This window comes from Gossypium raimondii, chromosome 9 (genome assembly GCF_025698545.1).
Source record: "Gossypium raimondii isolate GPD5lz chromosome 9, ASM2569854v1, whole genome shotgun sequence".
NCBI lineage: Eukaryota > Viridiplantae > Streptophyta > Magnoliopsida > Malvales > Malvaceae > Gossypium > Gossypium raimondii.
In genome coordinates, this window is record NC_068573.1 from 33,165,064 (window position 1) to 33,237,152 (window position 72,089).

At 31.3% G+C, this 72,089-nt stretch overlaps 4 protein-coding genes across 5 annotated transcripts; 3 read left to right on the forward strand and 1 right to left on the reverse strand.

The window, feature by feature from the left end:
* The first annotated feature begins 24,382 nt into the window (after positions 1 to 24,382).
* LOC105799122 (protein argonaute 5) lies at positions 24,383 to 30,508 on the forward strand. Its single transcript, XM_052621016.1, has 22 exons — positions 24,383 to 24,964; positions 25,650 to 25,867; positions 25,967 to 26,116; positions 26,217 to 26,350; positions 26,433 to 26,542; positions 26,648 to 26,751; positions 27,058 to 27,196; positions 27,277 to 27,393; positions 27,480 to 27,590; positions 27,672 to 27,743; positions 27,965 to 28,084; positions 28,172 to 28,322; positions 28,398 to 28,519; positions 28,613 to 28,750; positions 28,827 to 28,969; positions 29,055 to 29,117; positions 29,199 to 29,262; positions 29,370 to 29,496; positions 29,584 to 29,657; positions 29,742 to 29,836; positions 29,940 to 29,971; positions 30,055 to 30,508. Exons 1-22 carry the CDS (start codon positions 24,491 to 24,493, stop codon positions 30,228 to 30,230), a joined length of 2,934 nt encoding a protein of 977 aa, XP_052476976.1. The 5' UTR covers positions 24,383 to 24,490; the 3' UTR covers positions 30,231 to 30,508.
* A 531-nt stretch (positions 30,509 to 31,039) lies between these two features.
* On the forward strand, positions 31,040 to 37,403 carry LOC128031895 (protein argonaute 5-like). The gene is given in 23 exon segments (XM_012629523.2): positions 31,040 to 31,105; positions 32,678 to 32,895; positions 32,995 to 33,144; positions 33,245 to 33,378; positions 33,461 to 33,570; positions 33,652 to 33,755; positions 34,063 to 34,201; positions 34,284 to 34,316; positions 34,318 to 34,401; positions 34,487 to 34,597; positions 34,679 to 34,750; positions 34,948 to 35,067; positions 35,156 to 35,306; positions 35,382 to 35,503; positions 35,592 to 35,729; positions 35,805 to 35,947; positions 36,033 to 36,095; positions 36,175 to 36,238; positions 36,324 to 36,450; positions 36,538 to 36,611; positions 36,689 to 36,783; positions 36,887 to 36,918; positions 37,004 to 37,403. Coding segments are annotated over 23 exon segments (2,541 nt in total). The 3' UTR covers positions 37,195 to 37,403.
* A 5,262-nt stretch (positions 37,404 to 42,665) lies between these two features.
* Positions 42,666 to 48,550, forward strand: LOC105799123 (protein argonaute 5). The gene is given in 21 exon segments (XM_012629524.2): positions 42,666 to 43,240; positions 43,854 to 44,044; positions 44,144 to 44,293; positions 44,394 to 44,527; positions 44,610 to 44,719; positions 44,801 to 44,904; positions 45,211 to 45,349; positions 45,432 to 45,548; positions 45,635 to 45,715; positions 45,797 to 45,868; positions 46,067 to 46,186; positions 46,267 to 46,417; positions 46,493 to 46,614; positions 46,703 to 46,840; positions 46,917 to 47,059; positions 47,145 to 47,207; positions 47,289 to 47,351; positions 47,463 to 47,589; positions 47,829 to 47,923; positions 48,003 to 48,034; positions 48,119 to 48,550. Coding segments are annotated over 21 exon segments (2,796 nt in total). The 5' UTR covers positions 42,666 to 42,745; the 3' UTR covers positions 48,268 to 48,550.
* Positions 48,551 to 50,584: 2,034 nt separating this feature from the next.
* LOC105799124 (aspartic proteinase 36) lies at positions 50,585 to 54,238 on the reverse strand. 2 transcript variants are annotated; one of them, XM_052621470.1, is made up of 11 exons: positions 53,736 to 54,238; positions 53,256 to 53,385; positions 52,908 to 53,158; positions 52,575 to 52,802; positions 52,239 to 52,401; positions 52,011 to 52,084; positions 51,827 to 51,923; positions 51,595 to 51,636; positions 51,434 to 51,500; positions 51,122 to 51,193; positions 50,585 to 50,888 (listed from the first exon to the last, which is right to left on the reverse strand). In XM_052621470.1, exons 1-11 carry the CDS (start codon positions 53,975 to 53,977, stop codon positions 50,728 to 50,730), a joined length of 1,527 nt encoding a protein of 508 aa, XP_052477430.1. In that variant the 5' UTR covers positions 53,978 to 54,238; the 3' UTR covers positions 50,585 to 50,727. The 2 variants fall into 2 exon arrangements, with proteins under 2 accessions (XP_052477430.1, XP_012484979.1); XM_012629525.2 differs by lacking the exon at positions 51,595 to 51,636.
* Positions 54,239 to 72,089: the final 17,851 nt, after the last annotated feature.

A 72,089-nucleotide genomic window follows, 5' to 3' on the forward strand; every position in this document is an offset into this window, starting at 1 on the left:
AAATATATATTTATCGAACAACATAATTATATTCATTATTTAATTTTATTAATATATCAAGCAAACTTCTATATATAAATTCAAAAGTTGTAAAACTTAAGTAAGACCTTCATTCATAAATAAATAAATAAAAATTACAGGATACACCCAAAATTGTGAAGGAATACATTATTGCCAAAAAGGCAAGTAAGAGCCTTTTTAAAGTGATGTTTGCAATCTAATCAGCGATTTGATTATTAATTCTAACAATATCATGCAAAATAAATAAATATATTCAATAATTATAGACACATCTCAAGTCTTCCCAAACTTACCATACACCATGCTCTAACTCTAGGATCACATTTGTGCATTGATTCCGCCAAAAACATCAACATTGCTATACCTTGCCACATAATACATCAAACAATTTGGATTATAACATTAATTTTGATTAATTAAGATTATCTTAACTTGAATGAAGTGATAGTTAAACTTTTTTAAGACACCCATTTGGTACCATATTACTCTTACCCTTATCGCTTTGGGGTAGGAATATCGCTTTTAAATTTTAATTTTAAAGAAAATTACCCTGTATTTAAAAAATTAATATATTCATATAAATTACCATGTAATCACTTAAATCTAGTTAGAGGAAAAATGTCATTTAATTTTTGGGTTTTATAATTTTGTTTTAACCATCAAATTTTGGATCTAAATATGTAAATATTCTGATTTCAACAAAAAATTCTATATATCTAAATGAAATTGATCAAATCAACTTTGGAAAATTCCTATTAAAAAGAAAGAAAAGAATAAAAGGGGTATAAGTAATTATGCGAGGAACCAAACATCACCATCTCTAATCTTCAAATGTTTGAGTTTTTAATGTGAGAAAGGTTGGTGGAGAGAATCAAGAGAGACTTTATGTCTAAAAATAATAAAAAGGGAGAAATTATATTACTGGGTTTTTTACTCTAATACTATAAAAATAATAATTAATTACGAAAAAAAAGTATAAAAAACATATTAATTACAAAATAGGCATTTGTTACCGTATTCTGACAATGTCGACTGATATATTGATGCATTAGACTGAAATGTGATGACCTAAAATATTTAGGACCTCATATATAATTTTGCCGTTTCAAATGGCAACTTCAAAAAAGCTTTGAGGTGCCGTGCTGACAGTGTGGCGGCACCAAATATTAAAAAGGGTACATTGCTTCATAAATCCCTCTTGTTTATTATTATTTTTTATTTCCCTTTTAACATAAAAATAAAGAGGCCTCTTATCAATTAGTCCAAAAAGTATTTTTGTAAAAAAATTTATTTCAACTGGAAATAAATTTTATTTATTTTTAAAAAAATATTTCTTTGTTCAAATAATATCTTTCATAATAGTTAAACGTATTCATAGTAGTTTTCTTTCACTCACATTATATTTGGAAACCAATGTAAGGGCTCAATTTCGTCCGGCCCAAACAGAAACAAAATAAAAACCAAAAATAAAAAGTCCAAGTCCATTTACAAAAAATGGCCCAAATACAAAAAAAAAACATTAAGGCCCACAACCTAAATTTTTTCAGAAAACTAAAAAAAAAACCCTAGGCCTTTTGCGCAACGCCCCACCAGGTCGGTGTGCTCACCGCCCGAGGCCTGATGCACCCTCTACCACCATTGCAATAAAATGGTAAGGCACGACTCCCGTTGTCGTCGTTGACCTCTATGAGTACCTGCAAAGAGAAAACGAAAGAGGACAGAGAGCAAAAACAATGAAAATGGCAGAAACAGCAAGAACAAAATACAAAAAATAAATAGTGTGTACTATATGGCTATAAAAGTCATAATAACAGATTGTATTAAAACATATGAAGCAATCGAAACAGAAAGAACAATTTTAAAAGGTGGTTCTTTTATTTTTGTTACCCTATATTATTTATTTGTTTTTAAAAAAACATAAAATAAAAAAAGAAATTGAAAACTTACCAAGTCGTTTAGTGTTCCACAACCGCGAGTGGACGAGGACACCGTCTCCGATGATGGACTGCCCCTTTCGGTGAGACCTCCGAATCGCTTTTGGTTCGACTGAGAACCATGTTGGAGAAACCAAAGGACTTCTCAAATTTTCTTGTTTTTTGTCCAGTTTTGGGAAATATCAACCCCATATTTGGACTTCGGGAGTCGAAACGGTCAAAAAGGGTGTCGCTTTGTGGATTCCGGCCACCGGGAACGGCGGACCTCATCACCGACGATCGGTGGCCGCTGTGGGGGGTTCATCGAACCTTAGGGCCTGCCTAAGGGTTGTTCGAGAGAAAAGGAGATAAAGACAATTTTTTTAAATGCAGAAGAGAATGATTTAAAAAAATTTGACTTTTATAGGCTTTTAAAACGGTGTCGTTTTGGGGTTGACCTCAGACGCCCAAAACGGCGTCGTTTTGACGTGACCCGAGACCTGACCCAAATACTAGCAGAATCCGCGTGTTTTCACGTTAAGGGTCTAATTATGGCCCTAGTCATTCCGCTTTTTAAATGCATTTCAATACAGTCCTATTTCTGGTCTTTTTTCTTTTTAAATTTATATCGTTTAATTTTGAATTTTTTTATTTTGGTCCCTCTAGGAAACGGTGCACATAATGAGATTGGGAATATTTTCCCATTCAACCCCTGTTCTTTTTCGCATGTTATATTTTAGTCATTTATTTTGCTTTATTTATTCATTTATTTATTTTATATAATTCATTATTTAAATTTCAATTTAATCATCCATTTATTTAACTTCACATCTTTATTTACCTTTTTTTTGGTTAGCACTTAAAATTTATGTCGTTTATATCTTTTTATTTTTGTTTATGCATTTTAGATAGTTTTACATTTCTTATTTATTTATTTTTGGTATTATGATTGTGATATGACTATTGTCATTAGTATTATGAATTAATATTCTTATTATTATAATTACATTATTATAGTATTTATTTATTATTTATCATTCTAATATAGATGTTCTACCCATGTGGCTATTTTATATTTTTCGCTATCACCATATCAAGCATTATGTTTAAATATATTTGTCTGTTCTCATATTATGCTTAAATAAGTTAAATGCACATTGCTTTGAATGTTACATTCCTTTTTACTCGATGCATAAAAATGGGAAAATTTTAAAACCAAAGGCAATGTTCTGTATTTGGAGATTCAAGAAGTTATGCCCTAACTTACAGGGTTCGACTTTTTCTTTAAACCTAGAAAACCAACATCCTTTTTTAAAACTAAAAACACATGAGATTTAAATAGTAATTAAAAAATGAGCAATCTTATTTTCGAGGATTCGAGATGTCGTGTCATAACTTACGGGATATGACCTTTTCGTTTTATTTACCTCAAAATAAGAAGACCTTTTACCTATGTTTTAATTTATTTAAGTGATTTTAATTAAAATTAACATTATGTGTAACAGCCCAATTTTCAGTAGTATCAGAATAGTGATTTGAGATCACTAAATCTGATGAAAACGTTAGAAAAATTTATTAATTAATAATTATAAGTTCAGCATGATTTTAGAAATATTTTTGAATTAGCGAATTTTGTGATTTAAAAGAAATTATTAGGAAAATTGGGTCGAAAACGAGGTATCGAGACCTCGATATTATAAATTGAGCTGTAAATATTTTTATAAATATTTACGAGTGTCATTAGGTAGTATTAAAGTTTAGTTAAGAAATTTTAATGTTCCGATGGTTAATTGATTAAAAGGACTAAATTGCAACAAAGGTAAAAGTTTAATTATAGATTAAAGAAAAGTTAAAAGGACTAAATAGGTAAATATGCCAAGTCCCATAAATGAGGCGGCATATGCATGATAAAATTTGAGATTTTTTAAGTATATTATTATTTTATTATATTGTAAATTATATTATATTATTATATTATTATATTTTAAATAAACAAAATTGTTGACAAATGTATGGTGTATATGATGACATGTGGAAAAATAAAATACATATATTAGTAATTATTACATATTTACTTATTATTTAAGTAAATAATTTTATATTATTATTTTATTGTTATTATATTAAACTAATGAAATAAAAGATAGAAAAGAGAATAGAAACAGAATAGCATGGACGAAACAGAGAAGGAAAGAAGGAAAGAGAAAATTGAGGTTTTGAGGTTCTAAGCTCATTTGGTAAGTCAATTTAATCTATTTTCTCTTAGTTTTGATGTTTTGGAATCCTAGAGATAAATACTACTTGATTTATGTTGATATTTTGAAAGTTAGTAGATTATTAGATGATGTTCATTTGAATAAATTGAAGTGTTAGGGGGTTAAATTGATTGAATTTCAAGTTAGAAGTTAGTAAAGGATTTAATTGTAAAATAAAGTGTAAGTTTTGAAAAGTAGGGACTAAATTGAAAGAATCCCGAAATTAGGGATTTATGGTGAAATTGAAGAGCTAAATTGAGTTTGTAGTAAGAATTAAGAGAGAATATGGAGTTAGAATGGGAAAATAAAATTAATATTGATAAGGGATTAAATTAGAATTTAGGTAAAGTTTAGGTACAAAAGGAAATATTTTAATGAAATTGTGTATTAATGATTTTTAATTGTTTAATTACGTAGCTAATGTCGTGCAAGAGTTATTATCCGAGAAAGAAAAGGAGAAGGTGAACAAGGAGTGACTCGAGAGAAATTTGGTTAGTATTATCATAATTCAATTTAATTATTAATTGTTATATTTTAATTAAAATGCATGCAGATAAGTAAAATTAGGTAAGCAATAGAAATGATAATAGTGATTTGGATTGAATGAAATTGAATTGAATGAAGAAAATATGTGAGTATTTGAAATGCATATTGATTGAAAAATAATTAGTGATTTGAGTTTGATTGGAAAATGAATTAAAATATAAATTGAATAAAAGTGAATTAAATTATGATTATGTGTGAATATGTGAATTGTGAATTGATATGTGAATTGGAAATCGAGATATGAGATTTGAAGATATGTGAATATGTGAATTGTGTATTGATTGAAAAGTGGTTTGAATTGAATCAAGTATGATTGTATGCGAATATTTGAAATATGTATTGGTATTGAATTGTATATTGATTTGAAAGTGGGAAGTGAATCTGAGTTGAATTGTGATTGAATCGAAAGTGAATTTGAAATAGAAAAATGATTTGAATACCCTATTAACGATCGAGGTGAGTCGGATATAGTTGGCATGCCATAGGATTGGAAGTGTTCAGGGATACTTCGACCTTGAGTCGATGAGACACTGGGTGTCATACTGTTACTTCGGATAGATTCGATGAGGTACTAGGTACCAACTTACTTCGGCTTGGCCGATGAGACATTGGGTGTCATTTTATTGCTTCGAACTATCCGATGAGGCACTGGGTGCCATTCTGGTGTGTTTGGTTGGATCCGTGTATCCGCCAAAGTCCGAGTCAAGTTAATAGGGGTAAATGAATAATTTTGATAATGTAAATTTTATTGAATGATCTTGAATATAAATCGAAATGAGATATTAAATTGAGATATGGAAATGAAATGTATGAACCAAGGGCTCAAGAAATAGTTAACGATATAGTTCATGAAATGATTTTGGTAGTATGAGATGATGTAAAAATATAAGTAAAGATAAGCAAATTGAAATAGCTATTGCTGAGAAATGAGAAGTGAAAATAAAATGATTGAAATAGTGGAATTATATGTGAATTTAATTGAATACAAGTTATTGAAATTTATTTATGGATTTAATATATTAAATGTTTATTAAATGATTAAAAGTATAAATTGAATATAAATAGAAATGATAATGAATGAGTTGATAAATTGATTGAATTTGTATGAATTGAAATGAGTTATTAGAATGAGATGTTGAAAAATCCAATAGAATTGAGATAGTGAAATAAGGCATGAATACAATTAAATACAAGATTGAAATATTGCTTATTGTTATTAATTATCAAGTTGTTTTAAAGTATGAGACAATTAACGAATAATTATAGACATAAATTAAATGTATATAATTTATCGATTAATGTTATTAATTTGAATTATGGTAATACCACTGAGTATTCCCATGCTCAGCGTACGGTTGTTTCCGTGCGCAGGTTAGTAGAAAACATGTAATGGCCCAAATTCAAAGTTATCGGAATAGTGGTTTCGTAACCACAAATCCGATTTAAAGACAAATTTATTTTAATATTTTTGCATGAATATTGGTATGATAGGAAAATCGTATGAAAATATCGATAGAAAAATTTTACCGATTTAGTGGTTAGTTAGAAAAAGAAATTATAGAAGAAATTGGGTAAAAATAAGGTCTCGAGACTTCGATCTCGTAAAACCGAGTCAAAAATATTTTTATAAATATTTATGAAGTGTTAGTAATATGGTATTAAAATTTCGTTAGAAAATTTTAATGTTTGGGTAGTCAATTAAGTGAAAAGGACTAAATTGAAAAAGGTGTAAAAGTTACTAGAAGGATTAAATAGCTCAATTGTTAAATGAAGAGGGACATAAATTGAAAATAACCCCAAAAGGAGATATTTTGGGCGGCATACGCGGAGAAAAATCAGGAGAATTGAAGAATTAAGGGTAAAATTGGAATATTGCAAATTTTGTTTTAAAAGTTAGGACTAAAGTGAAATTATCTAGATTCCTCTTTATTTTTCTGCATTCTCATCAGCCAAAAACATCCTAAGGGTTTCTTCAAGCTGGTTTTTCATAATTTTTGCACCAAGTGAGTTAATCCTTGCCTTTTTCTTGTAATTTTTGTATTTCTAAGACTTTTACAACTAGGTCCTATTACTAAATTCATTAGTTTTTGATTTTATGAATGAATTTGAAAGTTTCTATGAATATGTGATGGAATTTTATGATGAAATAGGATGAAATTGAAGTTTTAATTTGTTTGTGAGATGATTTTATTAGGTAATTTCAATAGAAATTGATTTGTAGGACCTAATTGTGAAAAATGTTTGGAATCAAAGTCTAGTGCTGAAATTCTGATTTACAAAGGTTATAAAGTAGTCTAAAGTGATGGGATAAAGTGTTAATTGAGAAAAATCAGCTCAATTGAGAGGTTAATTGAGCAGGGATGAAATTATCATTTATTGAAAGTTTAGGGAAAAATGGTAATTAACATCATACACTAAAACAGTTTTGGACAGTAGCAGTACTCTAACTTTGAAAAATCACCAAAAATTGTAGAGATCGAATTAGAGAATGAATAAAATACAAAATTAAAGCTTATTGAGTCTAGTTTCTTATAAAAGAAATGGTGTAAGCAATGGAATTGTAAATCATTAGATATAATAGATTTTGTGAGACAAGGTCAGAATGAATTCGGGTTCCCCTGTTCTGACTTTGGAAAATCATTAAAAATTGTAAAAAAATGATTATGAGTTATAATTTATATTCTTAGAATATTTAATGAGTCTATTTTCAGAAGAAACAAACAGAAACATCATCTGAATTCTGTACAATGAGATAATTAATTTTTAGTGAAGAGGGGTCGGAACTGTCAACAAGTGAAACAGGGGAAAATTTAAAGAATAAATTGTACTTATTGGCTACACCAAAAATTCTGAAAATTTTATGGTGAGAAGATATGTGAGTCTAGTTTCAGGGAAAATTAATGGATCTTGATTTGGAGTTCTGTAGCTCAAGATATAAATAATTTAGTGACTATGACTCAGTGAGACAGCTTTGAATGCACTACAAATACTAATGGAATTATAGAGAATGTTACATATGAACATGAAAAGTATTAGATTAATGATTAAATTTATTTATTTAGATCCGGAAAATTCAAATACTAAGCAAGATCGAGGAAAAGAAAAAGTTCGGGATTAGTAGATTTTTGGTTACGAACAAGTATCGAGGGAAGTTCGTGTAACTTGAATTATATTCTTAAATGCTTGAAATGTTTGTTATTGATGTGAATATGATTTGGATGTTTATTGTATGATAACTAATGAAGTATTGATATTCTGGATGAAAAGAGGAAATAAATCCCGGTTGAATGAAAGGAAAATTCGATGGATCTCTGAAAAGGAATTGACGGTAAAAAGGATCTAGCTTGGACGGGTGATCCTATCCTGATATAGCCCTCCCGAAGAATATGTGGAAAATGGATTTAGCCAGGACGGGTAATCCGAATTAGGGTCTGAATTTTGCCTGGACTGGTAATTCAGATCTAAGCTCATTAGAGTAATTGTCGTTGCAGGGGATTTAGCCTGGACTGGTAATCCCGACAATACCCTATGAGTTTATATTACGAGGATTTAGCTTTGGTGGTAATCCATTTGTAAGGATGAGGTTCGCGGGAGTGTGCTCTCTGAAATGGAAATGTGCGCACATGAATATGAATTGACGGACCCGGATTAGTACACTAAAGTGTACCTCTGAAAATCCATCGAAATTTCAAGTAGTTCAACGGGATAAATATGGAAAAATAATAAGGAAATGGAAATCATGGAATTGATGAGCTCATCAATCATGGTATAAATTATTGATACATGGAAATTATTGGACTAATTTGAATGTTGAGTTTGTGCATGATAGGGGAATAATGTATGGAATGGGTGTATGAATGTTTATTACATTGTATGGAAAATATTAGGTAAGTATAATTCTTGTTACATGAGCTTACTAAGCACAAAGTGCTTATCCTGTTTCTTTTTCCCTGTTTTGTAGTGTTAAGAGCTCGGAGGTCGGATTTGGTCGGAGAAGCATCACACTATCAACGTCAAGATCTCGGTACATAAAGAAACTTATTTTGGAAATCAATGGCATGTATAAGCTAGTAAAGTAGATGTTAATGTGGAATGAATGTATGGTTAGCCATTGGTATGGCTAACAAATTTTGGTTTTGGCATGTGATGAGATTATCTTATGAATACAATAAATCTATCTTGAAAATATGTTGAAATGGATTGGTTATGTTGGCTTGGTCTCGGTTTAAAATTTGCAGGGAGGATTAGATATTTATAAAGGGGTTATATTAAGTTTTAAAAAAAATCAGTAAAATCTGGTAATACCTCATATCCTATTCCGGCGACGGATACGGGTAAGGGGTGTTACAAAACCAGTGTTTGGTCCAGCATCCAGAGTAATCCCGACCTCAGAGAAATTTTAGTGATGTACCTTTCTTTTGATAACGCGGCATGTACCTAAGTAATATATATACCTAAGTGATGTATAGGAATTAATCATTTTGAATGTTTTTATCTATGATATTGCTAAAGGAAGATGTGTGAGTATGTGATTAAAATGGTTAAGTATGAATGTGTTTGGTACTATGTATGTTTAGGTGATAAATCATGCATGGAAATCATGAAAGAGTAAAAGTTTGCAAAGAAACAGATTTCAAGCAGCTACAGTGATGTGACTTTGAAAAATCACCCTAGGATAGTATATAATGAGCTAGAAGGTGAATGATATATGGAATTAAAGCTTGTTGTGTCTATTTTCATGGAAAAATAACGGTTTAACAAAAGGAGTTTTATATTTTAAGATATGTGAATTTTCGTGACACAGGGTCAGAACAGTTTTTGGTGTCTCCTGTTTTGAGTTTAGAAAATCATTAAAAATTGTAAAAAAAATATTTATGGGTTGTATTTTATATGCTTAGATTCCTTATTGAGTCTATTTTCTGTAGAAACAAGTAATAACTTCATATGAAAATCCTACAATGATAAAATTTATTTTTAGTGACAAGAGGTCAGGACAGTTAAGTGGTGAAACATGGGAAACTTTATCTAATAAACTGTACTAATTGGCTGAAGTAAAAATTCTAAAAATTTTATAGTAGGAAGATATATGAGTCTAGTTTCAAGGAAAATTTACGGAATTAAATTTTGAGTCTCGTAACTCGAGTTATAATTAATTTAGTAAGTGCTGCACAATTGGACAGATTTGCTATAAATAGTGAAATAAATTTTCAAACAAGTTTTTATATTCCGAATTAGTAAGATAAGTTAAGTAAGCCTCGTGCTCGACTCCGGCAACGGTCTCGGGTAAGGGGTGTTACATTATGCAAAGAGGGATCGTGTTTTAAATTCTCTTCAAATTTTCAATTCTCGACACTAAGACATCAATTAATTAACTAGGTACCAATTTTGGGCGTTACGAGGGTGTTAATCCTTCATTATCCGTAACCGACTCCCGAACCCATTTCCTTGATTTTGTAGACCAAAAATCATCATTTTAGTATATCTAAACTTTTATTAAAATGATCAAATTATGAGATGATCCGATCACACCTAATAAAAAGGATTGGTGGCGACTCCATCATCGTTTAAAAAAAGAAAGTCGAATAGCCAAAAAGGTTTTGACAACTATAATTTAACTAATAATTATAATTTATAAATAATAATATTTTTCTAAAGCTTTTATAATTATAATTTTATATTCTATCCGTAAATCAAATTGATAATAAAATTATAATTATTTTTTGAAAAATAAAGAAAATTTATGTTGAAATCGATTTTTTATAAAAATACTTTTTAGTAGAATTTTTTTGATTAATTGGTACGATACCTCTCTATTTTTTATGTTAAAAAGGAATAAAAGAAAATAAGAAATAAAGGGGATTTATGAGGGAATCCACCCTTTTGAAAGCTTGATGCCGCCACACTGTGAGGCACTTTTTTCCAGCTACCAATTCAAATGGTAAATTTATATATCAGGTCCTTAAATATTTTAGATCATCACATTTTAATTTGGTGCTGCCAATATGTCAGGCGACACGGTTAAAATACTGTAGCAAATGCCTATTTTTATAATTAATCTATTTTTCATATTTTTTCCATTATTTAAGTAAAAAAACCCTATATTATAAGTCCTTCCTACCCCATTAAGTTTTTGTCCAACTATAAGTGTGTGACATGTTTAGGCAGATAGATGATATACTCCCAATGATTTCTTACTTTTTGTTACATTCCATCTTCATCAACAAAAGAATAAAAAAGCATATTATTAATAATATTTATATATATATTTCAAATATATAAATATTTTGCGTATTTAATATTTAGGGACCTCATATATAATTTTGCCGTTTCAAATGACAACTGCAAAAAAGCTTTGAGGTGCCGCGCTGACAGTGTGGTGGCACCAAATATTAAAAAGGGTAAATTTCTTCATAAATCTCTCTTGTTTATTATTTTCTTTTATTTCCCTTTTAACATAAAAATAAAGAGGCCTCTTATCAATTAGTCCAAAAAGTGTTTTTGTAAACAAATTTATTTCAGCTGTAAATAAATTTTATTTATTTTTAAAAAATATTTTTTTGTTCAAATAATATCTGACATAATAGCTAAATGTATTCATAGTAGTTTTCTTTCACTCACATTATATTTGGAAACTATTGTAAGGGCCCAATTTCGTTCGACCAAAACAAAAACAAAATAAAAACCAAAAATAAAAAGTTCAAGTCCATTTACAAAAAATGGCCCAAATACAAAAAAAACCCTAAGGCCCACAACCTAAATTTTTTCAGAAAACTAAAAAAAACCTTATGCCTTTCGCGTAGCGCCCCACCACGTCGGTGTGCTCACCGGTCGAGGCCTGGCACACCTTCTGCCACCATTGCAATAAAATGGTAAGGCACGACTCCTATTGTCGTCGTTGACCGCCATGAGTACCTGCAAAGAGAAAACAAAAGAGGACAGAGAGCGAAAAAAGTGAAAATGACAGAAACAACAAGAAAAAAATACAAAAAAATAAATAGTATGTACTATATGGCTATAAAAGGCATAACAACAGATTGTATTAAAACACACAAATCAATCGAAATAGAAAGAACAATTTTAAAAGGTGGTTCTTTTATTTTTGTTACTCTATTTTATTTATTTGTTTTAAAAAAACATAAAATAAAAAAAGAAATTGAAAACTTACCGAGTCGTTTCGTGTTCCACCGCCGCGAGTGGACAAGGACACTGTCTCCGATGATGGACTGCTCCTTTCGGTGAGACCTCCGAATCGCTTTTCGTTCGTCTAAGGACCATGTTGGAGAAACCGAAGGACTTCTCAAATTTTCTTGTTTTTTGTCGAGTTTTGGGAAATATCGACCCCAGATTTGGACTTCGAGAGCCGAAACAGTCAAAAAGAGTGTCGCTTTGTGGATTCCGGCCACCGGGAACGGCGGACCTCGTCGCCGACGATCGGTGGCCGCCGTGGGGGGTTCACCGGACTTTAGGGCTAGCCTAAAGGTTGTTCGAGAGAAAAGGAGATAAAGATAATTTTTTTTAAACGCAAAAGAGAATGATTTTTTTTTCAATTTTTTTTTACTTTTATAGGCTTTTAAAACGGTGCCATTTTGGGATTGAACTCAGACGCCCAAAATGGCGTCATTTTGACGTGACCTGACTTGAATACTAGCAGGATCTGCATGTTTTCGCTGCAAGGGTCTAATTACGGCCCTAGTCCTTCCGCTTTTTAAATGCATTTCAATATAGCCCTATTTCTGGTCTTTTTTTCTTTTTTAGATTTATACCGTTTAATTTTGAATTTTTTTATTTTGGTCCCTCTAGGGAACAGTGCGCATAATGAGATTGGGAGTATTTTCCCATTTAGCCGCTGTTCTTTTTCGGGTGTTATATTTTAGTCATTTATTTTGCTTTATTTATTCATTTATTTTATATAATTCATTATTTAAATTTCAATTTAATCATCCATTTATTTAACTTCACATCTTTAATTACCTTTTTTTTGGAGTTAAAATTTATGTTGTTTATATCTTTTATTTTTATTTATGCATTTTAGATGGTTATTACATTTCTTATTTATTTATTTATTTTGGTATTATGATAGTGATATGACTATTGTCATTAGTATTATGAATTAATATTCTTATTATTATAATTACATTATTATAGTATTTATTTATTTATTATTTATTATTCTAATATAAATGTTCTACCCACGTGGCTATTTTATATTTTTTGCTATCACTATATCATGCATTATGTTTAAATATATGTGTCCGTTCTCATATTATGCTTAAATAAGTTAAAAGCACATTGCTTTGAATGTTACATTCCTTTTTACTCAGATGCATAAAAATGGGAAAATTTTAAAACCAATGCAATGTTCTGTGTTTGGAGATTCGAGAAGTTATGCCCTAACTTACGGGGTTCGACGTTCTTTTTGAACCTAGATAACCGACATCCTTTTTTAAAACTAAAAACACACGAGATTTAAATAGTAATTAAATAATGAGCAATCCTATTTTCGAGGATTCGAGATGTCGTGTCCTAACTTACGGGATATGACCTTTTCGTTTTGGTTACCTCAAAATAATAAAGCATTTTACCTATGTTTTAATTTATTTAAGTGACTTTAATTAAAAATAACATTATGCAAAGAGAGATCGTGTTTTAAATTCTCTTCAAAATTTCAATTCTCGACACTAAGACATCAATTAATCAACTAGGTACTAATTTTAGGCGTTACAAGGGTGCTAATCATTCCTTGTGCGTAACCGAGCACCAATTATAAATTTCAACATGCTCGAGTGGTATCACGGGATCGGGTGCTAAAGTAGTTTGGCTTCATCCAACCTATCTCGGATCCGCCGTGTGAGGTGTGAGAAGTTCACGACAAGAATAAGAGAGGAAAATCGATGATAGATTGGGGAACTAAGCACCGGAAATTTGTGGCGCTGTGGAACGATCGATTTCGTCGAAGACCTCAGATGGTTATGACTACCGACTCGCAACCATCATTAGAGTATATGCAATGGTACTATAGTTGCGGTAAGCCATATTTATTCGGAGGCCAGTCAATTGTAATCCTTCCGCACATGCAGCGACATGGGGGATCGGCCACAGCGACCCAGGATGATCTAGATCCCATGGCATATTATTCTCCGGAACCACCAGAGCCCGAGCAGGAGCCCCAGCCAGATCCGGAACAATTTGGATTTGTCGGTTTAGATAGCTATCATTCGGATTTGTCAGGCACTGACAATTTACCGAGCTTCTCAGGGCCAGAATATGCATACGACTTTGAACTATTCGGATCCTACTTGCCTGGCCCATATCCACAGCATTATGGGACTCCCTCAGGTGCATCAAGTTCGTCGCTGCCGAACGAGGGACCTGCTCAAAATGATTTCCTCCCTATTTTTACTACACCACCACATGCGCCAAATGGTAATGTAGGTTGTCGCGGGCATCCAGAACGTGACCGTCGACCTCCGAATAGGTATACCCCTAGGACTACACCATCGAACCATCAATTTTAGGGGTGTATGGCACATGTTTGTACATTAACACGTTTGTACTTTTTTGTATCAATTTAATTATTCTAATTTAATTATTCTAGTTTTAGTTATTGTGCTTATTGTTCAATTTCTTTTTACCAATTTAATTATTTTAAAGTTGCATTATATTAAAGCTTAATTTAAGGTTATATGCCTCCATTTTCGATATAATATTAATAATTCCAAACGTCATATACTATTTTATAACTTAATTTGGATACAATGTAATCATAATCATTTGTAAACTTTTTTATCATTACACATAAAAAATTTACAATATTAGGTCAATTACGACCCGATCCGGACGACTGTCTAACATGAAAGTTTCGGTTAGGGCATTTATTCCGACTATGACCACTTAACCTGCATATTCCACAACGATTTCCGTCTGACTTCTCCCTGATGTCCATTTCATTACGGATTCTGCTTGACTGCGGACGACCTATCGGATTCCTCCGCAGCCCTCTGTCTGAGAGAAGTTCGAAAGTCGTCAGAGGCACATCTCACGTTGATAGGTCAGGCAAGACGAGGAACTTATTTTCCCAGACACGCAATGTGCTCTCCAACGTGTACACATCATCGACATATTGTTCAACATTGACGTTAACTTTAGCACACGCTGCCACGACATGCGCACAGGGATAATGAAGTGTTTCGAACCTTCTGCACTCAAACCGTCGGTTTCGGAGATTAAATCCGTAGGACCTAGTTGGTATACCAGGTCGACGGCTGATGCTCTCAGTAATTCAAAATGTTTGCAGTCGTCGTGAATATATTTCTACATTCATTGACCTCGCCAACCGACGGTTTATGACCATTGTATCCCTGACATGTTCGATAAACACGTGTCTCGCCTCAATTTGGTCGACTTGCTGTTGACCCATTCTTGGCATCAAAATAGCCAGCCTGTAGAAAGTAGCAGAAAGTACAGATGCAATCGGAAGATGACGTGTTTTTAACAAAACAGCATTGATCCCCTCGACTAAGTTTGTGGTTATTTGGCCATAACGAAAGCCCTCGTCAAAACTTTGAGCCCATTGCCACGGCTCCATTGTGCCCAACCATTGTCGGAAGGATGTGTTTGTCTGCCCCTCCATGTCACTCTCAAGTCGGATCATTTTTTGCTTGAACATATGTGGCTCTAACTCGTACGCTGCATACGTATTAAGAAAAATAAGTTCTAGTAACTCGATAACATGAAACATTACAACTTATATTGAAAATATAAGGTTATCATTTACCCATTGCCACGATTTGTCTCTTCCAGTCTGCATTCTTGTAATCTTTGTGAAAATTAGCCGCAATGTGATGGATGCAGTAAACGGATCTCCACGGCACACTGGAACGCCTAATTGCTGCAATTAAACCCTTCCCTCTATCGGAGATGATGCAAATGTTATCGTTGCTAATAACATACCTCTGCAGGTTTGTGAGAAAGAATTCCCAAGACTCCATGTTCTCTTTATCTACGATAGCAAATGCTATCGGGAGCACGTTTCTGTTGCCGACTTGAGCAACCGCAATAAGTAGGATCTGTGTATATTTTTCATACAGCCAGGTCCCATCTACCTGCACAAGTGGCTTGCAGTGGGGAAATGCCCGCACACATGGATTGAACGTCCAAAACATCCGATGGAAAATCCTTTTTACTGACTGTAACTGGTCGTCCGGGCTGTAATATGGTCTTGTCTGCAACTCAATCATAGTCCCTAGTACATACTCCCTCATAACAGCTGTCCAACCTTGAAGCTCGTTATACTATGAATCGTAATCCCCATACAAGTTCTCCATAGCCATCTGTTTAGCAATCCATGCCTTCCGATATGAGACTCGATACTGGAATCGTGTTTACATTTCGGCAATCAGTATTGAAACTTTAATGGTCAGCATGTCCTTCGCCATTGGCATGATACACGTACAGATTGTTTTTGAATCAAGTTTTCCATGATCTTCTGTCACACGTGTTGATGTGCATGTATGAGGACTAACAAATTTTCGTATCTCCCACATCTGAGAACTTTTAATGAATGCAGCTCGCACCCACCAATTGCAGCCTTCCGTTGCCTTCCAACACTCCCCAACATATATTGTCGGAGTAGACACTGCGACTTTATAATCAACCGATATATTCATGCTGTACCGTTTGATGGCATATACGTACTCTTCTTTACAGCTGAATCTCTGGCCTATGAATAACTCCTCATCATCAGATGTTACGGCCAGCCCGTGACGATGAACTACTTCAATGTACTCTGAGAACTCAGCTATATACGCTGCGTCGGGGTCTATGAGCGACATGTGTGGCCTAGGATTATTGTGTATCAAAATATGCCGCATCTACTCCCCGATCGAAGAAGCGTTAATGTCTTTATCGTCGATATCATCAGGTACATCGTCCACATCGGGATCACCATCACTATCAACCTCTTCATCCCAATGATCGTCACCACCTTCGTCTTCGCAACCACATTCTTCTTCACCACCAACCATATCAACATCGGGTGTAATATTCAGGTCGATACCCATCCCACCCATAGTCGATTCACTATCAACGTATGATATTGGAGCCACCATCCACGGTTCTTGAGCTCCGTGTTCTTCATCAGATGCATTGACATCTTCATTTTGCTCCATACCGGCTAACTCAGCAAATAAGTGAATCGGTGCATTCTTGTCACTCCCATTCCCACACGAGAGATCGACCATTGTCTCAACATCTTCGTAAATCGCAAGTTCCATTTAACGAATTTGATTTGGATTTGTCGAAACCGGAAACTTGTAGAAAATTTTACTATCCTTCTCCCACAACGTCTTAAAATTTTGCATTAATCCTTGCCTTCATTTCATCAAACGAGACATTTCTATTAAATCTCATTGCTATTTGTTGTCGACATTCAAATACACATCCAACACTTGTTGTCAAGATGACTCCGTCGAAATAAACGCATACAAAAACTTAGCATCCATTTTCAATATTTAATCATCAAAAATAAACAAAATCTCGTAAAACATCTCGCACGGATAATAAATAACTTAAATAAAAAATTAATGTTTCAATATTCAATTTTGTACATGAAAGCCATTTAACCACTAATCCTAATAACTAACACAATAATAATATTAATAATTTTATATACAAAATAATACTAACTAAAATTATTAATAACTAACTATAAAAATAATACTAGTTTTTACTAACAATAATACTAAGTAACATCTTAATAATAATAATAATAATAATAATAATAATAATAATAATAATAATAATACTATAAAATTTTTATTTTTTGTAATATTTTGGTAAAAAACCTAACTAAAACTATCAAATTGAGTTTTATTTATTTTAATCTTAATAACTGAACTAAACAAAAAAATACAAATTATACAAAACAGTAACAATAACATAATCAATTATTTTTAAAAAAATACCTTATTTTTCTCTTCTCTTCCTCTCTTTTTCTCTTTTTTTTCCGCAGCACCTCTTATTTCTTTTCTTTTTCTTCTGATTTTTCTTGTTTCAGCTGGATAGAGGTCGTGTTAATAACACGAGTAGTGCCGCAATCTGGTTGGTAGGACTGGTGCCGCCAACCTGGTTCCCTCGACTGGTGCCGCCAACCTGCTTCCCTTGTTTGGTGCCGCCAACCTATTTCCCTCCACCCAGGGAGTTCTCAAATCAATTCAGGTTTTTTTTCTGTTTTTTTTAGTTTTTTTATATATTTTGTAAATAAAAAAATGTTATAACATTTTGATAATTTTTTATTTTTTATATTATTTTTATAAAAAAACCCTTAAAATTTTATATATGAAATTGAATAAAAATTTATGTATAATTTAAATATTAGTCAAAAAGAACTCCAATAACTATATATATTGATGAGCTTTTCTCCATAACATCACATCATATGTCATCCATTTGACTGATATATGAACGTCCCATCGTTTAGGCCACTGTTTCTTTGTCCTTCCACTTTTCGTCTTCCAACCAGTGGCTTTTTCTCTTTTACCCATCCAGCTGAGTGTTGAATGGCGTTGAATTAAATAAATATAATCAAATTAATTTTTTTTAAATAAATAGCTAAATTTACGATTAAATTCCAAGAGAAATAAGATAATAAAAAAATATAATCTATTCTTGTTTTTTAAAATTCTAGATTTTTAATTTTTTTAAGAAGTGATTTATTCACTTTCAAAATTGATAGAAGCTTAAATTATTATTTGATATACTCGAATTATAAAAATTAATTTGATTCAAACTTAATAATTCAACTATCTATTAGGATTAGTTTAGATGGCGGTGCATTTATTTAAGGTTAGTATAAAAATAATAATGATAATGAGATTAAATACTGAAACGATATTGTAAAGTAAAACAAAAAATAAACTAAATACACCATATTACATCATTCATCCAAACCCACAGTTAATACTTTACATAGAATTTAATAAAACTTTGTAAAAGAAAATAAAAGTAAAAGGCAGGATTAGGTTGGATTGCTTTTTCCGAAGGCGGAAAATGTTTCATGCTGGTCAGAAGATTGCTTGAATCATCGTCTTTTTTAATAGAAAAATTAAAGTAAAAAGTGATATGTATTCTATTATAAAGTAAAAGCAAATGGTAGAAAAAAAAACGACCTTTAGGCAAAAGGAGAGCATTACTTACTTACTACTCGCTACTGACTTTATCCTTTGCTTGGCTTACGCTCCCACGGCCCGCCTAACTTCCATGTTTCATAAATCGTACGTTAATTAATGGTTTAAATTCATTTTCTTTTCTTTTTTAAGATTCTTGTATACTTTTAATTATCATATTTATTGAAATCGAATAATCTTAAAAGATGGAGTTTTATAAAAACAATATAAAAAAACAGTTACGAAAATAGTATTGGATTCAGATTATTTATAAAAATTATGTTTTTACATTGAACTTATATGTACCGCCCTAAATTATTTTCCATCATCAGTCAATCATACGGTAAAAAAATAACATTTTTTTCGAGTGATGTCACCTTGTATATTGGTGACACCAGTTTTTTTTTTTGAATACAATTTTTGTGGTGCCACCTAGATGTTAATAACATCTACGATTTAAAAAAAAAAGGCTTGACAGGAAAGAAAAAGAGTTGAAACAAGAAAAAAAAATGAAGTTTTGAATTTTTTTAAAATTGACCTTAATAAATACTTATAAATACCCTTCCCTTAGCCAATACAACAAATTTTGAATGTTTGTACTTTGAAACAAAACGGAAGAGAAAAAAACTAGTTGTTAGAAATGAAAATTGAAGATCAACAATATTTATTTTCATTTTGAATTCAAGTTTTTTTTCATTTTGACTTTACAAATTAAGTTTGAGTTGATAAGGTTAGTTTGTAATTATTTTTATGTATTTTTAATTTATTTTACTATTATGTATAATTATGTGACTATATATTGATTATTAATAGTATGATATGCAAGTTATATTGTTTGAGAAAAGTTTTTTGTTGCTTTAAAATGATATGAATTGTTTTAATAGAAATTATTATTTTTTATTTATAATTTATTTTATAGATTTAGTATCAAATATGAATAACCAATTATTTGTATACGTCCATTTTGATGGGGTAATTTTTCAAACAAAAGTTGGTTATATATTTAAATTACGTCATCAAATAGAAATGAGATTTAACAAAAATGTAAACCTTGATGAGGTTTAACAAAAAATGACATCCTCTATAGTACCCAAGACTGTAGCAATAGCAAACACCCACATATATCTTATGTATTGTACTTTGCCACTCGACAAAATATCAAATTGGTAAACTTAGCAGCACCATCACCTAACGATTGTTCAATCAACTGATACCAAAATGATGCAGGTTCGACCACTTTACTTGAACTCGTGGCCGTAACACCGTCAATTGAGAGCTCAAATTACAATGCAACATCTTCTAAGGTGATGGTGCACTCCCCACACAACAAATGAAATCAGTGGGCCTCCAGGTGCCACCTCTCAATTAAGGCAGATGTCAAGCCGACTCTAAGCTCAAACATTTTAATCAATGCTGTCGTTCCAAATCCCACGACATCCAATTAGGGGAAATATGTTCATTCAGCAGGTAGCTCAGACTATGGACACACACTCTCAAGACGCAATACTCACCCTGTCCATAACAAATTACCCTATCAGTTAAACATGCTAATTAAAAAAATAATGACATGCAAATTTATAAAATACCCATGAATAGCAAGTAACAATTTTTTTACTGGCATATTAATCAACATGGTTGTGTGATCAATTGCTCTGATTAATGAACCCATTTTGATACATGCACAAACAAAATTGAATAAATGTATTATTTTAAAACAATAATACTTCCACCTAATAATATTTAATAAAACCCATTTACGTAAATAATTTTAATATTTTTATTTAAATAAAATTTTCACATAATAATATTAATCACCAACTAAAAAAACATAAACCAAAGTAGGCTAATAAAACAAATATATATAAACATATAAAATATCAACAATAAAAAAAATATAAGCGTAAACATTAAATCTATATAAATATTTAAAATAAAATATAAACATACAATATAAAAATTATTATTACAAACAAAATAAAAATCATACCTTAAAACTCTTAAATTTTTTCCTAAAACTCTAACACAAGCAATTTTTTTCTTCTCTCCAAAATTATAACATAAATAACTTTTTTCTTCTCAAACTTCACTTTTGTTTATTCAATTGGGACCAAATAAAAGGATGAAAAAAGAGAGTTAGGGTGACTCTGACTTGTTCCACCTTTTATAGATTTTTGGTTAAAATAATATAAAATTGAAAATATAAATATTTTTAAAAATATATTTGTGTTGTTATTGTGTCAAATGACATCACTTAAAAAATATTTTTCTTCATCGTGATTATTGACATATAATTGAGACTAATTTAAGGTGAACTCAAAATTTTGATAAAAAAATCAATTTTCGTAAACAATCGAAAATTAATATATTTTTGTAATTAAAATTTTTAGTGCTTTAATAAAAACCCGAAATATGGACATTATTATTATTATTCATATCAAATTTTAATTATTTTATTTTCTTAACCTACTGATATAAAAAATGAGTAAACTATTAAAATAGACATTTTATTTGTCTCATATTACATTTTAGTTACTTATGTTTGAAATATTATGTTTTAGTCACTTACGTTATCATATTGTAATATTTTAGTCACTAAGCGTTAATTACTGTTAATGATATAATGGTAAGCTAACGTGACACGTTAAATCATTATTTCAAACGAAAATTTTAAGTTAAATTATACAATTGGTCCCTATATTTTTTTGTTTTGAGCAATTTATATTTTTCTTTTACGTTAAAAGAGATGAGAAGGGAGGAAAATAGCGAGAGAAACAAAAGAGAATAAAAAAAAGGAAAGTTAAAATAACATAAAAGAAAAAAAATTAAATTGCTCAAAACGAAAAAATACGGAGTTTAATTGTATAATTTAACCTAAATTTTTTATTTTAAATGATGATTTAACATGTCAGGTCAGCTTACTATTACACTATTAACGACAATTAACGGCTCAGTGACTAAAATGTCACAACATGTTAACGTAAGTGACTAAAATGTAATATTTCAAACATAAGTGACTAAAATGTAACTTGAGGAAAATAAAAGTGACAATTTAGTAGTTTACCCAAAAAATTGTAAAAAAAAAGCGCTTAATTTTTTATTATGATTGTTTTTTAAGTGTGAACGCGAGGATGTCTGGTTTTTTTTTATTTGATATTCGAGGATGTCTGATTTTGTCGTAAAAAGAAAGGAACATTTTGCTCGTTTCTTCGTAGGATCGCTCACAAAGCTTCTTGGAGAAGTATTGACTTGAAATAATCCAGTGTGCTCACGCTCATTTTAACCGGCTGTTCGATTATACGAGATTCCTTCTCAGGTCGAAACGTGGCATACATGGGTGCGGATTTTGTGGTGATTTGAGAATTCCCACATTCAAAGCACCTTCCTTGTTAAGAATCGTTTGACATTCCTCACTCTTTGAGAATCTGTTTTTTGCTTTTAGTTTCCACTTTTAACCCCTTTTCTCTTTTAGATAATCGCCGGAATTAAATAACATTAAAACCGTACTCTATTTAATTTTAATAAATAAATAAATAATCTACTGTGATGGAGCCCACCATAGCATACTACCAATTGCTCAGAGATCATCGCGTCAGCGCCGCCTCTTACTGGTTGCAGTGAAAAGATAGACACTTTTCTTTGTCGTTTCATTTCCCCCCAATAGAATCAAGTGACACGCGTTAGATTTCTATTGGATGAATTAAAAAACAAAACGAGGAAGAGGAAGGCATGGGGCATGGTTGTTCGTTACAAGGGTGCAGTAAGTGATGTAGTGAAGCAAATTAAAATAATATATTAACTCGTGTTTCATTTAAATAATAAATTAAAAATTGTATTTATCTTTTTAAGAGAAAAAATCGAGATAATTGCAATAAAAATTAAATTAACATGAATATAATCTTTTTGAAATCAAATTTATTTAAATATGATTAGATTAATTCAACGGATCGAGTAAATATAAAATAAAAAGATATTAAATTAATTGACTCTAATTGAATTATTATAAAAATTATATTAATAATTATCGATTTAAATTCGTAATATATAAACATTAAAAGGCAATTAGTAACGATATTCAATGATCATATATTCTCATTGAAAATCAATATATAATTAATAACAATATTAAAAAAAATAAAAAAGTAAAAAAATAGCAAAAAAACTGACTTCCGGACGCGACCCTCCAAATTCGTCACCCAGTAAGGTACGACTAAGGGACGATTTTCATCAATGTTGACGTTGTGCAAAAGAGTTGGACTCATCCATAGTTTCCTCAATAATGAGGGCAAATTCGTCATCTAGAGATTTCACTCAATTAGATATCCTGGATCGCGCTACCGCCAACTCGGCGGGTCAAGTTCGGTTATGTTTGTATTCTTCAACCTGCTTATTTATTCTTCACCAACCATTTAGTTGTTAATTAGTTTTTAAATAATATATAATTTTTTTGAATAAATAATATATAAATTTAAAATTATATAAAAAGATAAAAAATAATATTAATTTTAAAAAATAAAAAGTATCCTAAATTATATACATAAAAATACCAATGATAATATACAAACAATGTTATAAAATAATATATAATAATATAAGCAGTATTTTGCATAAATATATACAAAAAATATATCATAATAAATAAATAAAATTATCATGGTTAGATATATATATTATTTTGTAAATCGATAATTATGAATAAATCATATTTATATTATATACAGAGGCGAATTTAGGATGCTTGCATAAGCCCAGCCCAACCCCCCTAAAATGAAAAATTACTATTTAGATCATTTAATTTTTTTAATTTTAAATTAATAAAGATAAAATTGCACATTAACTCGTATAAAATTAAAAAAAATTTGATTTAATCTTTTAAAAGTTATAAAGATATAGACTATAAAAAATTAAAATTTCGTTCAGCCCCTTTAAAGAATTGTTCTGGCTTCGCCACTGGTTGTATATATTAATCATATCAACCATACATCCATAAAAAGCAATATACATCATATACATACGTCAAAATTACTATTTTTATTATAATATTTATTTCAAATAATAAATAATAAATAATAAAATTAAAATTATTATGATTATCACAAATTTGTTTTAATTATAACTATTATCATATTTTTGATTTTTTAAAATTAATAATTATTTTTAAATGTAAATTTAGTAATATAATGAAAAATAAAATATATTTTGGTAAGTTCCAAATTCGTGCTTATATATTACAGTTAAATAATATTTTATTTAATTTTAAATTTAATATTTATTTACAAATTAACACAAAGAATAAAGAATAGAAAAAAGAGAGGATAAAAATGAAAACAAATCGGGTATTTTCTAAACGAAAAAGGGGTCAGTTCGGGTTTATTTTTTACACCCGAACCCGGCATGATTCACTAAAAGAGCGTGTCCATTTTTACACGTCCCCGAACATTGCGTCATCATCTGCTTCTATTATAAAATGGGCTCATTCATTCCTAGCCTCTCTGTACTCAAGAGTCAAGAGTGTCGTTTGTTTCATTTTTTGTCCCTTCTGTTTTGGAGTTTTTGAAATTTTCATCTGTTTGCTTAGTTTTCCAAATTTCCGGCAATGTCTGGCCGAGGCGGTGGTGAACGTGGCAGTGGTCGGGGTGGTGGTCGACGTGGCCGGGGGCAGGGCCGTGGTCGCGGTCAACCTTCGCAGTCTTCCTCTCGCGGCGGCGGCGGTAGAGCAAGAGGCCGTGGATCATCTGGTTCTACTGCAACTTATAATCCCCCTCCTCCTCAAATGGCTCCGGCTCAGCCACCTCCTCAAATGGCTGTAGCTACGCCAGTTCCTCCATCGGGGGCCCCTTTTTCTCATCCTTCTTCAAGTTCTGGTGTAGGATCACTTTCCAGAGAGGTATCGGAGAAGCTTACAATGGAGCCGGTGGCTGTGACTACGGCGCCTCCTCTTCCTCCGTCGTCGTCAAAGGCGATTAGGTTCCCTCCAAGACCGGGGTTCGGCACGGTCGGTACAAAGTGTGTGGTTAGGGCCAACCATTTTCTCGTAGATGTTGCTAATGCCGATCTTCATCACTACGATGTAACTTTCTTTCTCGCATGTCTCCCTATTTGATTTTAAGCCTGTATTTTTTCTCGACATTTTTGGCTTGTTGTTCTAATCGGTTTTTTTTTTTTATATTTGTTAAAATTTTCTTTCTTTTTTGCTTGTATATGTCTGCTTCCTTCCTTTTGACCTATCTATGGATTTAAGTTTTCAGTAATTACTTTGAAAAACCGAGGGAAACCTTCACTGTTAATGGCTTGCTTAAACGAATTCCACTTGTTTAGATCATATTTTTTGAATTCTAATGTTTTCATGTTTCTGTTCTCTTATTCATTTACCTTGTTCATCCCTGATACTTGCATTTTCTTCTCCAATATTTTAATCGCTAGTTTTCCTTGTCATTTTTCTGCCTTGTTTTAATCGTTTTATATTTTGGCACTTCTTAGAGCTCTGTTTTTTATCCGACTTTACTATACACTGAAGGTTTTAGTAGTTGCTTTTCCTTAAAAAAACCCAAGGGAAAGTTTAACTGTTAATGATTTGCTTGACTGAGTTGGGCTTTTTGTTATTTATTGTCTCGTTAAATTTTATTTTCATTGGATTTTAATGTGTATTTTACTCATCTGTTTTCTTATTTATTTACTTGTCTCTTTGTCCATCTCTGTTACTTGCATCTTCTTCTCGTCTCTTTTGATGGCCTTTGGTGCTTCATTGCTTATAGGTTACTATAACGCCTGAGGTAACCGCAAAAAAGGTTAACAGAGCAATAATGAAGCAACTTATTGATGTATACAAAGAGTCGCATCTTGGACGTCGGTGTCCAGCTTATGATGGCAGGAAGAGTTTGTACACTGCTGGTCCTCTTCCCTTCGAGTCAAAGGAGCTTGTTATCAAGCTACCTGAGGAAGATCGCAGTGCTGGTTCGTCTAGGCCTGCGCGGTAATATTATTGTATCCTATGATGGTCTCATGACATTTTACATTTTATCCGATGTCATTATTGCTTACCTGTGATCTTTCTGGTTGCCTGTCACTGCAGGAAGGAGCGACAATTTAAGGTTGCAATCAAATTGGCCTCCAAGCCAGACCTTCATTATCTGAGGGAGTTTCTGAGCAGAAAGCATTTTGAATGCCCTCAAGAAGCTATTCAAGTTCTGGATGTTGTTCTTAGAGCTAAACCATCTCAGACGTAACTGCCTGTTGATTGCTGTTAAACATTGCTTGCTGTTAAATTGCTGAAACCATTTTATATGACATCAAATTAATACATTTGAAACATCATTTGGCAGATATACTGAGGTGGGAAGGTCTTTTTTCCATACATCATTAGGTCCTAGAGGAGAACTTGGTAATGGAATAGAATACTGGTCTGGATATTATCAGAGTCTTCGACCCACTCAGATGGGTTTATCTCTTAATATTGGTAGGTACTTTGATTGCTCAGTTTGTGTAGCCACTTTGTTCCTAATGTTTCAGTATGAAGATTTACTGGTTTTGCTTTGCAGATGTGTCTGCTCGATCATTCTATGAGCCAATTTTAGTTTCAGAGTTTGTTGCGAAACATTTCCGACGATCAAACCTGTCAAAGCCGCTGTCTGATCAAGATCGTATTAAAGTATTATTACACTGTTTTCTTGCCCTTCGTATATATTGAATTCAGTGTTTATTAATCAAAACTTGCAGAATATTTTTGGAATGCTTCTTTTGCTGTATTCTTTAGGTGAAAAAGGCCTTGAAGGGAGTAAGAGTTAAGCTCATCTACATGGATTATGCCAAAACTTGCAAGATTATTGGAGTATCTAGAGACCCTATAAGCCAGTTGACGTGAGTTTGTTGTTATAATACTATACGTGCTCAAAAATATTTTTAGTAAGCTACTTTTATGTGGCCTGTGTGGTAGAATTGTTTTTGGGTTATTTGTAGTCTTGTATTCACTACTTATCTAAGTTCCATCTTCAAATTGAGTTGGTTTTTTTTTTTTTTTTTGTGGTTGACAGTTTTTAGTATTTGGCTTGGTTATGTCTTGTTCTAAAATATTGTTTATGCTTGTGCATTTGTAAAATCTTGTGCTATGGTATATTTGTCCCATTCTGTCTCATTATGCTTCTGTTCAATTTTTGGCTTTTTTAGATTTACTCATGATGATAAGAGAACAAATGTCTCTGTGGTCAAGTATTTCCGTGAGAAATACAATGTTGTGCTTAAATATCCATCCTTGCCTGCACTTCAAAGTGGAAGCGAAGCTAGACCTGTCTACCTGCCAATGGAGGTTTTTACTTTATATCAAGATCTTGTTTTTTGTTTTCTTTTTGTTTGTTACTGATTCTCTTGTATGATTTTGTTTTACAGCTTTGTAGTATCGTTGAGGGTCAAAGATACACAAAAAAACTAAATGAACAACAAGTTAGATCTCTGCTGAGAGCAACTTGTCAACGTCCGAACATTAGGGAGGGGAATATTACAAAGGTACTACAGTTTTGGATGCTTATTATTTTTTAAATTTGTTGATAAGATGAGAATTGTGATTCATTTGGCATTTCATGTTTCTGCAGATGGTCCAGGTCAATAATTTTGAGGTGGAGGAGCTTGTTACTAAAGAATTTGGAATGCATGTTCGCAAAGAACTTGCATTGATTAATGCACGAGTTCTAAATCCTCCAGTGGTACTTATATGCCAATATGTTATATTTTCAAGGATACTGTCCGTCTTATAATAAGATTAATGTCGGTTTTGGTTGCTGCAGCTAAAGTATCACGATAGTGGACGTGACAAAATTGTTAATCCTAGCTGTGGGCAATGGAACATGATCAACAAGGTGATTTTTTTTTCTTCCCCTCTTATTCTTTGAAGTGGCATTATTTGTAAAATTTAAGGAATTAGACCTGTCTCTTCAGTCTCCTCTTGTTCCAGAGTTCTTGTTCATTTTTTTTCAATTCATTTTTAAGGTTTGCAGCGTCTCTTCTTTGCAGTTTAGTGTAGCTGTAAGTCTTTTGGGAAAATTTTGCTAGGTTTTAAGGTTCAACATTTTTTTTGCAGAAAATGGTCAATGGGGGTAAAGTTGATTTCTGGTCTTGTGTGAACTTCTCCTCTGAATATAGGAATATGTCAGAAGACTTCTGTGCGGGGCTGGTGAATATGTGTAACAGCAAAGGAATGGTATGCTGTGTGGTTTTTTTAGTGTAGGTGGATGGTACATCTGTTATTTATTCATCACTAGCTTGATTTCCGATTTTGTTACTCTAGGTGTTTCGCCAAACTCCTTCAATTGCAATGCGATCAGCTCGTGCTGATCGAATTGATCAGACTCTCATGGATGTATACAAAGAGTCTGCAGGCTTGAATAAGCCACTTAAGTTGTTGATAATTATCTTACCTGATCAGACTGGCTCATATGGTAAGAAATTCTGATGTTTTGTAAATAGGTAATTCCTGGGGTTTCTTTGCGCAACTCTAATCTTTTTGTTTGCAGGAAAAATAAAGCGAATTTGTGAGACGGAGCTAGGTATTGTTTCACAATGTTGTAAGCCTGCGCAAGCTTCAAAGTTTAGCAACCAATATTTTGAAAATGTTGCTCTCAAGATCAATGCTAAGGTATCTGTTTTGCCTCACTGGTGGTGATTTGATATAGTGGTTTCTTGTCTTGCTATCTTCTTTTAAATCATTTGAGAATTGTAAATTCTGTAGGTTGGGGGGAGAAATACTGTGCTGAACGATGCTGTTTTAAGGAGAATTCCGCTTGTGACTGATGTCCCTACAATCATTTTTGGGGCAGATGTCACTCATCCGCCGCCTGGCGAAGACTCTAGTTCTTCTATAGCTGCAGTAAGCATATTCATTATTCTCTATCATCCCCATTTTGTTACTTGATCATATTTAAGAGGTTATTGGCTGGCTGCAGGTCGTTGCTTCAATGGATTGGCCTGAGGTAACCAAGTATCGTGGAATTGTCTCTGCACAGACTCACCGGGTGGAAATAATCGAGGATCTTTATAAACAAACTAGGGATCCACAGAAGGGTTTAGTTGAGGGTGGAATGGTTAGGTAGGGAGATAGATTTATTTCAGGCTTAAATTTTTAGTTTCTTCTGGAAGTGCTCTACTTTCTTAACATTTCAAGTTCTCTGCAGGGAGTTGCTTCTTGCTTTCTACAGGTCAACGAAACAAAAGCCTTCTAGAATTATCTTCTATAGGTAATGTTTGCTTTTGACCATCCAAATCTATGTATATATTTCTAGCAGCAGTGCTGATATCTGATTTTTGATGTGTGGCAGAGATGGTGTTAGTGAAGGACAATTCAGCCAAGTTTTGCTTTATGAAATGGATGCGATTCGGAAGGTATTGAAATCACTGTATAATTTCTATTATAGTTAGTTCACTGTATAATGGATGCAATGATTTTTGGTGTTTGGGCCTTCTGACCCCCGCAGTTTTCTTCCTTCCAGGCTTGTTCCTCGCTACAGGAAGGATATATGCCTCGGGTTACATTTGTTGTGGTTCAAAAGAGGCATCATACTCGCTTATTCCCTACTGATCGCAACAAAACTGATAGGAGTGGCAACATATTACCAGGTGATTCTAATCTTATAATAGGGATTTGATCGTATTCTCTTGATCTTCATTTTGTTAGCATATTTTAATGTAGCCAATAACTTTTAGGTACTGTTGTGGATACTAGCATCTGTCATCCAACTGAGTTTGATTTTTATCTCAATAGTCATGCTGGAATCCAGGTAAAATGAGGCCTTCCCTTGAAGTGTGATGGTTTTTATGTTAATTTTGTCCGATCTGATATTGATATTGATGTTGTTGTGTAGGGGACAAGCAAGCCCACACATTACCACGTTTTGTTGGATGAAAATGGCTTCAGTGCTGACATCTTGCAAGTGCTCACAAACAATTTATGTTACACGTATGTGTTTACTCCTTTCTCTATAATCTTGAAATGGGGTGAATAAATAATGCTTTAGATCAGCACTAGCAATTATATAGTAATAATTTTACTTTGTGGACAGGTATGCGAGGTGTACCAAGTCCGTTTCCATAGGTTTGTGATGATGTTTTTTTGTCTTGTTAAATTTGTTGACTAAGGTTGGTTTTGACAGTAATATTTGGATTATATGTTTGCAGTTCCTCCGGCGTACTATGCTCACCTCGCTGCTTATAGGGCACGCTATTATATTGAGGATGAGATGTCGGATAGTGGGTCTACTGGTGGAGGCCGAAAGCCGAAAGACAAGGTTGTAGAGGTTAGGCCGCTGCCCAGCATAAAGGATAATGTGAAGGAAGTGATGTTCTACGTCTGATAAATTATGTTTGGTTGATTGTGGGAAGTTGCGCAAGTATAGTTGCACAGTTTGTGGATGATGGTGGAGTCTAATTTTGGAGTTTTTGTTTTGGTGGTTGAGCGACTTGTTGTCTGAAGTTTGAATTATTATAAATCACACACTGTTTGTGGATTACGAAAATTACATAAATGTTCTTTATTTTTAAGACATGTTCTTAGAAAGGAGTTTTGGTATCATTCTTAAGCTTCTTTTATATCACCGATTAATACAAGAGACGATGAAATTTTAGAGAATAATGTCTTTTTATTAAGAGTTTTTAAATGTTCAGTACACAAATGGTAAGATACGCTCGGAAATCCTCACTGCTCCTCCTTGCAACTCCAATGAATAAAAAAGCAAACCTAATCAATTTACTTTTTAATTTACCATTTTAATAAACATAGTAAATACAATTTTATTAACTTATTAAATAATTTTATAAATTTACATATTTTTAATAATTTCATAAAAGTGTGATAATTTTAAAAACTTTTATTATATATAATTTTTAATCTAATGTTTTCAATAGTTATATTTTATTATCATATCACTTTACAATTACGTTTGAAATTAAATATACACCTCACCACTGTTTTTATTCTCACTGCTATTGCTGTTTTTAACTTTACCGAAGATAAATGTATCGTCCATCCCAATTAAACCTTAGTCCATTTATAGTGGTTTTTTTACTTCGTTAAAGCTAGACAAACTATGCCATTAAAATTTTAATAGCTTAAGTTTAGATTGGATGAGCGATGCGTTTATTTTCGGTGAGATTAAAAACAACAATGGTAGTTAAATTAGTTACTGTAGCGATGAAATTAGATACTGTAGTAGTGATATTAGAAATTGCGGTAAGGTGTGTGTTTAGATTCAAACGCAACTATAACGATGAGTTGAGAATAGAAAATAACTATTAAAGACATTAGATTTATGAGTTCTCTCTCCTTTCATCTTTTTTTTCACCCTTAAATTCTGTTGATGAATAAAAAATATTCTTTAAATATCAAAGGAAAGCTCTCATTTAATCCTCTCATCTGATTGTATGAAAACAGTTTTGTTCATTCGTCAGTTATTCTGCTCTATCATTGCTTTTATCTGTTTCATTTTTTTCCAATCTAAAACTAAAAAATAAGCACCATCTTTTCCATTCATGATGACACAGAAGGTGAAGAAAATTATAAATTTTGATTCATCAATGGGTATGGGTGGTTAACCAAAATAGAGAAGATAAAAAAAGAAGAAGCAATGTTTAAAATAAAAGTCATTTTCCTTTTTTAAAAATATGGATGATTGATAATTTTAAAATAATTTTCATTATTTTCACCAAAATGTTTTGTAGAATTAAAAAGACGAGAACAAGAGTTTTTAATTTTAAATGAACGAGTTCACAATGGGTTCAAATCCATATAAACACAAAAAATAATTATTTTCAACAGTTTTTTTCTAATATTGAATTCGATACCTGATTTGAATCCATATAAATACAAAATTTATTTTATTTTATTAAAACATGTTTTATTTCTATTTATCAATTTTAAAAAATAGAAAATGAAAATCATGTTTCTATTTACCAAATATTTCACAAATTAAACTGACTTTAATTGTTTAAAAAAAAGAAAAAAAATTCTATTATTTTCTGGTGAAGTAGAAATTAGGAAAGGGAAGGGATGCTTGCTATGGAAATTGTGGATGGAAAAAAGGAAGTTGTCAATAAAGAAAAAAAAAAATTTTTGGTATTTTTTTATGTCCGTTTTATTGTTTATGTTTGGGGTTCGTGGTTGTTCTTCTCAACAATGTCATCTTCAATGTTTAAATCTATGTCTCAAATTAAGAATACAATGTGCCTTACCATTACACCCAACACTTGTTGGTAAAAAAAAAGTTTAAAATTTATATGATATTTTAAAAACATATAGATAATTTAATGGTAAAATTATAATTTTATTTTTTTGAAGGATAATGCTAATATTGTAATTATATTTATTATTGTAATTTTACATAAAAATTAAATTAATTAACTTGTAACATCAACTAAGTTAAATATTTCTTTAAGTATTAAATTATGTAAAAAATATATTAATAAATAGGTGAAATGAGGTTTTGGTTGAACCTGATTTCTTAAGTTTAACCCTTACTACCCTAACTCAACGACATTATTTTTTGAAAGAACTCGATCAAGATTGCTTTTTCCGTAGTTACTTTTCCTTAAAAAAACCCAAGGGAAAGTTTAACTGTTAATGATTTGCTTAAATGAGTTGGGCTTTTTGTTATTTATTGTCTCGTTAATTTTTATTTTCATTGGATTTTAATGTGTATTTTCCTTTTCTGTTTTCTTATTTATTTACTTGTCTCTTTGTCCATCTCTGTTACTTGCATCTTCTTCTCGTCTCTTTTGATGGCCTTTGGTGCTTCATTGCTTATAGGTTACTGTAACGCCTGAGGTAACCGCAAAAAAGGTTAACAGAGCAATAATGAAGCAACTTATTGATGTATACAAAGAGTCGCATCTTGGACGTCGGTGTCCAGCTTATGATGGCAGGAAGAGTTTGTACACTGCTGGTCCTCTTCCCTTCGAGTCAAAGGAGCTTGTTATCAAGCTACCTGAGGAAGATCGCAGTGCTGGTTCGTCTAGGCCTGCGCGGTAATATTATTGTATCCTATGATGGTCTCTTGACATTTTACATTATATCCGATGTCATAATTGCTTACCTCTGATCTTTCTGGTTGCCTGTCACTGCAGGAAGGAGCGACAATTTAAGGTTGCAATCAAACTGGCCTCCAAGCCAGACCTTCATTATCTCAGGGAGTTTTTGAGCAGAAAGCATTTTGAATGTCCTCAAGAAGCTATTCAAGTTCTGGATGTTGTTCTTAGAGCTAAACCATCTCAGATGTAACTGCCTGTTGATTAATGTTAAACATTTCTGGCTATTAAATTGTTGAAACCATTTTATATGACATCAAATTAATACATTTGAAACATCATTTGGCAGATATACTGAGGTGGGAAGGTCTTTTTTCTATACATCATTAGGTCCTAGAGGAGAACTTGGTAATGGAACAGAATACTGGTCTGGATATTATCAGAGTCTTCGACCCACTCAGATGGGTTTATCTCTTAATATTGGTAGGTACTTTGATTGCTCAGTTTGTGTAGCCACTTTGTTCCTAATGTTTCAGTATGAAGATTTACTGGTTTTGCTTTGCAGATGTGTCTGCTCGATCATTCTATGAGCCAATTTTAGTTTCAGAGTTTGTTGTGAAACATTTCCGACGATCAAACCTGTCAAAGCCGCTGTCTGATCAAGATCGTATTAAAGTACGTATATATTGAATTCAGTGTTTATTAATCAAAACTTGCAGAATTTTTTTGCAATGCTTCTTTTGCCGTATTTTTTAGGTGAAAAAGGCCTTGAAGGGAGTAAGAGTTAGGCTCATCTACATGGATTATGCCAAAACTTGCAAGATTATTGGAGTATCTAGAGACCCTATAAGCCAGTTGACGTGAGTTTGTTGTTATAATACTATACCTGCTCATAAATATTTTTAGTAAGCTACTTTTATGTGGCCTGTGTGGTAGAATTGTTTTTGGGTTATTTGTAGTCTTGTATTCACTACTTATCTAAGTTACATCTTAAAATTGAGTTGGTTTTATTTTTATTTTTTGCAGTTGACAGTTTTTAGTATTTGGCTTGGTTATGTCTTGTTCTAAAATATTGTTTATGCTTATACATTTGTAAAATCTTGTGCTTATGGTACATTTGTACCATTCTGTCTCATTATGTTTCTGTTCAATTTTTGGCTGTTTTAGATTTCCTCTTGATGATAAGAGAACAAATGTCTCTGTGGTCAAGTATTTCCGTGAGAAATACAATGTTGTGCTTAAATATCCATCCTTGCCTGCACTTCAAAGTGGAAGTGAAGCTAGACCTGTCTACCTGCCAATGGAGGTTTTTACTTTATATCAAGATGATCTTGTTTTTGTTTTCTTTTTGTTTGTTACTGATTCTCCTGTATGATTTTGTTTTACAGCTTTGTAGTATCGTTGAGGGTCAAAGATACACAAAAAAAACTAAATGAACAACAAGTTAGATCTCTGCTGAGAGCAACTTGTCAACGTCCGAACATTAGGGAGGGGAATATTACAAAGGTACTACAGTTTTGGATGCTTATTATTTTTTAAATTGGTTGATAAGATGAGAATTTTGATTCATTGGCATTTCATGTTTCTGCAGATGGTCCAGGTCAATAATTTTGAGGTGGAGGAGCTTGTTACTAAAGAATTTGGAATGCATGTTCGCAAAGAACTTGCATTGATTAATGCACAAGTTCTAAATCCTCCAGTGGTACTTTTAAGCCAATATGTTATATTTTCAAGGATACTGTCAGTCTTATAATACGATTAATGTCTGTTTTGGTTGCTGCAGCTAAAGTATCACGATAGTGGACGTGACAAAATCGTTAATCCTAGTTGCGGGCAATGGAACATGATCAACAAGGTGGTATTTTTTTTTCTTCCCCTCTTCTTTGAAGTGGCATTGTTTGTAAAATTTAAGGAATCAGACCTGTCTCTTCAGTCTCCTCTTGTTCCAGAGTTCTTGTTCATTTTTTCAATTCATTTTTAAGGTAGCTATAAGTCTTTTGGGAAAATTTTGATAGGTTTTAAGGTTCAACAGTTTTTTTTTTTTTTTTGCAGAAAATGGTCAATTGGGGTAAAGTCGATTTCTGGTCTTGTGTGAACTTCTCCTCGGAATATTGGAATATGTCAGAAGAGTTCTGTGCGGAGCTGGTGAATATGTGTAACAACAAAGGAATGGTATGCTGTGTGGTTTTTTTTAGTGTAGGTGGATGGTATATCTGTTATTTATTTATCACTAGCATGATTTCCCATTTTGTGACTCTAGGTGTTTTGCCAAACTCCTTCAATTGCAATGCGATCAGCTTGTGCTGACCGAATTGATCAGATTCTCATGGATGTATACAAAGAGTCTGCAGGCTTGAATAAGCCACTTCAGTTGTTGATAATTATCTTACCTGATCAGACTGGCTCTTACGGTAAGAAATTCTGATGTTTTGTAAATAGGTAATTCCTGGGGTTTCTTTGCGCGACTCAAATCTTTTTGCTTGCAGGAAAAATAAAGCGAATTTGTGAGACGGAGCTAGGTATTGTTTCACAATGTTGTAAGCCTGTGCAAGCTGCAAAGTTTAGCAACCAATATTTTGAAAATGTTGCTCTCAAGATCAATGCTAAGGTATGTGTTTTGCCTCACTGGTGGTGATTTGATATAGTGTTTTCTTGTCTTGTTATCTTAATTCATTTGAGAATTGTAAATTCTGTAGGTTGGGGGGCGAAATACTGTGCTGAACGATGCTATTTTAAGGAGAATTCCGCTTGTGACTGATGTCCCTACAATCATTTTTGGGGCAGATGTCACTCATCCGCCGCCTGGCGAAGACTCTAGTTCTTCTATAGCTGCAGTAAGCATATTCATTGTTCTCTACATCCCCATTTTGTTACTTGATCATATTTAAGAGGTTATTGGCTGGATGCAGGTCGTTGCTTCAATGGATTGGCCTGAGGTAACCAAGTATCGTGGAATTGTCTCTGCACAGACTCACCGGATGGAAATAATCCAGGATCTTTATAAACAAACAAAGGATCCACAGAAGGGTTTAGTTGAGGGTGGAATGGTTAGGTAGGGAGATAGATTTATTTCGGGCTTAATTTTTTAGTTTCTTCTGGACGTGCTCTACTTTCTTAACATTTCAAGTTCTCTGCAGGGAATTGCTTGTTGCTTTCTTCAAGTCAACAAGACAAAAGCCTTCTAGAATTATCTTCTATAGGTAATGTTTGCTTTTGACCATCCAAATATATGTATATACTTCTAGCAGCAGTGCTGACATCTGATTTTTGATGTGGCAGAGGTGGTGTTAGTGAAGGACAATTCAGCCAAGTTTTGCTTTATGAAATGGATGCGATTTGGAAGGTATTGAAATCACTGTATAATGTCTATTATAGTTGGTTCACTGTATAATGGATGCTTCTGACCCCTGCAGTTTTCTTCCTTCCAGGCTTGTTCCTCGCTACAGGAAGGATATATGCCTCGGGTTACATTTGTTGTGGTTCAAAAGAGGCATCATACTCGCTTATTCCCTACTGATCGCAACAAAACTGATGGGAGTGGCAACATATTACCAGGTGATTCTAATCTTATAATAGGGATTTGATCGTATTCTCTTGATCTTCATTTTGTTAGCATATTTTAATGTAGCCAATAAATTTTAGGTACTGTTGTGGATACTAGCATCTGTCATCCAACCGAGTTTGATTTTTATCTCAATAGTCATGCTGGAATCCTGGTTAAATGAGGCTTCCCTTGAAGTGTGATGGTTTTTATGTTAATTTTGTCCGATCTGATACTGATGTTGTTGTGTAGGGGACAAGCAAGGCCACACGTTACCACGTTTTGTTTGATGAAAATGGCTTCAGTGCTGACATCTTGCAAGTGCTCACAAACAGTTTATGTTACACGTATGTGTTTACTCCTTTCTCTATAATCCTGTAATGGGGTGAATAAATAATGCTTTAGATCAGCACTAGTAATTATATAGTAATAATTTTACTTTGTGGATAGGTATGCGAGGTGTACCAAGTCCGTTTCCATAGGTTTGTGATGATGTTTTTTTGTCTTGTTAAATTTGTTAACTTAAGGTTGGTTTTGACAGTGAATATTTGAATTATATGTTTGCAGTGCCTCCGGCATACTATGCTCACCTCGCTGCTTATAGGGCACGCTATTATATTGAGGATGAGATGTCGGATAGTGGGTCTACTGGTGGAGGCCGAAAGCCGAAAGACAAGGTTGTAGAGTTTAGGCCGCTCCCCAGCATAAAGGACAATGTGAAGGAAGTGTTTGGTTGGTGGAAAGTTGCGCAAGTATAGTTGCACAGTTTGTGGATGATGGTGGAGTCTTGTTGATTCCATTGGTGGACTTTGTAATTATTTAATTTTGGAGTTTCTGTTTTGGTGGTTGAGCGAATTGTCGTCTGAAGTTTGGATTACCATAATGCACACACTGTTTGTGGATTACGAAAATTTCAGAAATGTCCTGTATTTTCAAGAAAAGTTCTTAGAAAGGATTTTTAGTATTATTTTTAAGTTTCTTTTAGATCACCAATTAATACAAGTGATGATGAAATTTTAAAGAATAATGTCTTTTTACTAGAGTTTTTACATGTTCAGAACACAAATGGTAAGGTGCGTTCGGAAATCCTCCCTGCACCTCCCTGCAACTCCAATTTTCTACCGGAGTTTAAGCTCCAATGAAAATAAAAGCAACCCTAATCAAATTTGTTTTTTTTTTAATTTAAAATTTTAATAAATATAATAAATACAATTTTAATATTTTATTAAATATTTTTATAAATTTACATATTTTTAATAATTTCATAAGAGTTAGAAACTTTTATTATATATAATTTTTAATCTAATGCTTTCAATAGTTATATTTCATTATCACCTCACCGTTACAACTACGTTTGAAATTAAATACACGCTTCACCATTGTTTTTATTCTCAATGCTATTGTTGTTTTTAATCTTACCGAAGATAAATGCATTATCCATTCCAATTAAATCTCAGTCCACTTATAGTGTTTTTTACTTCGTTAAAGGAGGACAAACCATGCAAAGTTTTAATAGTTTAAGCTTAGTTTAGATGAGCGGTGCGTTTACTTTCAGTGAGATTAACAACAACAATGATAGTGAGATTAGTTACTGTAACGACCCAAAATCCGTGGGCACCGAAAAAGTGTGTGTATTATCGGGCCTCCGTCTTAGTGAATTGAGTTCGAAAATAATTATTAGAAATATTTACGAGATTAGTTGTGTGTTTAATTAGGTTTTAGATAGGTGAATTTAGTTTAATTAAGAATAATTAGGAAAGAGGATCAAATTGAATAAAGAGTGAAAGTCTAATTATAGATTAAAAGAAAGTTAAAAGGACTAAATAGGCAAATATGCCAAGTCCCATAAGTGGGGTGGCATATATGCATTAAATTCAATATTTTGTTTAAGTTATATATATAAATATTATATGTATATAAATATTATAATTATTTATTTAAATGGTAATTTATTTTAATTATATTATTTTATTATGGAATAAATTAAAATTAAGACAAATGTATGGTGAGAAGATGGTACAAGTGTAATAATAATATATATACACTTGTATTATAATTATTATTTACTTCAAATTTAAGTAAAAGATATTAATTAACTAAATAATTATATAATGAGATTTTTTTATTGATAAACAAATTAAGTAGTGACAATTGTAAGATTATGATGTGGTACAAATGTATTAATTATATTTGTTATTAAAATAGATATTTTATAAATAATAATTAATTAAACATAAAAGGAAATAAAAACAAAGCAAAAGGAAAGAAACAGAATAGAAAGAACAAAGAAACAGAGAAGCAAACGAAATAGGGAAAGAAAGAAGAAAAGAAAGAAAAAGGAAAATAGGGTTTTAAAGCTTGGAATTTAATTTGGTAAGTCAATCAAGTCCTTTTCTTTTAATTTAGATGTTTTAGAAGTTAGTTTTGTTAAAAATAAGTTGAGGTTTTGGAAGTTTATAGATTATTAAGCAGGTTCATGTTGAATAAATTGTTAAATTAGGGATGTATTTGATAGAAATTTTGATTGGAATTGAATAAAGGATTGAATTGTAAACTAAACTATAAGTTTTTAATTTTAGGGATTAAATTGAAATAAATTCGAAATTATGAAAATATGATAAAAATTAGATAGTTACATATGAGTTTGGCAAGAAATTGAGTAGCAAGAAGGTATGAATTGAGAAAGAAAAATATATAGATTTAGTTAGGATTAAATTGAAATTAAAGTAAAAGTTAGATAAAAATTTCAGCAAGTAAATTGTGTTGTGCTAATGATTATGAAAATTATCTTACTTTCTTTTCGTAGCTAATATCGCACCCGAGGCATCCACGAGGAAAGGAAAAGAAAAAGTGGACGAGGAATAGACACGGGAATTATGGTTTGTATCACTATAATTCAAACTTTATTATTATTAAGTGTTTAATTTGCTAATTATGTGTGGTAAGTATTTTAAGGTAAAAGTTTAATAAATAATAAATTTATAATGTAGTAATGAAATTGAAACTGATACTGAACCGAGTTATGGAATACTGGATATTGTTTTGATTACTGAGTGAATTGTGAAAATACTGAATATTGTTATGTATAATGCATTGAATTGTGAAATTACTGAAGTAAAGAATTACTGTGATACTGTGAAACCGATTGAAATAAGGAATTATAATTGATACTGAATTAAGATGAAATTTATACTGAAAAGTGAATTAAATACCCTATTAACTAGTCGGGCTAGTCGGATATAGTTGGCATGCCATAAGATATGGAAGTGTCGGGTATTTGCTTGAAACATCGATCGAGCACTTATGTGCCGATCATCGTTATTTATCGATTCGCACTTTGTGTGTCGAAATCGTTATCATATCTTATTATGATTCAAAGACTTTGTGTGTTGAATATCATATCTTATTCTTATTACTTTTACCATTCTTCGATTCATCGTATCTTGGTGTGTTTGGTTAGAATCCGTGTATCCGCCGAGTCCGAGTCGAGTTAATAGGGGCAAATGAAATAAATTGACTGATAAAATTAAATTGAGTGATATAGTATATGTGAAAAGTGAAATTTGAAACAAAGAAATAAGAATGATAATTATATATATATATATATATATATATAATTGATAATATAAAAAGGTTGAATTGTTTATTAGTAGTGATAATTGTAATAAAAAGTATGTGTGTGATTTAATGTATTTAATTATAAATTGAATTATAGTGATACCATTGAGTATATGCATACTCAGCGTACGGTTGTTTCCGTGCGCAGGTTGTAGAAGTCAAGTACTGAACCAGCATCCAAAGCTAGATCCGACTTTAGCAAACATTTTGGTGATGCATATTTTCTTTTGGTAATGTGGCATGTACATAGGATGTGTATAAAGGTTATTATGTTTTAATATAAACGGTTGAAAATGTTAGTATTATAAGTTTATGAATTATAATGACAGAAGTTTATCTATATTTATTTAATTTAATATATTGTTAAATTTAAATTGATATTATGTTGATTAATTTGATTAGAAAGTAATTGGGATAGAAATCGGAATGTGAAATGAATTGGTTGAATTGGTTGTGATTTGAAAATGAAATGGTTTTTAATTGTAGGGGGTTTTATGTAAAAACAAGCAGAAATGTTGCCGAAATTTAAAAAAAAAATTTAAAAAAATGAATGAAGTCAATTACTAAAATATTATATGAATTTATGATTTTATCTTAATGTGTTTAATATTTATTTAAGAATTATCGTAAATTATCTGATATGTCCGGTAATGTCTCGTAACTCTATTCCGGCGACGGTTTGGGGTTAGGGGGTGTTACAGTTACTATGGCGATGAAATTAGATATTGTAGTAGTGAGATTAAAAATTGCGGCAGAGTGTGTGTTTGGATTCAAATGCAACTATAACGATGAGTTGAGAATAGAAAATGACTATTAAAGACATTAGATTTACGAGTTCTCTCTCATTTCATTTTTTCCCCCTCAAATTCTGTTGATGAATAAAAATCTTCTTAAAATATCAAAGGAAAACCTCTCATTTAATCCTCTCATCTGATTGTATGAAAATGGTTTTGTTCATTCATCAGCTATTCTGCTCTATCATTGCTTTTATCTGTTTTATTTTTTTTCAATTTAAAACTAAAAAATAAGCACCATCTTTTCCATTCATGATGACACAGAAGGTAAAAAAAATTATAAATTTTGATTCATCAATGGGTATGGGTGGTTAACCAAAATAGAGAAGATAAAAAAAGGTAATGTTTAAAATAAGTCATTTTCCTTTTAGAAAAATGAATGATTGATAATTTTAAAAATAATTTTCATTATTTTCACCACAATGTTTTGTAGAATTAGAAAAGACGAGAACAAGAGTTTTTAATTTTAAATGAACGAATTCACATTGGTTCAAATCCATATAAACACAAAAATATTTATTTTTCAACCATTTTTTCTAATATTGATTTCGGTACCTATTCGGATCCATATAAATATAAAATTTATTTTATTTTATTAAAATAAAACATGTTTTTATTTCTATTTACCAAATATTTCATAAATTAAACTGACTTCTATTATTTTCTGGTGAAGTAGAAATTAGGAGAGGAAGGGAATGCTTGCTATGGAAATTGGGATGGAAAAAAAGAAGTTATAGTTAATAAAGAAAAAAAGATTATCTATTTTGGTATTGTTTATGTCCGTTTCTTGTTTATATTTAGGGTTCGTGATTGTTATTCTTAACAATGTCATCTCTAAGATTTAAATCAGTCTTAAATTAGGAATATAATGTGCCTTACAAGTACATCCAACACTTGTTGATAAATAAATTAATAAATAGTGTAAAATTTATATGATATTTTAAAACATATATAATTCAATGGTAAAATTGTAATTTTATTTTTGAAAGATAATGCTAATATTGTAATTATATTTATTATTTATTATTGTAAATTTACATAAAAAATTATCTAATTAACTTGTAACATAAGCTAAGTTAAATGTTTTTTAAGTATTAAATTATGTTACAAACATGATGACAATGTAAAAGATTATGTAAAAATATATTAATAAAAGGTTGAAATGATTAATTTGAACCTTACTACACTAACTCAATGAAATTCTTTTTGAAAGAACTCGATCAAGAATTTAAATAATAATATATATGTGTAAATATAAGTTACCATGCAAATTTGAGTTAACTGTACTAAATGTCTCCATATTATAATCTTCATTTTAAATTAGTCCCTGAACTTCAAATCATTCTACTTACATCTTTAAACTATCGATGTTATATCAATTGGGTCAATTTGTTACTAAAATTATTAATTTAACTATTAAATGACACACTAAATTTTATAAAAACAATGATTATTGTAAAATAAATATTTTAAAATATTAATTTTGATATTTTAAAGCTTTCACAAAAGTTTTATCATTCATTCTTTTTATTTTTTGTTCTTACTTTTTAAAATTTTGCAATAACATTTTACTTTTTTAAAATTGATTTTAAATTTAACTGTATAAAATTTTACAAAAGACTTATCCTCTATTGGTTACTTAAAAGTAAAACAAACTGACACAAAATTCAAAAGAAAAAAAAAGGAGGGCATAAAGTAACAAATGCAAGAAGGCTAACAAAGCTTCTTGGAGAAGAATTGACTTGAAATAATCCAGTGTGCTTCTAGTATAAAAAGGGCTCATTCATTCCTAGTCGCTCTCTATACTCAGGTGTGTCGTTTGTTTCATTTTTTTTCCCTTCTGTTTTGGAGTTTTTGAAATTTTCATCTGTTTGCTTAGTTTCCCAAATTTCAGGCAATGTCTGGTCGAGGCGGTGGTGGACGTGGCAGTGGTCGGGGTGGTGGTCGACGTGGCCGGGGGCAGGACCATGGTCGCGGCCAACCTTCACAGTCTTCCTCTCGCGGCGGCGGCGGTAGAGCAAGAGGCCGTGGATCATCTGGTTCTACTGCAACTTATAACCCCCCTCCTCCTCAGATGGCTCCGGCTCAGCCGCCTCCTCAAATGGCTGTAGCTCCGCCAGTTCCTCCATCGGGGGCTGCTTTTTCTCATCCTTCTTCAAGTTCTGGTGTAGGATCACTTTCCAGAGAGGTATCGGAGAAGCTTACAATGGAGCCGGTGGCTGTGACTACGGCGCCTCCTCTTCCTCCGTCGTTGTCAAAGGCGACTAGGCCCCCTCCAAGACCGGGGTTCGGCACGGTTGGTACAAAATGTCTGGTTAGAGCCAACCATTTTCTCATAGATGTTGCTAATGCCGATCTTTATCACTACGATGCCGATCTTCATCACTACGATGTAACTTTCTTTCTTGCAGGTCTCCCCATTTGATTTTAAGCCTGTATTTTTTCTCGACATTTTTGGCTTGTTCTAATCGTTTTTTTTTTATATATTTGTTAAATTTCTCTTTCTTTTTTGCTTGTATATGTCTGCTTCCTTCCTTTTGACCTATCTATGGATTTAAGTTTTCAGTAATTACTTTGAAAAACCGAGGGAAACCTTAACTGTTAATGGCTTTTGCTTAAACGAATTCCACTTGTTTAGATCATATTTTTTGCATTCTAATGTTTTCATATTTCTGTTTGCTTATTCATTTACCTCGTTCATCCGTGCTACTTGCATTTTCTCCTCCAATATTTTAATCGCTAGTTTTCCTTGTCATTTTTCTGCCTTGTTTTAATCGTTTTATATTTTGGTACTTCTTAGATCTCTGTTTTTTATCCGACTTTACTATACACTGAAGGTTTTAGTAGTTACTTTTTTTTTAAAAAACCCAAGGGAAAGTTTAACTTTTAATGTGTATTTTCCTTTTTCTGTTTTCTTATTTATTTACTTGTCTCTTTGTCCATATCTGTTACTTGCATCTTCTTCTCGTCTCTTTTGATGGCCTTTGGTGCTTCATTGCTTATAGGTTACTATAAAGCCCGAGGTAACCTCAAAAAAGCTTAACAGAGCCATAATGAAGCAACTTATTGATGTATACGAAGAGTCGCATCTTGGACGTCGGTGTCCAGCTTATGATGGCAGGAAGAGTTTGTACACTGCTGGTCCTCTTCCCTTCGAGTCAAAGGAGCTTGTTATCAAGCTAACTGAGGAAGATTGGTAATATTATTGTATCCTATGATGGTCTCTTGACATTTTACATTTTATCCGATGTCATTATTGTTTACCTGTGATCTTTCTGGTTGCCTGTCATTGCAGGAGGGAGCGACAATTTAAGGTTGCAATCAAACTGGCCTCCAAGCCAGACCTTCATTATCTGAGGGAGTTTTTGAGCGGAAGGCATTTTGAATGCCCTCAAGAAGCTATTCAAGTTCTGGATGTTGTTCTTAGAGCTAAACCATCTCAGATGTAACTGCCTGTTGATTAATGTTAAACATTGTTTGCTGTTAAATTGTTGAAACCATTTTATATGACATCAAATTAATACATTTGAAACATCATTTGGCAGATATACTGAGGTGGGAAGGTCTTTTTTCCATACATCATTAGGTCCTAGAGGAGAACTTGGTAATGGAATAGAATACTGGTGTGGATATTATCAGTGTCTTCGACCCACTCAGATGGGTTTATCTCTTATTATTGGTAGGTACTTTGATTGCTCAGTTTGTGTAGCCACCTTGTTCCTAATGTTTCAGTATGAAGATTTACTGGTTTTGCTTTGCAGATGCGTCTGCTCGATCATTCTATGAGCCAATTTTAGTTTCAGAGTTTGTTGTGAAACATTTCCGGCTATCAAACCTGTCAAAGCCGCTGTCTGATCAAGATCGTATTAAAGTATGTATATATTGAATTCAGTGTTTATTAATCAAAACTTGCAGAATTTTTTTGCAATGCTTCTATTGCCGTATTTTTTAGGTGAAAAAGGCCTTGATGGGAGTAAGAGTTAGGCTCATCTGCATGAATTATGCCAAAACTTGCAAGATTATTGGAGTATCTAGAGACCCTATAAGCCAGTTGACGTGAGTTTGTTGTTATAATACTATACGTGCTTATAAATATTTTTAGTAATCTACTTTTATGTGTCCTGTGTGGTAGAATTGCTTTTGGGTTATTTGTAGTCTTGTATTCACTACTTATCTGAGTTCCATCTTCAAATTGAGTTGGTTTTATTTTATTTTTTGCAGTTGACGGTTTTTAGTATTTGGCTTGGTTATGTCTTGTTCTAAAATATTGTTTATGCTTGTACATTTGTAAAATCTTGTGCTTTTGGTATATTTGTCCCATTCTGTCTCATTATGTTTCTGTTCAATTTTTGGCTTTTTTAGATTTACTCTTGATGATAAGAGAACAAATGTCTCTGTGGTCAAGTATTTCCGTGAGGAATACAATGTTGTGCTTAAATATCCATCCTTGCCTGCACTTCAAAGGGGAAGTGAAGCTAGACCTGTCTATCTGCCAATGGAGGTTTTTACTTTATATCAAGATTATCTTGTTTTTGTTTTCTTTTTGTTTGTTACTGATTCTCCTGTATGATTTTGTTTTACAGCTTTGTAGTATCGTTGAGGGTCAAAGATACACAAAAAAACTAAATGAACAACAAGTTAGATCTCTGCTGAGAGCAACTTGTCAACGTCCGAACATTAGGGAGGGGAATATTACAAAGGTACTACAGTTTCTGATGCTTATTATTTTTTAAATTTGTTGATAAGATGAGAATTGTGATTCATTTGGCATTTCATGTTTCTGCAGATGCTCCCGGTCAATAAATTTGGAATGGATGTTTGCAAAGAACTTGCAGTGATTGAAGCACGAGTTCTAAATCCTCCAGCGGTACTTTCATGCCAATATGTTATATTTTCAAGGATACTGTCTGTCTTATAATAAGATTAATGTCTGTTTTGGTTGCTGCAGCTATAGTATCACGATAGTGGACGTGACAAAATTGTTAATCCTAGTTGTGGGCAATGGAACATGATCAACAAGGTGGTTTTTTTTTTTTTTTTTCCTTCCCCTCTTCTTTGAAGTGGCATTGTTTGTAAAATTTAAGGAATCAGACCTGTCTCTTCAGTCTCCTCTTGTTCCAGAGTTCTTGTTCATTTTTTCAATTCATTTTTAAGGTAGCTATAAGTCTTTTGGGAAAATTTTGGTAGGTTTTAAGGTTCAACAGTTTTTTTTTTGCAGAAAATGGTCAATGGGGGTAAAGTCGATTTCTGGACTTGTGTGAACTTCTCCTCGGGTTATTGGAATATGTCAAAAGGCTTCTGTGCGGAGCTGGTGAAAATGTGTAACAGCAAAGGAATGGTATGCTGTGTGGTTTTTTTAGTGTAGGTGGATGGTACATCTGTTATTTATTTATCACTAGGCCCATTTTGTTACTCTAGGTGTTTTGCCAAACTCCTTCAATTGCAATGCCATCAGCTCGTGCTGATCGAATTGATCAGACTCTCATGGATGTATACAAAGAGTCTGCAGGCTTGAATAAGCCACTTCAGTTGTTGATAATTATCTTACCTGATCAGACTGGCTCTTACGGTAAGAAATTCTGATGTTTTGTAAATAGGTAATTCCTGGGGTTTCTTTGCGCGACTCAAATCTTTTTGCTTGCAGGAAAAATAAAGCGAATTTGTGAGACGGAGTTAGGTATTGTTTCACAATGTTGTAAGCCTGTGCAAGCTGCAAAGTTTAGCAATCAATATTTTGAAAATGTTGCTCTCAAGATCAATGCTAAGGTATGTGTTTTGCCTCACTGGTGGTGATTTGATATAGTGTTTTCTTGTCTTGTTATCTTAAATCATTTGAGAATTGTAAATTCTGTAGGTTGGGGGGTGAAATACTGTGCTGAACGATGCTATTTTAAGGAGAATTCCGCTTGTAACTGATGTCCCTACAATCATTTTTGGGGCATGTGTCAGTCATCCGCCGCCTGGCGAAGACTCTAGTTCTTCTATAGCTGCAGTAAGCATATTCATTATTCTCTATCATCCCCATTTTGTTACTTGATCATATTTAAGAGGTTATTGGCTGGATGCAGGTCGTTGCTTCAATGGATTGGCCTGAGTTAACCAAGTATCGTGGAGTTGTCTCTGCACAGACTGACCGGGTGGAAATAATCCAGGATCTTTATAAACAAACTAAGGATCCACAGAAGGGTTTAGTTGAGGGTGGAATGGTTAGGTAGGGAGATAGATTTATTTCAGGCTTAAATTTTTAGTTTCTACTGGAAGTGCTCTACTTTCTTAACATTTCAAGTTCTCTGCAGGGAAATGCTTCTTGCGTTCTACAGGTCAACGAAACAAAAGCCTTCTAGAATTATCTTCTATAGGTAATGTTTGCTTTTGACCATCCAAATCTATGTATATATTTCTAGCGGCAGTGCTGATATCTGATTTTTGATGTGTGGCAGAGTGGTGTTAGTGAAGGACAATTCAGCCAAGTTTTGCTTTATGAAATGGATGCGATTCGGAAGGTATTGAAATCACTGTATAATGTCTATTATAGTTGGTTCACGGTATAATGGATGCAATGTTTTTTGGTGTTTGGGCCTTCTGACCCCTGCGGTTTTCTTCCTTCCTTCCAGGCTTGTTCCTCGCTACAGGAAGGATATATGCCTCGGGTTACATTTGTTGTGGTTCAAAAGAGGCATCATACTCGCCTATTCCCTACTGATCGCAACAAAACTGATAGGAGTGGCAACATATTACCAGGTGATTCTAATCTTATAATAGGGATTTGATCGTATTCTCTTGATCTTCATTTTGTTAGCATATTTTAATGTAGCCAATAACTCTTAGGTACTGTTGTGGATACTAGCATCTGTCATCCAACTGAGTTTGATTTTTATCTCAATCGTCATGCTGGAATCCAGGTAAAATGAGGCCTTCCCTTGAAGTGTGATGGTTTTTATGTTAATTTTGTCCGATCTGATATTGATGTTGTTGTGTAGGGGACAAGCAAGCCCACACATTACCACGTTTTGTTGGATGAAAATGGCTTCACTGCTGACATCTTGCAAGTGCTCACAAACAGTTTATGTTACACGTATGTGTTTACTCCTTTCTCTATAATGCTTTAGATCAGCACTAGTAATTATATAGTAATAATTTTACTTTGTGGACAGGTATGCGAGGTGTACCAAGTCCGTTTCCATAGGTTTGTGATGATGTTTTTTTGTCTTGTTAAATTTGTTGACTAAGGTTGGTTTTGACAGTGAATATTTGGATTATATGTTTGCAGTGCCTCCGGCGTACTATGCTCACCTCGCTGCTTTTAGGGCACGCTATTATATTGAGGATGAGATGTGGGATAGTGGGTCTACTGGTATGGAGGTTAGGCCGCTCCCCAGCATAAAGGATAATGTGAAGGAAGTGATGTTCTACGTCTGATAAATTATGTTTGGTTGATGGTGGAAAGTTGTGCGAGTATAGTTGCAGTTTGTGGATGATGGTGGAGTCTTATTTAATTTTGGGGTTTAGGGTTTGGTGGTTGAGCGAAATGTTGTCTGAAGTTTAGATGATTATATTGCACACACTGTTTGCGGATTACGAAAATTTCATAAATGTCCTTTATTTTTAAGACACCTTCTTAGAAAGGATTTTTAGTATCATTCTTAATCTTCTTTTCTTTTAGATCACCGATTAATACAAGTGATGAAATTTTAAAGAATAATATCTTTTTTTGTTAAGAGTTTTTAAATAGTAAGGTACATTCGGAAGTTCTAACTGCAACTCACCGCAACTCTAATTTTCTACCGGATTTGAAGTTCCAATGAATAAAAAGCAACCCTAATAATTTTTTTTACAATTTTAATGAACATAGGAATACAATTTTAATATTTCATTAAATAATTTTATTAATTTACATATTTTAATAATTTCATAAAAGTGAAATAATTTTAAAAAACTTTTTATTATATATATTTACTAATCTAATGTTTTTAATAGTCATGTTTTATTATCTTACCGTTATAACTGCGCTTGAATTCAAATATACACTTTACTATTGTTTCTAATGTCACTGCTATTATTGTTTTTAACTTAATCGAAGAAAAATGCATTGTCCATCCCAATTAAACCTCAGTCCACTTATAGTGATTTTTTCCTTCGTTAAAGGTGCACAAATCATGCCATAAAAATTTTAATAATTTAAGTTTTAGTTTGGATGAGTGATGCGTTTGTTTTTTGTTAGATTAAATACAATGATGGTAGTGAGTTTAGTTAGGGTGTGTGTGTTTGAATTCAAATACAACTGTAATGATGAGGTGATAATAGAAAATAACTGTTAAAGGCATTAGATTTATGATCTCTCTCATTTCATCTTTTTTTTTCCTCAAATTCTGTTGATGGATAAAAAATCTTCTTAAAATGTCAAAGGAAAAGCTCCCATTTAATCCTCTCATCTGATTGTATGAAAATTGTTTTGTTCATTCATCAGCTATTCTGCTCTGTCATTGCTTTTATCTGTTTCATTTTTTTTCAATCTAAAACTAAAAAACAAGCACCATCTTTTCCATTCATGATGACACAGAAGGTGAAGAAAATTATAAATTTTGATTCATCAATGAGTATGGGTGGTTAACCAAAACAGAGAAGATAAAAAAAAAACGCAATGTTTAAAATAAGTCATTTTCCTTTTTTTTAAAAATGGATTATTGAAAATTTTAAAATAATTTTCATTATTGTCACCAAAATGTTTTGTAGAATTAAAAAAACGAGAACAAGAGTTTTTTTAAATTTTAAATTAATTCACATCGGGTTAAATCCATATAAACACAAAAATATTTATTTTTAACAGTTTTTTCTAATATTGAATTCAGTACCTTGATTCAAATCCATATAAATACAAAATTTATTTTATTTTATTAAAACATGTTTTTATTTCTATTTATCAATTTTTAAAAAAAGAAATGAAAATCATGTTTCTATTTACCAAATATTTCATAAATTTAAAAAATAAAGAAATATTTCATGTTTTAAAAAAAGAAATATTACCAAATATTTCATGTTTTAAAAAAAGAAAAAAAGAAATTCTATTATTTTCTGGTGAAGTAGAAATTAGGAAAGGGAAGAGGATGCTTGCCATGGAAAATGGGATGGAAAAAAGCTGTTATAGTTAATAAAGATTTTTTTTTTGTATTCTTTATATTCGTTTTACTGTTTATGTTTGGGGTTCGTGATTGTCGTTCTCAACAATGTCATATCCAAGGTTTAAATCTATGTCTCAAATTAAGATTATAGGTCAAACGAGATTTTCGTTGAAATAATTAATTTGAACATTTAAATATGTTGATTTTTAAGTTTAAACCTTACTACACTAACTCAACAAAATTCTTTTTGAAAGAATTGATCAAGAATTTAAATAATAATATATATGTGTAAATATGAATTACCATGAAAATTTGAGTTAACTGCACTAAATATCTCCAAACTATAATCTTCATTCTAAATTAGTCCCTAAACTTCAAATCATTCTAGTTACAATGTTATATCAGTTAGGTCATTTTGTTACTAAAATTGTTAATTTAACTATTAAATGACACATTAGATTTTATAAAGAAAAAAATGAATATTGTAAGAATGAAGGTTCTAAAATATTAATTCTGATTTTTAAGCTATATTTTATTTTTCAAAAAGACTTTATCCTCTATTAATTACTTCGAAGTAAAACAAACAGACACAAAATTAAAAGAAAAAAAAGGAGGGCTTAAAGTAACAAATGCAAGAAGGCTAGTATAAATTAAATTTACTGCCACAAAAGAACATGTATGAATGTAATTTACACTACACTCAATCACAGTAAACCCCTGAAACCTGTAATTTTACATGGCGGAATCCTTACAGGATATGCTACAAGAACAGTAGACCGGTAAGCATGATTATAGGTAGAAGTAAAGCTAGCATGCCCCGTACTTGATCCCGCGATGAACCATCATTGCTCATCTGCCCCGCGTTGACAAATTCAGTTCTTCCTGTGTTGATATTTGTTGAGACATTGACCGACATTGAACCTGATCTCAATACACAATGGAGCAGATTCAGAGTTGACATAAACTCAACGAGATAAAAATGGAAACGAGCATTGGTATTCCGAATTTTAACGTCTTCCGCACCTATTGATTATGTCCTTTTAACAACGTGATGGTGGAAAAGTCATTTTACAGGATTCAGGAGGTTGTTGAACTGGAGATTATTGGATAAATCTATTCTAACGTATAATACGAAAGTTCATTTTGACACTTACAGTCATAGTTGGTCCATCCGATCCGTTGATTCACCAAATCATATACAAAGATTTTGTCTTTTAGAACAAGATCTGCAAAAGAAGAGGAGGAATATTTATGGCTTACTACATCATGCAGGCAAAAATCATCCAGCTAAGTGACATATAAAGCATTCAAATTTCATGCACAAAGCTAAGCTTAGGCCTACAAGTAACAAATTGTCTCCATCGTAACTTTCTGAAAATTAAACACGTTATAGAAAGCCCAGAATCCATGAAGTCTCCAAACAAGTATAACGTATTCGATCCAAACATTCTGTGTAGTGAAAATACCTCCTAAAATTGTTATCCTTTGACCCTGAATTTTCTGAAAGCCTATGCACCAACTTGCAGAACCACCCTGTAAATATAAGTCAGCCGGTTTTCATTCAGTAATTCAGGATATGAAAAAAAATGACACAACATACAAAACAAGGAAGTCCGTTCAAACTGACGTTAGGTTTTAGGGCTTGTCTCAATATACTTCCACTTTGGAACTGAAACATGGGCTAATAATGAGATTCAAACAGCTAAAAGAACAAAACAGAAAATAAATAACAAAGAACCCCATCAAACTATTTTGTTCAAATGAAGAAAATCAGACAAACTCTACCGTATAACAGAAAGAAAATATGATTCAGTAGATAGAAATCTATGCATGCATGTCAAAAGCTTTAGATAACTTACGATAGAATTCTGCTGTACAAGATAGTCTTGCGGATTTAAAATCATGGATGCACCACCAGCAAAGTTCAGACTAACTTGAGGGAATATGTCGTTGACACTAAACAGAATGTTAACATACTGTCAGTTACGAGTAACAATCATCAGTCACTGAAACAAAATGAAATAATATCAGTGGGGAGTCAACCTGGAGGTTATAAGGTAGCATTGATTTCCTTTGGAAAGAATAGGGCGCACGGTTTGTGAAACAGCATTTGTGATCTGCACAACAAGAGAATAGTTAATCACTAAACTCGTGATTCACAACTAATATCTGAAAACAAGCATAACAAGTGAAAAGCATATATATATTTTAAATGACAGTTGATCTTCTTAATGTTGGCCAAGTATCGGTAAAACCTAGCTTGAGACTTACAGCACTCATGAAAGCATCATAAGCTTCATCAGCTAGGTATGCTAACGTTGTCCCAGAATCAACTATTGTTCCTTGGTTGTTTGATGTAGAAAACACTGATGGGTTTATTGATAAAACTTGTCCACCAACTGAAATGCTCCGCAGATCAAGATTATAGTGAGGCCTGAAATTTCGTGGTGCAAGGATGGTTAACCAAACAGCCAACGAAGCCTTATATTTTCCAACAGTCCCCAATATACATCCAATAAGCAGAAATAGTAGCATATCTATCTCATAAACCTATGCATGTAAGATTGTGTACCACATTATACAGAAAACAAATAAAAGAAAACATACTGTGATCGGACAAGTGGAGTGTAAACCATATTCGGCTCCAAAATCTCGCCAAAAACAAGTATACCCCCACCACTATTACTTCCTTTTAAGCAGTGGGAAAAAACTTTGGGAGTTATTCCCTGTGATGAAAGTTGAGAGATTACAGATAAACTCTGCTGCCCAAATCCAAATATTCCATCAACAGCTCTATCGGACTTTGTCAAGTCCCCGGTCTGCAACACGCTACACCTGTTTCACAATCCACAATTTAAGCCAACAAGTTACATCTTTCCAATCAAACAAATTGGAAACAACACGATTAGCATCATGACGTTGATGAACTATTTAGCTCACCCAAACATAATGGGTGCTGTAGAATTAGTAATCACAGATCCTTCAAGAATTGAATTAAAATGCAACAAGTCCGCTACATAATAGCCTGATGTTCCACTACCATCTCCATACTGAAATGTGTAACTGCATTGATTGCTCTGAGCCGAACAGCCGGAATCCGATGATTGGAGACCTGCACTGCATCTTTGGTCTGAACATGAGACTAATGAAGCTGTTGATGAGCTTCCCGGATCATACAAATTAAGCTGAATCTGTAAGAAGAAAAAAAACATAACATAGGTGCTCATTTAATTTTCTTTCAATCAATTACCAAATTTAAAAAAAAATACAAGGAAAAGCGAATTTTACTTGAAGTCCACTAGATTGAGGACAACCATTGCAGGAATTGCACCCTATCCATAAAACATCACTTCCAGTATCAACCTGTACATAAAATTCCCTTGGAGGTGACCCTAATTGTACTTTTGTATAATATAACCTAAATACACACAAAAAAAGGAAGTAAATCAGTAAATTAAAAGACAAAGCAGCCAAAGCAAAACATAAACAAAGAAAAAGGGAAAAAAATTACTGTTCGTAGAATACAATTAATGAACCCCAAAGTAAAAGAGACACTAAACAACTTTAACAAAGTGAAGGACAGAGAAGAAGCTAATAAAAATGATAAATTTCATGTAAATAGTAAATACCCAACATTAAAAAATCGTCAGATATTTAACTTTTCAATCCAAATTTAGAAACCAATGATTCAAAACCAAGCCTAAATTCAAAAAAAAAAAAAAAACCCAAGAAAAGTGCAGTAAAGAAATTTGATTGGAACTTGTTTACCCAACAAGAAATGGATCATAGGTCCCCATAACAGGAAAATCCACAACGCCACCAGAGGAAGACTGCAACAACCTTCCGTGCCTGAGTCTATCTCGTTCTCTGAGTTGACTCAGCTCCAACTCATGACTCGCCAGAGGAATTTTTCTCTCTAGCTTCAAAGTTGCAGGAAAACTACCCATAACCACTGCAGCCTCAAAAAGCAAGGCCGCTATCAAAATCCAGGTGGGAAAAACCGCCGCCATTTTCTCCTTGCTCTTCTCTTACAAAATCTCTGGAGTAACTATCTATGTCTTTGGCTCTTTGTTCTTTCAACAAAATTATTTCTCTCTAAAATAAAACAAATAAAGATAGGAAATTTGGAAGGGGAAAAAAGGGTTTGTGTAAAACTAGAAAAGAAGAAGGAAGATAAATGGAAGAGAAGTACTTGGGAGAGATGAGAACATAGAGGATTCTATAGCTTGAGGGAAAGCTAAAAAGGAAACACCAACACAACAGGTTTTCAACAAGACATGGATTACGTTACGTTGCATATTTATATTAAAAATATACATATAGGTTAATATGGAATATTTTCTTTTAATTTTTTAAAATTCGGTATGCATATTAGTTAAAAAAATATTTTAAATTTTGTCCTAAATATTTACATATTTTATCAATTTAACTCTTTTTAGCTAAATGTAACTATTAATTTTTGTTTAAGAGTGTAAAAGTCCTCAAACTTTAAAAATAATAATAATTAAGCCCTGTTTTTTTTACACTCAATTAGGTACTTAAATTTTTAAAATACATCAAAAATGCCCTCAAACTTTTTCAAAAAAAAATTAAGCTCTATTTTTTTCTACTTAATTGGATAATTGAACTATCAAAAAAAGCAATTAAGCTCTTACTTTTTTGCATCCAATTACCAACATGTACGAAAAAGGCATTTTGATTGTAAATTTTAACAATTGACCGTTAAATTTAACTGCCTTTAATTTTTTTCAGTTAGAGCCACCCGTGTCACAACCACTGCATCACATGTGACAAAAAAGTTATACAAAAATAAAAATATAAAAAATATTAAACTTTAATAAAAATATAAAAAATATTAAACTTTAATAAAAATATAAAAATATTTAAAATTTACTAAAATTAAAAAGTATAAAAATCTTAAAAATATTAAAAATGTAAAATTTTATAAAAATAATAAAAATATAAAATACATAAAAGGGTTTTTAACTATTAACTTTAACCATTGACCGTTAAAGTTGGTTAAAGTTAATGATCCCGGTTTCTTTTAAGTTAAAGCTATCATATATTGCAACACAGTGTGACACGTGATGAAAATGATAAAAATAAAATAAATAAAAGTTATAGAAAAATTATAAAATGTTTATTTTGGTATGATAATTTTATATTTTTTACTTAATTTTATATTTCTTTACATTTTTATCATTTTCTTCTGATTTTATAAAATTATATATATTTTCTATATTTCTATATATTTTATAATTTTTTTACGATTTTTATAAAATTTTACAATTTTTTATGATTTTTATAATCTTTTCTAATTTTTAATAAAATTAAATATTTCTTATATTTTTATTAAAATTTAATAACTTTTATAAATTTTATTGATTTTTATTTTTGTCATTTTTTGCCACATGTCATGCTATGTTATGCCACGTGGTGGCTTTAACTGAAAAAAATTAGAGGCGGTTAGCTTTAACGATCAAATGGCATTTTTAATGAATTTTGGCAATTAAGTGAAAAAGAAAAAGAAAAAGTAGGGGCTTAATTGCTTTTTTGAAAAAGTTTGAGGGCCTTTTTGATGCATTTTGGCAGTTCAAGTGCCCATTTGAGTGCAAAAAAAAAAGTAGAGGCTTAATTGCTTTTTTTTTTTTTAAATTGAGGACTTTTTATACCCTTAAACCTTAATCTTTCAAAAAGAGTCAAATAACTTTTTAAATAGAATGCTAACTAAAAAAAATAAATTTTAATGATGTTGGTCAATAAATAGTTTAAAAATAATTTAAAAATTATAAAGATATTCAAAATAATAAAAAATCATAAAAATTAGTATGAAGTACATGTAAATTACTATATGGATTGTCATGTTTTAGTCTATATTTCCATTAAAAAACAATTCAATCCATTTTGAAAAATTAATGATCAAATTCAACTCATTTTAAAAATTGAAGGCTAAATTTAATTAAAAAATAAAAGCCAAATTGATAAAAATGTAAAATTAAAAGCTTAATTTGTGATTATGCCCCCCAAAAAAGTATATGCATTCTATAGTGAAAAGGTAACTTATGGGGTGCTTGACTGCTTGCTTTGTAGCAAGTTGATTAAAGAAATGCTGTGGATTTTGTTTATTAGGTGAATTTAAAATATGAAACTAAATTTATATTTAACATTTATTCGTTAATAAAATGTATTATAAAATATTGTTATGATGTATTTTATTAAAGAGAAAAGATTATATGAAACTGTGATTCTACATTATCCCATCTCTTGCTTATCTCTTTCTAATAGAAGGATGACAAATTATGTCAAGAGGAAAAATTTGATTTGTGATTCTCCTATTGGAAAAGAATGGAGATGATATGGAATTACAATTTCATACAATCACAAGTCAGAGTGAAGTTAGAGTTAGGTCAAAATCTTGAACTCAAATTCTAGCAAAAAAGAAAGAAAGTCGGATGCTTTAATTTAGTGTTAAAGGGTTTAAGGCTATTTAGGGGACAAATTGATATAGACCTCAATACCCATAAGCATGGATGTCTTGTTAAAAAGTATACTAACCTTGTCAAGGGGTGTCGAGGTCACTGTATTTAATTTAACAAAATATTAAAAAAAGTTTCACAATAATAAAATATAATTATAACAAAATCTATTAACAATAAAATTTTTAAAAACCCAAGTGAGTATTTTTATTATGTCTATGGTACGGGAAGATATGCACTATTCTTGAAACCTCGACACAATCATTTTATTTGTAACAGAATAAAAAATTATCTCCTATTTATAGATTGGAGAAAGAATAAATATGATTCCGAGGGATTGGGTGGTTAAAAATAATAGTACATAAACGAAGCTAAAACAATAATAATTCAAATGCATACCAACTTTTCCTATAGTTGAGTTGTATAAATTTAAAAAACCAAGGGGTTGTGAAAAGAAATAAAGACAGTAGAGGACAAATTTGTTTTGAAGGATAGCAATGTTATAAGATTATGATTTATGAGTCATAAAAGCTTTGTAAAGCCACAATACAACAATCAAAATGAATGAGAAATTGGACCATTGTTGTTTTCTTTGCCCAAAATTTATGGGGCAATTTTTCCTTTTAGGACTTGATAAAAATCCAAAAAAAAAAAAAAAAGGAGTCACTACTTATTTAAAAAGAAAATTACCAAAACTCTCACCAACTTTCTTTCCCATTAATTTTTTATTATTTACGTATCTCTTTATGAATGCATTGTGACTTACCATCGTACTCAATTAATGACATTTTTAGTTAATATGCAAATTTATTTTATTATTTAATATTATTAATATTAGTTTATATTAATGTTTCAATGCATAATTTTTAATCTTTTATTAATTAATAATTCAAGTTCAAATAATTTAAAATTAAAAGTTAAATTTAATTCGGATGTGGAGGTTGGATTTATTCACTATTTTTCATAATCATAAATTTTCATAAAAGACAAAGGTGCTTTATTTTGTTTGAAAATGACTAATGCATCCCTATGTGTCTTTTTCTTTTGTATTGAATACTGTGTATGGAAGGAATGGAAATGGGAAGAACATGTTTGAGAATATATCAATAAAATGTAAAATTTATTTTCTAGTTGAGTTTGAATACTTGAATTCTTGTTTTTTTTTTTTTCAAAATTGACCTAAATAAATTGATTACTTATGAAAATGATCTAGATTCAAAATATTGTACGAAAATGACTTATTTTTTACGGTTCATGTTGTTGATGGTAATCTCATCACTGACACCACCCTTCATATCCCGTAATGATTGTCCAGTCTATACAAAAATGGTTTTTTTGGTGTCGACATTGTGCCTATAACATCAGTATGTATTTTTTCAAATACAATTTAAAAATACGGATATTCCGTGATTATAAAAAAAGAAAAAATATTTTAATAGGTGTCATAACGAGAACACCGACATAAAAAAAGCACCGAAATTTTTTTTTTAATTTGAACTAGTGTTAGCAACGTGATGGCTGACACCTATTAAAATATTATTATTATTATTATTATTATTATTATTATTATTATTATCATGAAATACTAGTATTTTTAAATTGTATTTGAAAAAAAACACATACTGGTGATGGTGAATACAATATCGAAAAACTGAATTTTATAGAGCAATTATTACAGGATGATGGAGGGTGGTGCCGATGGTGAGATTATAGACAACAACATGAACCGTAGAAAATAGGTGATTATTTAATGTCAATTTTGAAAAAAAAACTTGAATTTCCGAGGCAACTCTTTTTTTTTCAAATAGAGAAGATGATTGTGAAATTTGAATATAGGATTTAAGGTCAATAATAACTTAAATTATGTAAATTAATGGCTTAATGATAATTTGGCCACTAACGTTTATAAGTTTTGTCAAAATGACCCTAATTATTTTTTAAGTTTTTTTACCATCAACCTTTATTCTTTTTCAATTTGTTTTTTTAATGATTTGATGAAAGTACCATTAAAAAGTTAACGGGATGATGTGAAATTTCATATGTAGAATATAATTAATGAGATGTAATCTATACGAAAATATTAAACATGTCCATTCATTTTGAAACCTTTTTTAGATAATTACGTTTATCTTTAAATTAAGAGTTATTTTTTAACTTATTATTGCGAAAATATTAAACATCGCATTCATTTTGAAACTTTTTTTAGATAATTATGTTTATCTTTAAATTAAGAGTTATTTTTTAACTTCATGAATTATTTATTTATTTTATTATTTCCTATATGTAATTATTTTATTGGGTTAACTAAGTAATAGATCACATCTCATTAAAAATATTCCACATATGAAATTTCACATCATCCCGTTAACTTTTTTAATGGTACTTTCATCAAATCTGTTAAAAAAATAAAGGTTGATGGCAAAAAAAAGCTCAAAAATATAATTAGGGTAATTTTGACGTGGCTAAATTTATGATTAAGCCTAAATTAATTACCATTTCAACGTAATTAGCTTGATTACATACACGCTTAGCTGATGGGTAAGACTAGAAAAGGGATACATCCATTGTTTAAAGTTGGAGTTTAACCTTTTATAAATTTCAACATTTCAGTTTTCTTTTATATTATTTCTCAAAGAAGAAAAATGTTGATTATGATTGATTTGATTGAAATTAATTTAATTTCCCAAGACACGTATTTTAACACGTCAAAGATGATGTTATTTTGGAACATTCTTCGCTGAATTTCTCGATTTCAATTCGTTGATTTTGTCATCATCATGATTTTTTGTATTATAATATGACACATGTTAAACTAAAATTAAACGTTGTTCATAGAAAGTGGTGTAACTGAATATCAGGTCAAGTATTCAACTATAGTAAAATTTTTATTCATATATCGAACATGTTATTTTTCTAAATAAAGTATTTTATACATTGTTTTGATATTTATGAGTGTCAAATTCGATTATTCAAACTAGCCAACTTTGATTAGGATATTTATTTGTTTGTTAGATCAACTAACATGTTTAAGGTTAAGAACTCGAGACTTATTGGTGTCAACATTCTCATGTAACACCTCGAATTTTGGGCCTAGAAGAAATAGATTTTGAACAAGGGAACGGTTAGGAGACTGCACATAAATATTTAGTTGAGCAAAGAAGTGATATAAATGAATGTCTGCTTCAGTGGTTAAATGATTTAGGAGTGTTTAGAAGTGTCTGAGAAGTTATGAGTTTCAAGCCTTGGCTTATGCAAAATTTTTATTTTAAGTGAATAAAATCCTTGAATTTAAATAGTAGATTCTTAAATTATTGTGGTTAAAATATGATACAAAGGAGTTGTTGGTTTAGTGGTAAGAGGTGTGTAGAGTGTTGTACATGGGGTCTAAGGTTTGAGTGGTGGCGCATCAAAAATGGAGCATTTATTTTGATGCCTAATTCGTGTGGGTGGCAGAGTTGGATTGAAATACTGCTAAATGGAGTTTGAACTAGTCATAGAAAGATTTGAGGAGAGAATATTGGGATTTTGGGAGGTTGGGTTACCCTTCACTGGGAACCTAGGGAATCATGGGCGATAGACTGTAGAGACCTCTATGAGCATTTTTATGGGCTTGGGCCAAAATGGGTCGTGTGGGCCCCACACGAATGAAATCCATGAATTGTGGCAAATATTGAACTAGGCTACATAGATCTCATAGCTGTGGCAAAATCTGGGCTGAATAGGCCACACGAGTGTGTGGACCCACTAGATCCGGGTAATAGGTCTTGGGCCCATTTACACTGTTATGACCATTTAGGTTACCTGAGTCGCTCGGGGTGACTGCGGACGTTTCGAGAGGTCGATATCTGCTCCGAAGTACCCTAATAGGTTAAAATGACCGAAATACCCCCATAGAGTAGAATGATTGAAATACCCCCATAGGGTAAAATGATTGTTATACCCTTGGGAGATGAAATGACTGTTATGGCCTTATGTTATGTATGACTGATTTTCCCTATTATATGTATGACTGTGATTGAGCATGACATTTTGCATACACGTATGATATTATGTCACGACATATTGCATGAGGATGGGTTGTTATATTTGGAGGAAGTGTACCATACTGGTAAGGTTACACGGGTCGCCCAAGACGACTGTGGACCTACTGATGGCTATATGTCGTTTATTTCTTGGCGACTTTCTTTAATATTATTTAGTGCCGCAAAGGTGCTAATCTTGGTGTGTCTGGTCAAGGGTCGATTTTATCCCACATGGTGTGTTTGGCGGGATGGAGTGGTGTGTAGAAATTTGGATTGGCGGGACTTCTACCGCATATCTGCATCGATTAATGATATAATATTATTATCGCATCGATTAATGATATTACATATTCCTTTGCATGACTAATATCATTCTTGTTATGGGCCAAGGCCCCACTGATACTATTTCTGAAATTAGACAAAGGCCCTACTGATTACTGGCATTGTGATGGGTTCAAGCCTAATTGTTTACTATTACGGGAAAGGGCTTGGCGTATAATCGAATCGGGATCATTATCGTAATGGGCTTAGTCCCAAAGCGCATTTATCTCTTGTTTAATTGATTGTTTGCTTATTAGGGATTACACTGAGTTTTAGTAAACTCACCCCTGCTTAACTGCATGGTAATCCCAGGTTGTAGGCGGGTCGATGTTGCGAGGACTCGGAGATGGCCACACAACTGCAGCTGTGCTACACTTGCTTTTATTTAAAATTAAAGTTTGTGTTGGGTTTTGTTGATGTAACAAGGCCATTTATGTTTGCTTAAATTTTTAATTGGGCTTTTGCTTACTTATTCTAAACTGCTAGTTTAGCAGAAGACAAATTCCAAAATAATTACTGTTTTCAAAGACATGAAATTTAAACTTTAGAGTTTTCAAAAGCTTCCGCGATTTTAGATTAACCTTTTATAATAATAGCAGATAACAAGGTAAACATTTTTGACTAGATGATTTGTTAAATAATAATAAAGGGGTTTTTAAACCTAGAAATGAATTTTTACCAACGAGTTCAATTTTCGCTCAACACCTCAATGTGACATTACCAAATTCGGCCACAACTCTTAGGCCGGGTTTGGGGTGTTACATTCATCTATAAATAAACTATCTTTTCCTTTTCTATTCTCAACGAAAATGAATTCTCAAACTCCATTTTCCCCCCCAAAAAGAACTTGTCATTTTCTACTTATTTTTCGAGAACAAGTGACCGCTTTAAGATTTGAACAACATCTAGCTCACCATGCTGCCAATGTGGTAAAATTTCCTACTCAATTTTTTAATTTTGTTATCATGAATTATTTTTTAAATTTTATGAAATTAAATATTATTTTTGTAATATTTTGAACAAGTAGATCAAATTGTTTATGCTTGACATAATATAAGCTTCTCGAAGCTAAATGGATGCATCCAAGAACACTTGAAGAGTGCTAGATTAATTGCAATATATAAAAACGTTTGAAATGATATGGGAATTGCTTTCCGCATTGCCTAAAATATGGAGGCCGAAGATAAATACTTTCTATTTTTCATGTAGGGACGTAATTTTAACACCGGAAGATGTTGTTTTAATAAGTGACCTTCCAATTGATGGGCATATTGTAATCAGAGCTAGTGACATCAATGTGGAGGACATGTGTTATTAGTTGTTAGGTGTTGCATAATCTCTGTATAGTACGAAATTAGATGGGAATCGGGTGAAATGCACATAGTTGAAGTGACTTTTCGCTCCTCCCTCAATACATGCAACTATGGATGAGATGGATTGATATGCCAGAGCTCGGGTCTTTGGATAGTAGGAGGAATGTTGTTGCTAGACAAGTTAGGGAACAAGGTCCATTGCATGTATCTTCCTCTATTGTAGTCTTTGTAACATTCAGTTGGACGTCAACAACTCTGGCATATTTGTATAGAGCGTTTTGTAGAGCGACTTGGCATCATATCAATGAAATAAATGATTGTTATATGCTTAAGCAAATTTGGAAATGGATACAAATGTCATGTTTAGTGTTCATTCATCTTAGTCGAGGGTAAAAATGTAATCGTACTTTATATCTTAAAATGTATTAATGACCATATATTTATAATTTTGTAAAAATATAATCGTCTTAATATCTTAAAATGTATTAACAATCATATATTTATAATTTTCAATTACATTCAATATTTGAAAATATTTAGGGCTTCCTTGGATCATACTTGTTATAATGACCTACTTGGATGCAACAAGAAATTGATCATCAAGCCGGTAGAGAGGTATGTTTGTTGATGTTATATTCATATTCAAATTCCATAGTGACTATTTCTATAAATATAGATATAATTGTATTTATTATAAATGCTTATAGTATTTGTGGATGTCATACTTGGATAATGTGACTTTTGTTGTTCTATCTATGACAACTTACGAGCACAAAGTATTATTTAAGGTGCAATGCCCATAATTTCTTTCTATAGTGTAGAATGGTAGCACATTGACTAGGTGAAACGATAGTTTGGGTTGGTGTAGGCTATCTTAGGTGACACATAGTACATTGAACGATTTTGCAAGATAGATTTAAGGAGACATGATAAGCATTGGAAGACGAAACATGCAAATTGAGTTGTGTTTTAGGAACAATGAACTCAATATTCCATCTATAGGGATATTATTTAGGATGGTAATTTTTGAGCTTTTGATGTTTATATGTAATAACTTATACAAATTAGTAAAGCATGGTTTTATGCGAAAGGTGACCACGCTTCGAAATTGTTCGTATATCAAGCAGAGAATTAGCATAAAATATCAAGAAATGAAAAGAGGCTTTTATTGCAAGTGTGATAGACCAATTGTAATATTTGTGTATTACAACGAAACACGAAGTATTCCAAGGATCGAATCCAATAGAGGTTGGGAGATATAATGAACGGACAATGATTAAGCATGCAATTAGGAAGTTTATCTAACTAATGACTAAGTGGTATATTATGACAATCCATAAAATGAAGTTGATTAAGCTAAATTATACCTAAAATGACTAAATTGCATAAAAACCAAATTTAAAAAAGTATTAATCCGATGAAATAAAGTTGTCGATTGATGTACATATTGCTAATTAACTCTTAGATTAAAGATCTAAATTGTTTAAAATCCTAATTGGTCTAATTTTACCTTCGGTCACCATTTTACCAAATTAGACGATTTAGTCCAATTTATCTCTTGACCTCACTAGACTAAAATGAGAAAGTCGAATTTGTTCATAATAGGATCTCCTCTCGGTCTCACCTATCTAAATGTTCCACTAGAGTCGTCAATTCTAGGTTTTGAAGCTTATTCGATTTAATCTATTTTTTATGATTTAGTTTCTAAACCTAAAATTAATCATGTAACATTTCAATCAATCAATAACTATGAAGTTTAGTTCTTACCCAACATCAAAGCACAAATCCCAACCAATTTCATGCTCAAATGGATCACTAAATAATCACAAAAGAGGTAACAATTAAAAAATGCTTAGTGAATCTTAAAGAGGGCCTTGATGGAAATGATGACAAGTAAGAATATTCCACAAATCCACAACCCAATTTAATATTTTGCAACTTTTGGTAACTAAAAAATTTAAATCTATTAAATACTTGGAATAAAAACTCAAAATAACATATAGTTCATTGTATATTTTTGAAATAAAGAAGAAAAATACAACAAAATAAAGAAAATAGAAAATGAAGTCTATACTAGAAAAGGAAAAAGCTAAGAATCTAAATGATTGAAGGAATAAAAAAATGAATATCTCTTCTTCTCTAGCTTTTTGTGCCCTAAAGAGGCTTTAAATAGTCTGATTTTCTAACTTCTAATTTTGACAAAAATGCCCTTAAAAATTGTGGCTAACTTAAGCTTGTTAGGACCCAAAATTGCCCTTGCAATTTTTTCACCCGTCAAACTTCAATGTCGCAACATCTAGACTTTGGTGTCGCGACATCCATGGTAGTTGGGATGAAGGGGGCATGGGATGCTCTCGGTGTCGCGACACACCTTGCTGGTGTCACGATCAGGATAATAAGCCATTGGTTTCAACAACTTCATCTTTTGGGGTTTGAGTCACAACCTCGAGAGCTTTGAATCACGACTTCAAAGCTCAGTGTTGTGACACCTATGCTTTGTGTCACAACCTCCACAACAAGCTGTTTCCAAGTTGAGTTTTGGTGAAGCTCACTTCCTCGAGGTGACAGGAGGTCAATGTTGCGACAAACAAGGATTGTGTTGTGATCCCCGTAACAATTGAAGTCCTTCTTGATGTTTGACCTTAATCATCTACCTACACAAGCTCAAACCAATCATTAGACTCTTAATGACATAGTTTTTCCAATTTAGGTCTCAAAAGTGGTAACATATAAAAACATCTAACATTAAAACTAAAATCTAGGAATTGATAAAAAAAGTATTTAAAAAAACTTGTAAACTACTTGAGAACAAGCTCATTAAGTACTTGGGAGAGCCTAATTTAACATACCAAAGTACGACAGATCAAACTCTTCCACACTTAAGTCATTGCTTGTTTTCAAGCAAACACTTAAGACACTAGCACATACAACTAGACAACCTTTAAGCGATGGTTAGACATGGTAATTGATCAATAGATATGTATAATGCAATCAATTCCTCTAACATACAACTTAAGAATGATGAATAGTAAACTCACAACTTTGAGAGTAAATCAAATTAGTTCACAAAATTATAGAGCGAATAGACATAGAGGCAATCATGTAAAATTGTCTTAGTTCATATTATTCCATCAAAATAATCTGTGTAGATATGATGTATATGCATAAGAAGGAATTTCATTTATTCATGTCTCAAATAAGTATTGCAAGTTAGGGATGTATAAACAGAGATGTTAAGGTCACATAGGAAATGAGTTTCATATCGAATGCATATTTTGGTCAAATTTAATTATCTAATAATATAATTTGATCATAAATGATTGTTGTTGCTCCAACAGCTAATGTGACATCTTGTAGCTCGAACTCGAGAATTGGGTCAGGTATGGGGTGTTACAATTGGTGTCTTTAAAGTGAGGAATGATTCTATTATTAGGTGAACTTACTCCCTTGTTACAACATTGAGCCACTAGAGAATACTCCATTATTGTTGCATTTATCTAGCATGTCCTTTCTTCCAATCTCAATAAGGGCATAACCATTACGATATGATTGAAAATTTGAATTTAGAAAATCTTAGGTGTGTAGAATAGTATAAAATATAGTGGAAGAATGTTTTGAGTTTTTTGTGAAAAAAATAACAAGTGGGATGAACTATTTATAAATTTTAGGATAGAGTCTCGTTAAGGTGTTTCATAGGACCTCAACACCTAAAGGTAATGAGGTCAATTTAAACATTTCATTTAAATAATCGTTTTAAGATTATGCTTTTCAATTTTTTTTAAATATTTACAAATCTCTCTATACCCATGAATGATGAATTTTGTTTAAATATATCTACACCATTAAAAATTAAATTAAATTATTAAAATTTAAATATTTTACATAGATCTCTACATTCATTGATGTTGATATCCTTTAATCATACCATAATAATTCACTACACCAAAACAGGCTTTTAGCGTCGTTTTTCGAGGCGTTTGGATAACAAACGCCGCTGAAAATAATCATTCCCGGCGTTTTTGAGAAAGCGCCAAAAACCTAATAACGACGCGTTTCCCAAAGATTCGGTGATTTAGCGGCGTTTTTCAGTAAGCGTCGCTAATGCTCAAGGCTTTAGCGGCGTTTCTAGGAAAGCGCTGCAAAAATAACTAAGCTCAACGATGTCGTTTCCCGAGCTTTCAGGGATTTAGCGGCGCTTTCTATAAAGCGCCGCTAATGGTTAGGTCTTTAGCAGCGTTTCTGGAAAAGCGCCGCTACGTAAAACTAGCGCAACGACGTCGTCTCCCGAGCTTTCAGGGATTTAGCGGCGCTTTTACAGAAAGCGCCGCTAATGCTGAAGTCTTTAGCGGCGTTTTTGTTAAAGCGCCGCAAAAAAATCTAAGCCCAACGACGCCGTTTTCTGGCTTTCGGGGATTTTAGCGGCGTTTTTGTTAAAGCGCGCTAATGTTCGATCTTTAGAGCGTTTTTGAAAGCCAAAAAAAAACTAAGCATAAACGTCGTTTTACGTGCTTTTGAGGGATTTAGCGGCGTTTTTAGAAAAGCGCCGCTAATGACCAAGGATTTAAAATAATTTAAAGTATTTCTTAAAAATTGAAAAATTAAAAAACTATTATTTAAAATATTTTTAAAGTTTTGTGGATACATTACTGATTTTTTTAGTTTATATATTAAATATTTTTAAAGTTTTTTGGATACATTACTGATTTTTTTAGTTTATATATTAAATAATTTCTTATATAATCGTAAAAGAGGTAGTATTAAACTTAAAATATTGAATTAATTATCATTATATATATAGTATATGGTTTAGAGTTTAAGGAGTAGGTCAGGGTATGGATTTAGGGTTTAGGTATTAGGTGTTATGCTTTTGGTGTTAGGGGGAGTTAAGAGTACTTAAGGTTTAGGGTTTATGGGTTTAGGCTTTATGGGTTTAGGGTTTAGGGTTTGAACGGTAAGGTTAGAGTTTAAGTTTAGATTAAATAGTTTTTTATTAATTTTTATATCAAATATGTTATTTAAGTTAATAAGAAATTTGGATGAATTTAAATTATGAGTATATAGTTTATATTATTTAAGAGATATATAATTAATAGATAGATGATCGATCACTTTATGCATGTAGATATTGATACATGTATCAAATACTTTTAAATATTACTTAATATTTTAAATAATATTTATTTAAGTAAAATTTAAATAGTAAAATTATATAATAAAATTTTTAGGGGTTATGGTTTAGGGGTTAAAGGAGTTTAGGGTTTATGCTTTAAGGGTTAAAGGGATTTAGGGTTATATATGGGTTAGGAATTTGGGAATTAGGGTTATTGATTAATTTTTATATTAAATACTTTTAAATATTACTTAAAATTTTAACAAGTATTTATGTAAAATTTAAATTAAATGTACAAGAGATAAATAAATAAATAACAAAATTTATTCAAATTTTAGCAAATATATTTCGATTGCATTTTTATTTGTGGCGTTTTTAGAAAAATGCCGTAAATTATCTTTAAACTCAAAACGGCGTTGTTTCAGTTAATCATTTGTGGCGTTTTTTATGAAAACGCATGAAAGTTTACTTATGTTTTAATAAAAGCGGCACCGTCGATTACGTACATGAAATTTTAGTGGCGTTTTTACTAAAACGCCGCAAATATGAATAATATCCATAAATTGAATAAAACGAGCCGTTTCATGAAATGAAATTTGTATGATTTATAAAATTTATTAAATTTTAACATTTAAAATTAATGTATTAAATATGTAACATATTTTTATATAATGTTATTGAAATAATATTAACAAAGTCATAACAATGTACCTGCTGAAAAATAATTTGAAAACTTATAAACTTATTAATATATTTTTTAAAAGTGAATAATTAGTGGCGTTTTGCTGAAAAACGCCACACAATCTAAATATTAGTGTCGTTTTGTGAATAAACGCTGCAGTATCTTTAATATAAATTGAACGAAACAGTGCCGTTTCATTGACGAATTAAATATTAGTGGAGTTTATTCTCAAAACGCCGTAAATGTTGTAAAATTAGTGGCGTTTGATTCTAAGTGCCGTAAAAGTTGGAATCGACAATGGTGTCGTTTTAAACATATTTCGTTTTCAACTAAATCCCGCCTGACACCAAATCCCCAATCATCAAAATCCTAATCCTTTTTTCTATTTGCGATTACTTACATGCGATTCTTCAATTGAAAAGCTTGTGTTCCGTTGTTCGGTTTCTTGCAAATTTATAAGGATTATTTACCTTCATTGTTTGATTCTTGCTAACTCACATAACCCGATCAAAGAAGACGGAGAAGGTGGGCGAACATTCGGATTACGTAAATCGGGAAGCAGATTTAAGGTAAGATTTCCGATTCTGCGCATTTAAACATTGGGTTTTCTTGTCTAGCTTAATTTTTTGTTTGTTATTTGTTGATGACCACGAAATGTCTTGAAATCGTCTTCTCGTGTATAGGGTTTTCAATCGTTTCATTTTTCTTCATCGTTCTTGAAGGTACACTATAGCTTTCACTTCTTTTATCTTTGGGAATGCTTTCATTGGTTTGGAGTAAAAGTGATGAAAATGCAAGTTTAATATCCATTTCTCTCAACTTCTTAATACTTGCCTCAACTCGCTTCAAAACTGTCAATCTCTTTCTTAGTTGCTGAAGTTCCATTTCTAATGCCCGTTTTCCATCTAATTCTTTCTCCATTCGAATTATCCTATTATTGAGTTCCTCGTTCAGCCTCTTATAAAATGAAATAAACTCTAAATATCAACATAATTTTTGCGTTAAGACTAATTATAGAAACAAAATAAATAGAAACAAAATTGTAGCACTTCTCATGTTATCACCTGGGCTGGGAATTTTTTTTAGGAAAAAGAAAGAAGAGAAGAAAATTTAGTAATCAAAATAAAACGAAAACAATAGTTCGAAGACAATAGATTGCGTTGAGCGATGAAGAAGGCTAACTCAAGCTTTAAGGTAGAATAAGCTAGAAAACCATAAAATACTTGTCATGCTTTAAAAGGTACAATAAGCTCTTGTATGGTTTAATAATTTTGATGTTTGTTTAAGTATACTTATATACGTAAATGGTTAATTTAAGCTCGTTTTAGATTTATCCATATTTTAAAAATATTTTATGGTATTTTTAGTTTGATATTTAATAATTGTTTATATTTTATTTCATTAAAGTTTTAAACATAGATAAATTAACATATTTTCTAACGCTTACATTATAATAAAAATATTATTCTAGAATTAAATTACAAGAAGATAAAATATTGTGATTTCATTAAGCAATGTAATTGGAATGGTCAAACATTGTGATTTCATTAAGCAATGTAATTCCACTTTTGCTAGAAGCCTTTATTTACATTTAAATGTAGGGACTAAATCTTGAATATTGTTAAACTACAGGGATTGATGGCCATATCAATGTAATAGGCAAAAGAATCTTGAGGAGACCTCTTTTTTGTTTGTTTGAAGTTGTCATGAATATTTAATATGATAGACGAATAAGTGTAATGTGATCTTACTATATTTGATCTCCATTTGAATTCTCATGTGTTCGGTTTTCTTTGTTGAAAATCAATTAACTTCGATTGGTAACAGTTCTTTTAGCTTAGAAAGGATTATGAACATGGAATTTTCCATTTATCATGTTTTTTTCTGCAGACTTCGTGCAAAAAACGCAATCATATAATTAATTGAAAAGAACTATGAGTTTTTAAAAACATAGGACTATGACTTTTGATTTTTATTTCACATATGAAAAGAACTAATGTTATAAACAATGGGGTAATTTTTGACATTTTGAAGGTTTTATTTCACCAATTCGGGTTATAAATAATTAATTTAATAAAGAGTATACCTTATAATTAATTTTTGTTATCATGTTATCATAAAAGATAAAATAAAATATAAAATATAAAAATACATGTTTTCTATTAAAATTGAGTATTAAAATAAAATGTTATTATTGGAGTATCATACAGTATGTTAGACTCATTTTGATATTGGCTATTTTGACTTAAGAGAACAAGTGAGATGCTAGATTGAATCAAATGATATTAGGCAATGAAATATTCTTAATAATAAAATTATATTAAAATTATTATTAAATATTATTAATAATTATATTAGTTATGTTATTAAATTATATATTATTTTATTAAATTGTACTTAACAATAATTATGTTAAAATATAATTAAATTATTTATTTTATTTTTATTAAAAATATTTAACAATAATAGATATTAATATTTAATAACAATAACCTACCTTGAACAACTCAAAACTCACATAACTTAAATCTCTTACACAACTTACATAACCTTCATAATACATTTAACTTACATAACTTACATAATACATATTAACTTACAACTTACATAATACATCTAACTTACAACTTACATAATACATCTAACTTACAACTTACATAATACATTTAACTTACATAACTTACATAACTTACATAATACATATTAACTTACAACTTACATAATACATCTAACTTACAACTTACATAATACATTTAACTTACAACTTACATAATACATTTAACTTACATAACTTACGTAATCCATCTTAACTTACATAATACATAATAACTTACAACTTACATAACATACATTACTTTGATAACTTACATAAACAATGGGGTAATTTTTGACATTTTGAAGGTTTTATTTCACCAATTCGGGGTTATAAATAAATAATTTAATAAAGAGTATACCTTATAATTAATTTTTGTTATCATGTTATCATAAAAGATAAAATAAAATATAAAATATAAAATATATGTTTTCTATTAAAATTGAGTATTAAAATAAAATGTTATTATTGGATTATCATACGGTATGTTAAACTCATTTTAATATTGGCTATTTTGACTTAAGAGAACAAGTGAGATGCTAGATTGAATCAAATGATATTAGGCAATGAAATATTCTTAATAATAAAATTATATTAAAATTATTATTAAATATTATTAATAATTATATTAGTTATGTTATTAAATTATATATTATTTTATTAAATTGTACTTAACAATAATTATGTTAAAATATAATTAAATTATTTATTTTATTTTTATTAAAAATATTTAACAATAATAGATATTAATATTTAATAACAATAACCTACCTTGAACAACTCAAAACTCACATAACTTAAATCTCTTACACAACTTACATAACCTTCATAATACATTTAACTTACATAACTTACATAATACATATTAACTTACAACTTACATAATACATCTAACTTACAACTTACATAATACATCTAACTTACAACTTACATAATACATTTAACTTACATAACTTACATAACTTACATAATACATATTAACTTACAACTTACATAATACATCTAACTTACAACTTACATAATACATTTAACTTACAACTTACATAATACATTTAACTTACATAACTTACGTAATCCATCTTAACTTACATAATACATAATAACTTACAACTTACATAACATACATTACTTTGATAACTTACATAAACAATGGGGTAATTTTTGACATTTTGAAGGTTTTATTTCACCAATTCGGGTTATAAATAAATAATTTAATAAAGAGTATACCTTATAATTAATTTTGTTATCATGTTATCATAAAAGATAAAATAAAATATAAAATATAAAATATATGTTTTCTATTAAAATTGAGTATTAAAATAAAATGTTATTATTGGATTATCATACGGTATGTTAAACTCATTTTAATATTGGCTATTTTGACTTAAGAGAACAAGTGAGATGCTAGATTGAATCAAATGATATTAGGCAATGAAATATTCTTAATAATAAAATTATATTAAAATTATTATTAAATATTATTAATAATTATATTAGTAATGTTATTAAATTATATATTAGTTTATTAAATTGTACTTAACAATAATTATGTTAAAATATAATTAAATTATTTATTTTTATTTTTATTAAAAATATTTAACAATA

Bases quoted from the DNA above. Each gene is read 5' to 3' on its own strand.
- LOC105799122 (XM_052621016.1), top strand. From the start codon at position 24,491: ATGTCTGGCCGAGGCGGTGGTGAACGTGGCAGTGGTCGGGGTGGTGGT. The intron at 28,970-29,054 runs GTAGGGAGATAG...AGTTCTCTGCAG, and splicing joins GTTGAGGGTGGAATGGTTAG to GGAGTTGCTTCTTGCTTTCT. The intron at 29,837-29,939 runs GTATGTGTTTAC...CTTTGTGGACAG, and splicing joins ACAAACAATTTATGTTACAC to GTATGCGAGGTGTACCAAGT.
- LOC105799124 (XM_052621470.1), bottom strand. From the start codon at position 53,977: ATGGCGGCGGTTTTTCCCACCTGGATTTTGATAGCGGCCTTGCTTTTT. The intron at 52,085-52,238 runs GTAAGTCTCAAG...CTTGTTGTGCAG, and splicing joins ATGATGCTTTCATGAGTGCT to ATCACAAATGCTGTTTCACA. The intron at 50,889-51,121 runs GTAAGTGTCAAA...TATTGAGATCAG, and splicing joins CGGATGGACCAACTATGACT to GTTCAATGTCGGTCAATGTC.